This window comes from Catharus ustulatus, chromosome 12 (genome assembly GCF_009819885.2).
Source record: "Catharus ustulatus isolate bCatUst1 chromosome 12, bCatUst1.pri.v2, whole genome shotgun sequence".
Classification (NCBI taxonomy): domain Eukaryota; kingdom Metazoa; phylum Chordata; class Aves; order Passeriformes; family Turdidae; genus Catharus; species Catharus ustulatus.
The window spans coordinates 20,029,660-20,100,684 of record NC_046232.1 but is presented as its reverse complement, the minus strand read 5'-3'; the positions used below and the strand labels follow the sequence as shown (position 1 = coordinate 20,100,684).

The 71,025-nt window shown below is 50.8% G+C and overlaps 1 protein-coding gene across 1 annotated transcript; it reads right to left on the bottom strand.

Annotated features, from left to right (window-relative positions):
* Positions 1 to 27,274: 27,274 nt before the first annotated feature.
* SMAD6 (SMAD family member 6) lies at positions 27,275 to 65,298 on the bottom strand. The gene is made up of 5 exons (XM_033071161.1): positions 65,074 to 65,298; positions 64,401 to 64,944; positions 61,869 to 61,925; positions 60,214 to 60,291; positions 27,275 to 28,254 (listed from the first exon to the last, which is right to left on the bottom strand). The coding sequence occupies exons 1-5, from the start codon at positions 65,155 to 65,157 to the stop codon at positions 27,713 to 27,715; spliced, it is 1,305 nt and encodes a 434-aa protein (XP_032927052.1). The 5' UTR covers positions 65,158 to 65,298; the 3' UTR covers positions 27,275 to 27,712.
* Positions 65,299 to 71,025: the final 5,727 nt, after the last annotated feature.

The window sequence follows — 71,025 nt, the reverse complement described above, 5'->3', positions numbered from 1 at the left end:
AGTGGCCAAGGGAGGCCAGGCCTGAGTCCCTTCATGCTGGTGGCTGAGCTCACCAAGCCCAGCCCCATTTCACTCCCAAACAATCGTCCCACGAGCTTTGAACCCTCCAGCTGTCCCAGGACACCAGCCAGGAGACCCCTGAGCTCCCCTCAGCACATCACCCCCATTCCCATGGCTGGACCAGAGCATCCCCCTCCCCAGCCCATGCTGCCAAGCATGAAAATCAGCACAAAAAGCAGAAAAAGGCCATATGGCCTCTTCCTTCCATCACTTCTTCCATTCGTGGCCAGCAGCAGCAGAAAGCAGGCTGGGTTATTGCACAAGGGGGCTGAAAGAAGTTTACAAAAGCAGCTTTCTTGTACTATTTCCCAATTTTAAGACCTAAACTCTGCATCCTTCACATTCTTTTTGATGGAGCTTTTTTCAAAGTGTGGTTTTAAAGCAAATACTTTGGAGGCAGGCCTGGAGCCGGGCCAGGGAGGCTGTGCTGGGGTGAGCACATGAAGGACCTGTGATATTTTGTTTTGGGGAGGAATGTCACACTTCTCCTTCAGGCCAGGAGCACTTCATTCTGGAGACTGGTCTGGCCAAGGAGGCAGAGCTACTCAGGAAAATTAATTTATTATTTCTTGTTGCTAAGCCTTAAAGCCAGATCAGCAGTAGCCACGAACCCAGAGCTGCACCAGTGCCAGTTCTACCTGCTCCACACTGTCCAATCTTTCAGATAACAAATCAACCTCAAAGATGTCAAAATGCCAATTTTGGGAAATATTAGCTTGGAAATCTTTGGTTTTCCACTCCAGCAACTCACCAGCACTGGGACAAGTTGCTGTGCCCCTGGGCACGAGCAGTTTGCTGACTCTCAAGGGAGATTTTGGGCCTCAAGTCCCACAGTGCCCCTGAAACCCCAATTTCTGGTGCTGCATGACTTCATGTGAAATCCCAGCCAGCCTATTCCAGCAGGTGGATGGAGAGTCCAGGTGCCTTTGGATTTTGTCCCATTTTGCCACATATTCATGACCACTTTACATGGAGCTAACAGACCCTAATGACTCCATGATCACTTGGTCCACAACCCATCCTTGTGGTTGAAAAAAAAATAAATCTGAAAATAATCAAGAAACTGTGTCACAACTGTCCAATCCAAGGAACTTAATGATCCCTGTAAGAAAAATGTATTTTCACCTCCTTTCCCTGCAGGAAGGCGCATCAGCCTGGCTCAGAACCCGCTCCTTGGCACGAGTCCTGCCAGCCTGGGCTCATCTTTGCTTTCCAGCTTCCTCAGGTTACACCCAATTTCCTCCCACTTTCCCACCCTGCCAGAGGAAAAGCTGAGGCTGGTGTTCAGGTTTCTGAGGGACAGCAGGGTTTTAACTCTGAGGAAACCAGGCCAAGCTCAGCTGGAGAGCTCCTGGAGAAGCAGAGGCAGAGCTAAGCCAAGCTGGGTAATTACAACACAACCTCCTTTAATCACCCCCCAGAAGCCACACTGGAAAAGTCAGGATGCACCAAAATGTCCATGTGCCCAAACATCCACAGGAGACTCCAGCAACATCCAGTTTTTCACACTGAGGGACCTGAACTCCATGCAAACAGCTTGGAGCTGCTCACAGACAGCCCCTCTTCCACAGGGGTTGAAAAACTCCAGCTGGTTTCGAGCAGGACCAGCCAAAATCAGATATCCACGCAGGAAAAGCATCATCCATTTCTCAAAGTCCATATTTTTTTATTACCACCCCGAAAATCCAACCCACCAATGCAAGGAGTAAGAGGGAAATGAGACATTTCCATCTCCTCCCCCCAAAGGTCGTGTTACCCCTTGGCCCCTGTGTTGACTCCGAGGGATTTTCCAAGTGTTTTACCATGTAGGGTTGGAAAGGCACTCAAGCAGTGCCGTGTGCCTTGGATTGCTGCTTTCAGATGGACCACAGCTGTCTCCAGGAAACGAGGCAAAACCCAGCGTGTCTTAAATGAAAAGTGTTTCTGACATGACAATATATTTTGCTTTTAATTCGTTTTTCGTCTCAGATTATGAGTTGCCAAAAGTTCTGCCGCCTGAACAGGTCCAACCAGCTTTCCCTGCATACCTCTCCTGAAACCAGCTCGGAATGGGAATGGTAATTATGTGTTGAGGGCAGAGGAGATCATTAAAATAAATGACTTGGATTCTGAAGCCTACAAACTGTCCTCCCCTGCAATTAAAATAATTTCATATTTCAGTTCCCTTTGTCACCTTGTCTATCTTTCCCCAAGTTGTAAATTAAGCTCAGGAAGGTTCATTAAAAGCCTGTGAAGTTCTCTGTAATAAATGGGATTCAGCACTGCCAGGAGGAGCAGATACAATGCACAAATCCCAGTCTGGGGGCTGCAAACCCTTCGCTCTGGGCAGCTGGCACAAATGCCACCAAGCTGGTGGCATTGGCCCCTGGCACAGTGCAGGGCTCGCCTGAAGCTGCCTCACTTGCCCCAGGAACTGTTAGAGAATGTTAATGATGTCTCTGCACCGCTCAGATCCATCTCAGAGCAGGGATTTCACCAAATCCTCTATGCACAGGGTCACAGGAGCAGCTTGTACCATCAACAACATGGAAACTGCAGGGACATCTCTCCCACCTCACCACTGGGAATGGGGGACCTGGGAATGCTGAAAGGTGTTAGGATACACAATGGCATTAATGATGGGTGGTTGCACTGCTGAAGGGAATCCTGAGAGAGGGTTTGAGCAGGATAATGGGATCCTCAAAGCACCAACTAAAACGACATCCATCACTGGTCCTGTCCATAGCAAGGGCTGGAACTGGATGATCTAAGATCCTTCCCAAGCCAAACCATCCCAGGATCCTATTCCTGCTGGCTTTGTTGATTTGGTTTGTTGAGGCTACAAAAGGCCTGGGTTCTCCAAGCTCAACCCAACGTTCCCACAGCGGCCTTCACCGCTCGGAGGAGGAGGGGAGGCCTCGGCCCTCATCTGACGGTGCCGTGGAAGCCCAGAGTAAACATTTGACATGCCCTGGCTCAGCTCATTCATGCCACCACAACACATCCCTTATTGTCTGCCGGACAAGCTGCGCTGTGTTGGGTTTGCCAGGGCCTTTCCAGGAGCCCCCGGCCGCCCTGGGGCCGCATTCCGGCCATAGCGGCGCTTTGGGAGCAGGCCATGGCAGCCAGGCCGGGCCAGGCCCGAGCGGGCAGTGCCCACAGGACAGGAGTGACCACAGGCCGGGAGTGACCACAGGACAGCAGTGACCACGGGCCAGGAGTGCCCACAGTCTGGCCATGTCCCCAGACCAGCAGTGCCCCCAGACCAGGAGTGACCACAGGACAGCAGTGACCACAGGACAGCAGTGCCCCCAGACCAGGAGTGACCACAGGCCAGGTGGGCCCGACTGGGCAATGCCCACAGGCCAGAAGTGACCACAGCCTGGCCATGTCCCCAGACCAGCTGTGCCCCCAGACCAGGAGTGACCACAGGCCAAGAGTGACCACAGGCCAAGAGTGACCACAGGCCAAGAGTGACCACAGGCCAGCTGGGCCTGAGCGGGTAGTGCCCGCAGCCTGGCCATGCCCCCAGGCAGCAGTGACCCCAGACCAGCTGTGCCCCCTAAGTGGGCAGTGCCCACAGGCCAGCCGTGCCCACAGATGAGCAGTGACCACAAGCCAGGAGTGACCACAGGCCAGCTGGGCCCAAGTGGGCAGTGTCCACAGCCTGGCCATGCCCTCAGACCAGCAGTGACCACAGAGCAGTTGGGCCCAAGCGGGCAGTGCCCACAGACCGGCGGTGCCCACAGGCCAGCAGTTACCACAGACCAGCCGGGCCTGAGTGGACAGTGCCCCCAGACCAGCTGGGCCCAAGCAGGCATTGCCCACAGCCTGGCCATGCTCTCAGACCAGCAGTGACCACAGCCCAGCTGTGCCCGAGCAGGCAGTGCCCACAGTCTGGCCATGCTCTCAGACCAGCAGTGACCACAGCCCAGCTGTGCCCGAGCAGGCAGTGCCCACAGCCTGGCCATGACCCCAGCCTGGCCGTGACCCCAGACCGGCCGTCGCCACCATGGGACGGCCCCGCCGGGTCAGCGTGGGCAGCGCCAGGGAGGTGCCGAGACCCCGCCAGCCCCAGGAAAGAAATGCCCACGGGTTTGAATGGAGTCAGCAAGCCTGGGCTGGCAGCGTGTCCATGGTGGTTATTGTTCCAGCACAAGGGCTCTTTGGGGAGAAGAGTTCCTCTGTGAGATTAGATCGGTTCCCTGCTCTGCTCTAAAACTGCCCATGGCGGCTGAGGCAGCGGCCGGCGCCGCCTTTGTGTGCTCCGGCCCCCGCAGCAGCAAAAGCCAGCCCACAGTTTGCAAAAAGGGACATTTACCCATGGGTGACAGCCAAGGGTGGCACTGAGCTGTCATGGCTCAGCCAGAACAAGGGTGACAGCACTGGTGACATCTGAACCATTTTGGGAATCGCTCCCTGGGAGAGGGGACAGGAGCAGCGGGGAGAACGTTGAGCCTGTTCTGAAGGCTTGGGGGGACATTGATTCACAGAGGATTGTTCAGGATTTAGTTACTTCAGAGCAGTCACAGGGGTGATGGAGCTGAGTAGCTCTAACTCAGTACATCAAAATTTTTCCTTGTCCTGGATCACTAACAAGCCAGTGATAAACTTAAATGATTTCAGTAAATGTAAATGAGCACATCACTGACCTCCTCCATCACAAATCCCACTTGAGAGCTTTTTTTTGCTCTACCCCCTAAACAATCCTGTATTTAGCACATCTGATGGAGTAAAACACACATCATCTGGGACACACCAGTTCAACCCAGAAGGACACGAGGTGAGACCGAGAGCAGCAGGTCCAGAGAGCAGAGCCCTGCCAGGAGCCACCATGCAAGACCCACCTGGTTGCCACCCATCCCACCTTCTCCTTCCATGGATTTGCCATTGAAAAGCAATGTCTTGCTCACAGGGCACCCCATGAACGCATCAAAGCCAGGGCTCCACACAAACCCACTCATGCTCAAAGCCACCACACTTCCCTCGTGTTCCTGGGTGAACCACTGGGAGTTTGGATGTCTGGGCAACAAAAGCCCTGCACAAAGAATTCCTGCCCGACTTGAATGGCAGCCCCGGGTGCTGATACAGTCTCAAACGCAGTAATTATTGCTGGCTTTGAAGCCTAACGTGTGCAGAGTGCACTTTCCACACCTATTTCACCCAAACGACACCACTTACCTCATCCCAGGCGTACCTGCTCCTCCAGAGCCCTTTGTAGTCCTGCCAGGACCGCTCATTACGGCTCTCAAATGCTGCTGCTGCTTCTGGAACAGAACACAGGAACTTTATGCAGGGGAAAATGCGAAATGAAAAAAGGCTGCCCTGAATTACAGCTTGCATCTCCATGAGAAAGCCTTTGTTATGTTATTTTGACCCGCTTGATGAGGGGAAATTAAAGGATTAAATTTCCAAATGGGTGTCTATTGTGCACAACTCCCACATGTCCAGCCCTGGCTCATCCTTGACCTGCCAACCCTGAAGGACCTTTCATTCCCAGGCCTTTTCCCATGTCCTCTCCAACCAAACCCTCTGTTTGCTTCATCAGTGCCACTCAGATAAATCCAACCCAGTTCCTTGTGGAGATGAAGACTTCTTGCCATTTTACCATGGAAGTGGCAGACCCAGAGGAAAGCTGGAAATCCAAGGTGGGCTTTCCCAACATCAGCCTTGCAAGGCAACAACCAGACATAGAAATCCCCCCCTGCCAAATCCCTGAGGCAATAAGGAAGGTAAACTAACTTGGAGAAAACATCAGAAAGCCCAGATAGCTCTGAGCTGAAGCAAAGTGTGCTTGCCCAAGAAAATGCTCCAAGGACATCCTAAAGGTGGCCTGAAGCACACGGAGCTGAGCCCCAGCACGGTGTCAGCAGTGAAAATAAACTCTGCAGGGCAGCCAGGGAGCCAGAGCAGCCTCTGCACAGCAGCACAACCCCATTTCCCTTCCCAGAGTCTGATCCCACCATGCTCTGCTCATCCCCACCCGTTCAGACACACAGGGTGGCCTCAGCAGATAAGGTACAAGAGATAAAGTTCCTTCATCAGATAAAACAGGACAGATCAATTTGGTATATCTCGTTCTCCCGGAGCTGCAAGAGTCCTTCACAAAAGACTTGGCATCCACACACAGCGAGTGCCACCAGAAAGGGCAGGAGGTGACACACAGACCCTAAGGGAAGGAGAAATTTGGAATTCTGGTTTTAAAAAGAACATCAGCACTGCCCACAGCTGGTGCTGGCAGAGGAGCTGCAGCGCCCGCCCGGCACCGGGCTCAGGGCTCTGAACAATGTTGTGTCTGTAAAGCTCTGATAACATGGGGGTGACAAAGGAATGACACAATCCCTGCAGTTATTTCAGACTTTTTCTGGCCCCACGGAGCCCTGGTTAGGGAATAAATCCCTCAAGGGTTTTCCTTACCCAGGCTGATGTCTGGCAGAGCTAAGAAGTGCCCAAACTCTGATTACACAGCGAATGTTCCAGGGCAGCTGTGCTTAGAGAGCCCCAGCACCCTGCAGGGCTCAGGCAAGCACTGAGGGCACAACAGCATTTCCAAAAACAAGAGAGGGAATTTGGGGGAAAAGCCCATGAATCCTTATTTAAATGGAAAGCACTCCATACAGTTTGCTGTTCTTCCCCCCATTTTTTTTTGTTTTTTGAAGATGTTCAGAAGGGCAGAATGATTTGGGTTGGAAGGGACCTTAAAACTCTCCGACTTTCCTCATTCCTCCCCTACCACGAGCCCAGGTTGCTCCAAGCCCCAGCAACCCTCACCAGTTATAAAGGAGAAAACAAAACAGATGCTCTTCAATAGCATCATCTGTCCCCAGCATTAACAGCTGCTGGCACATTAATGAGCCTAATTAACAGAAATGCTGCCCATCCACCACTGCTTGGCTCCACACTTCCAAGTCCTCACTGATGTCTGGATTTTACAGCGTATTTAAAACCCCCTCCTATCTCCCATTCATCAAACACATTGTCTTGTTCTAAATAGAAAAACAGCTGAGGCACAGCTTGGTTTAACATTTTAGAGATGGCACCTTGAGCTCTCAGAAGTCATTTCTGCTCTCTAAGCCTCTCCAAAACCAGCTCCCATCCCTGCAGCTCCAATCCATACCGACCAAAAATATCCTTTGGGTGTCTATCAATGCAATTCCTTAATTACAGAGCACTATTAAGTAACACTATTGTTCCCTGACAAAGCCTGTCGAGTTATTTATTAGGGAAGGATTTGGCAAATTGAGCCAAACTGCCAAAGCTTTGATAAACTGAAACCTCATTTTCCCTGTGATCTCAACAAAAAAGATTTTCTTTCCCTGAATGCTTTGAAATCTGAAGTCTGAGTAGTTGTCATTAAGTGATGATGACAAAGGGCTGTTCTACTGCCACTCAGGAAAAACTGAAATTTTCCTTGTCTTTACAGTGACAAATGACCAGGTCAAGGCCAAGTTGGGGACTTCTCTATTTCCCATCTGCACTGGGATGCCTTTCATCTGTGGGCAGGAGAAAGCACAATCCACTGTCACTGCTTCAGGAGCTGGGAACTGCAGAAAAAGGAGCCAGAAACCATTTTTTTTCTGAGGTTTCTTTCTCAAGTATAGATTATTCTGATACATAAGAGCAGGGCTGCCCTTCATCAAACCCCCAGGTGTGTCCCAGGGATTCCCTGGTGGCTCGTGTGGAGTCACACTGGGGCTGGCACAGCCACCAGGAGCCCAGAGCTGGCAAAGCTCCTGTCAGGAACCAGCCCACAGGGAGGATTTCTAGGATTTTCCAACACAATTTGCTCTTGCTCCCACCAGCAGCAGTGGCTGGAGACCAAACCCCACCTGGGGATTGCTGCAGAGATTTCCCAGCAGTTATTCCATGGATAAGTGACATTCAGCCTCCAGATCACACCATTCTTTAAACATTTTTAGTTGTAAATTTATCCCTCCCCATCAGTGCAGAAATTTCCCTTCAGCAAGTTCTGGGATGATTATGACATTCCTGAATGGAATCCCTTGTGGTTGATCCAGTCAGCATCCCATGAGGAATCCTGCAGTAAGTGTGAGGGAGACAAGTGGAAAAGGCTGGATTTCCCTTCCTGCACTGCCCAGGACAGGATGGACCCTGATGGGCAGCTCTGCTTCCACACAAGGAGCTGCTCTGCACTGCCAACAGCTAATTCCTAAGCAAATTCTTTTCAAATGTTAATTACAGTCGAGCATGCTTGAATTTTACTGACCCCATCAAATCTGACAGGCAACTTCTCATTTTACCCAGAGCCTCTTAAAAGCAAAATCAAGCTGAATATATCTTCAGGCTAAAATATTTGTTAGTCTAAACCCCTGCAAGCTTCAACCATAACCTTGCAATTTCCCTTGCATGTATCTCTGTTGATAACAGGTTCAGGACAGCAATTACTGGGCTTGTAAATACAAGCCAAGCTCAGGTCCCAGGGCCAAAGGCTGGAACCAGAGCGTGTCTGGTGTTCAGAACATTGGGAACTGATTGTGCTCAGTGACACAGACAAAGCATTTCCCTCCTACATCAAGGCAAAGTACAACACAAGAGGTTGCTTGAAGATCAGGCAATAATATTTTTAAGAGGGTGCTCTTGGAGGCAAATTTTTGCTCTTTTAGGAACCTTCTCTTGGGGGCATGGAAGGGGCAGACAGAGCATCCTTTTGGGGTTGTATTTTTTAAACAAAATTTGCCCTGCAGCCACCTGCCCATTTACCACCAGCATCTCGCTGGGCTGTGAGGATTCCATGGGGCAAATCCTGCAGGAAATACAGGGGGATAACCAGCACCTAACAGTTCTTCTGATATTAAAATCCATCAAACTGCCCCAGGGAGAGAGTGGGTGCCCCAGGGACGCTCCAGTGCTTAATAAACAGGACAAAAATCTCTCTCCCAGCCTGACAGCAGCAGTGGCCCAGGTCCAGACTGGTGCCATTGCTCAGCACTGCTCACACAGGCAGTTCTGTTACTACAAACCCCAAAATGCCTCCAGGAGTTCCCTCATGTGTCCATATTTGACAGACTGAGTGCCAGAATTTCCCTTCCTCCTTTTCCCCATCTTTGGAAGGAGCTGCTCTCTGCAACCACCCCATGACCCCAAGGCTCACCCAGGGCTCCCCAAACTCTCTGGGGGGACTCCAAAGCCTCTCCCATGCTCAGGGTGCCCCATCAAACCCAAAATCCCAACTGCAGACAAGCCCTGGGCTTCCCCCACATTTTTTACCCTTCCACAGGAGGAAGGTTTCTGTTTCCCCAAAGCCCCCAGGATTCTGACAGATGCAATAAAACCCTGCCCCAATAAATCTGCCCCAGAGCAGCTGAAGCGAAAATTCCTCATGGAAATTCTTGGCTGACAAAAGTTTGAGAGCAAACAGGACATGATATCACTGGGAACAGCTCCTCTGAACAGCTCCAGGCTGACATTCCCAGATTCTCCATCCCTGTGAGCTCAGCACGAGCTGCTGCCCCATCCCCAAGGCTCTCCCACCCCTTTTCCTGCTGCCACCCATCCCCTTCTCTTCCCTCCCATCTTTTGGGAGATGAGAGCTGCAGGTAACAGCTACGACCTTGATCAATCAGGTTTCTCCTGATCCCAGAGCCCAGGAATGCTCCTCTCCCAAAGGAAAAAGCACCAGCATTTGTGAAACTGAGATTTATTTTTTTTCCTCCCCAGCATTCCCAAAGTGGTGCCCAACATCTGTCAGAGCCTGTGGAATCCCCCCAGCTCCAGGCTCTGGGTTCCCTTCTCACCCTCCCCATCTGATCAGGAAGAATTCAAACCATCTGCAAAGTCACTGGCTGTGTGCTAATGGCAGCTTGCAGAACACGTTCCTGTTTTATCTCAAAGGCTTCTGCTCTCAATGTGAGGCGTTGAAACCATCACCAGAGCTTCCCACCAGGCTTCCTGCGCTGCCTGTCACAGCACAGAAAAGCTTTTCCCACCAAAAAGGGCAGCCCAGCCCCTCCTGTGCACATCCCCCAGCCAGCCTTTGCTCTTCTCCCTCCACTGGCAAGTCAAGCTGATCTTTGGAAGCATCAGTCAGTCACTGCTTTGCCTTCTGATCTCCCCAAAAATCTCATTTTTGGGTAGTCCCAGCCTAAAATCCAAGCTCCCTCCAGGCCCTAAAGGACAACTGATGACATCAGCCCAAACTGATTTAAATAAATTATTGCAACTTGCACACAGAGGCGTGGCCTGAAAACTGCATTTTTGGCTTTCTGACAGGAAAAGGGAAATGCAAACCATGAGATGCCTTTTTTTTTTTTTTGAAGCTTGATAGGAACAAACTTGGGAGTGGTTTATCAGACATATGCACGGCACGTGGCCTCTGGGTTTTCTCGTGGCTGAATCCTTTCTTGAGGTTTTTGGTTTGGGCTGAGCAGCCTTTGAAGCTGCCAGCTGAGGCTGCTCAGCAGGAGGAAACGTTCAGGACCCTGAACCTGGGGGAGCTGAGCCCGTTCTGTCAGGGAAAGCCACATCAGACACATCCCAAATGCCACTTCCATCATCCCAGGACATCACAGGATGTCTCTGCCACCAGCACAGGGATCAGTCGAATTGTGCCACTCTGTCCACTCAGTGTCTCTGTCCAAAGCCAGGATTTCCTTGAGTTCATTTCCAAAAAGTTTTTCAAAAAAGTGAAACAGGGCAAGAACTCCCCAGATTTATTCTGGCTGGTTTAAGTGTTCACTCTAAAAATGGGAAAACTCCCAGGAATCTGTAAGAAATAATCCCACTCTGGAGTTTTCCTCCTAACCCCTGTCTGGCCTTCCAGGATTGTTACCCAAATGCCTTTTTCACCTCCAGCTGCAGCTTGGTTGCTCACATTCAACATGAAAGTGCCAATCTTCATCCCAGCATCTTGATTTTCCATGAGGATCCCTGAAGCCACCCAAATGAGGGCTCAGGAAGCAGAAGTGGCTGCTCCTTCCATCCTTGCTGTCACTGCTTTGCTTTTGGACATTGCAGCCTCTGAGTACAAATAAATCCTGTTCCAGTGCTGCTGAGATGTTTTGTAAACAGCTTCCAAGAGAAACAGAATGTTTTTGCTGCTGATTTCATCTGAGCTGTTTGTACACACAAGCGAGTTCCTGGGAACTGCTGCAGAGATTTGCAGCCTTAAATAGCCCAGATTTTTCCTGTCAGCCCCACGAGCCTCAGTGAAGTCACTCCAGGGATGACTTTGGTCCAGGAACAAACATTTTAGACTGGATGTTTCAAAGCCAAGCCCAAAGCCTTTGGTCAGGCTTTGGCAACACCACCAAGATCAGGATTATCAAAGAAGAAATCTGTATTAGAAAAGTCAGGTTTATTTCTCCAAAATCATAGAGTCATTTAAGTGGGGAAAAAAACTCCAAGGTTATCAAACCCAACCATTCCCGAGCCTTGTGCTCCCCAGATGCTCTCAGATAACTCATTAATACTTTTATCTTGTTTGAGGTCACCAAAAAAACCTCAAAAATCATAGAAGAGATTCTGTAAAACACATCAGCTGCCTCATTTATAATATTAGGCTTTAAAAAATCCCCACAGGGGACAAATAAAGTCATGAACAATCCCTGCTGGCATATTGGGATTTCACCTTGAGCCAAAAAAGTCAAGACACCACAATTTCAGGCTCATTCACATTTGCTCAGAATTTTTTTCAGCTCAGTTTGGGCCAGTTTCTGTTCATTTTGGAAGCAGCATTCTCTGTGAAGCTCCATTTTTATTCCCAGATCCCAGCATGGATCCTGAGCCTCAGGAATCAGCCCTGGGGCTGTGTCAGTGCTCCTCTGTCCCTGCCACAGCAAAGGCAAGTCCTCTAAGTGGTGACAAACCCATAAATAAAAAATATAATCCAATAAAAGCACTCAGGTTTGTGCCATGGATTTGCTAATCATGCAGCATCCTCCAAGCCAGGAATTCTAAACCAAAGGTGACATCCTCTAAAAACCAGGCAGGACAACACCCTTGCCTCACACAGGACAGCAGCACCACCCTGACCAGGGGAACAGGAACTTTTTGGGAATCCTTTCCCAAAATATAGAGAGAAATTGTTTCAAGCCTGCTGGATCCATCACAGCCTCTGAGTTCTGCCCCAGCAAAAACCTGCATTAAAATTTAGCATCATTTCTCTTAATAAACAGGATTTTTGCAATTTTGTGTCAGCTGTTGAGAGGAAACTGCAATAGGGAGCCCAGAAAGTCAAACCCCAGCTGAGCAGAGCAGGCACTGCTGCAGCACAGCTTTGGAAATCCATGAGGAATCAGAAAATTTCCAGTTCCCCCTGTTCACCTACTGAACTAAACAGGTTTGTAAAGGGGGGAAAAAAAATTAAAACCCAGGATTTCAAAGCTCGGGGGTGTGATCCCACCTCTCCTCCCCACACCCAAGTGCTCCATCAAGGGCAGAGCTGATGGGCAATAACCGAGGTGCTTTTCACCAACCCTGCACTAAATCACATCAATCTCTTTTCTCCTCATTTCTGCCCCATTTATTTCATACCCAGCCTGCAACCGAACACCTTCAGGCACTTGTGTTATTCAAGGGTTAAAATGTTTGCACCTGATGAGGTTAAGGCAGAGGCTTTGGTGCTGATTAATCATTAGCAGTTTCGTTAGAATTATTTAAAAAAAAAAAATCACACCTAAGTAGCTACTCTAAGAGTTTTTGTGGTGCTTTAAGTAGTGAAACATCTCAAGTGCAAAACCAGTTTTTTTGGGATAATTTAAACTGGGTTAAACTCCTTGCAGGGCCACCTCAAGTGCAGCAAAATTTGGCTGAGATAGCAAGTGGTTCCATGGATTCTCATGGTGATTTCTGCTTAAAAATGCTGGGAAATGTCTTTTTTTGGTTGTGTTGATATTGTTACCAAGGACATTCCTGGCCTGCAAGTACAAACCTGAGCTCCAAAGGGGACCTTGAGCATCCCTGGAGGAGCAGAAGTATCTCAGTGGATTCATTCCCACGATAAAATTAAGGAAAATATGATCTCTGGGGACAAAAAACAATGAGCAGAGGCATTGATAACCAGGCACAATGATCAATATTACCAGAGCTATTGGTAATTTCCTGCCCAAACCTATCTTGATGCACTGAAACCTGGGAGACAAACCTGGACAAGTTCAATATGAGCAGATCCTTTGGGGTTTCTCATGAGGAAACACAGGCTCTGGCACTGCCACTTTGTCCCTCCAGTGCCACAGGCTGCACACCAGGACAGAGCTGGGACATTTCCCTGTCCCTACAGGCACAGGGAAAAGGAGGTGACTGATCTTGGGCAATCTGCTAATTAATGGTTGTGAAGATGCCGAGATGAGAGTCCCTGATTATTGCACAGCACACCCAACTCCTTATCGAGGGAGCTGCTCACAACCCCAGAGCTCTGCCTGAATCCAGCCCTTTTCCAGCCCAGTTTGGGAATTCCCAGGCTGGTGAGTGCACAACCTGACTCAGCTAAACCCCTGAAGAACAAATCAGGGGTTTAGAGCCCAGCCTAGGCAGGAAGATAAAACCAGTTTCAAAATGGAAGAGATGAAGAACCTCACTGATCCCATCTAAACCCAGCAGAGTCCTGCACTGCCCTTTTATCCCCAGCCAGCTGCAGCCTGGTGGGACCTGGCAGCAATTCCACTGCCCTGGATCCCTGGAAAACCTGCACAGCTCCAGCCCCAGCTGCTCCAGCTGTTCCAGCAGCTGGCAGTGAGAGCAGAGAGTGGAGCAGGGAGCAGAGCCCATCCCTGCCTGGCACCTGCTGGAATTGCCAGGGAGGGAGGGCAGGGAGCAGGATCCTGCACAAGGAGAATCACAGGGGGCTCCCCCATGCTCTGGGAATCATCAGGAGCTGGGATGGACACAGCAGCCAGGTGGTTTTGAGGGAAGGGTGGCTGCTCAGGTTAAGTTCCTAATTCCCAATTAATTTTTCTTGCGTTGCTCAGAACGCCTCTCCCTCTGCTCCTGGAAAAAAAGGCAGCATCAGATTTTCCAGCAGGACAAGCCCTGTGTGTCAGGAACGTTTTCTTTCAGCAGTGTGCTAAAGAAGTGCAAAGGGTCACGGGAGCTCTGGCATGACATCAGCCTCTTTACTATTAATCCTGTGTTGAATATTATCCAGGAGAGAGTAATTTTTAATGGGGCCCTGGTTTGTCTTGTTTAAACTTGCACATACCTGAGCTACTTTTAGGCCTAAACCCACAGAAAAGAAAATAATGCAGCTTGGCTTTAGTGCAAGCAAGAGAAGTGCTAATTCCACCTTCTTTTATCTGCACATTTACTCAGTAGTACAGAGTAAATAGACCAAAATGGAGATTGTTACTTTAAGGCACACCTAATAACACTACTCCATCCTTAATGCCAATTAACTCTGGGGCCTTTCAACATTGCACTCACTCAGAGCACACTTCAGATAATACAGCTGATAGAGGAGGTGAAAAAAGTGGTGTGATCAGCAGCAGAGGGGAAAGCTGAGCTTCCAGGAGCAGAATGAAAGCGTTTCTCTGGCAGCACACACAATTTTTTGTCCTGCAGGTCTCCAGGGCTTTACCAATCTCTGAGCCATTCCCAACCCCTCCACGCTGTTATTAAATACAAGAGGTGAGCCCCAAGCTGCAGGAAAAGGAATTTGGGAGCCCAGTTTTGGTGCTAATCCCAGATTTACAAATAAAGCTGGGTGTAAAGGAGCTGAGCAGCTCTGCTGGGCTCTCCCAGGGTCACAGAATCTCAGCTTGGGTTGGAATCTGCTCATTCCACTCTGCTGTCATGGGCAGGGACATTTCCACTGGTCCAGCCCAGCCTCTCACCTGGCAGTGAGGAAAGGAGGAATCCTGAATTCCACAGGAACCAAAGGAGCCACAACCATTTGTGGGAGCAAAGTCCAGCCCGTGTCAAGGACACCAGAGATGGTTTTGAGATGGTTTTCCCTGCCAGGGTGGAGCTCACACCCAGCTCTGCAGCCCATCTGTCAGCACTGACCAACACAGCTCTCTGGAGGTGCCCCAGGAAAACCTCCAGGGATGTAAAGTTGTATTAATGATCCAAAGAGATTTAAAAATTATTATTATTTTTTTTTTTAAAGAACCATCTCTCTGCCAAAAATGGCAAAGAGCCTCCCATGGAATTCAGCTCCAGTAGTGATGCCCAGTTACACAGCTGGACACCAGCACTGGAGACTGGTCCTTGTGCCTCCTTCCACACATTCCTGCTCCCAGAAAACCCCCAGAAAACCCCCAGAAAACCCCCAGGTGCCCAGAGCTGACCAGGAGGGACCCAGTGGGGAAATCACAGAGGCTGCAGCTCTGCACTTGGAGAGGGAGTTTTTAATTTTCATGCCCTAAATTAAGTCATCATTGGTTATTCCTGAGATGGAAGGTATGATCTCCCTCCCTAAATATACACCTGGAAGGCTGCCAGGGGAGCACAGCCTCCAAAAGCAACAGGCTGCCCAGCCTGGAGGAGAGGAGAAGCCCTTGGGAGCTGCTGGAGAGGTTTTGCACAGCAGGGAGAGGAAACCTGGGTTGGATTGTGGATCAGGAGAGCCCCTGGGTGTGATAAAATCCATGGGAGGGAGATGCAGGATGCTCACAAGGCTGGGATGCTCCAGAGCCCAGCATCCCACCAGGGCAGGGCATTGCAGGCCCTACAAAACAAAACTCCCCACTTTCTCCTTGCCCATCAAGCCCAAAGAGTGATGATTAATTAGGGGAACGATCACTGATGGCACCACCCTACAAAGATACTGAAATTCTAAATATCACCTTCATTTTACAATTCTTTAAAAAGAAGGGACTTGCCTGAAACCAGATTTAGGGTTTAGCCCACAGTCCATTATTTCCCATCTTACCAAACTGGGGCATGGCTCACTCCAGATTTCCTATCACAGCGCTGCCAAAAAGTTTCTCCTCTATGCTTGAAAATTAATAATTATGGAGAAATATGTCCATATTTCCATTTTAAAAATTACCCTTGCCAAAGACTGCTGGATTTATCAAAAACTGCCCCAAACACGGGTAAGAGATGGGGCCATTCCTGCTCCCTGCTAATGAGGTGTTAAATTATCCCAATTACAAGCCTTGCAATGTCACATCTTTAGCTCCCTGACAAACAGCAAAATCTTGGCACGGCTTTTGGCCAAAGGCAATTGCTTATCAAACCCCGTGCCAGAGAAAAATGATAACAATTTCCTGATGCATCAGAGGAATGCTGCAGTGGGATGCAGAGCTTCATTAGCCAGCGACAAGCCCATTGTGGTGGCAGGAGGAGAATCCTGCTGGAGAGGAGAGGAGCAGAGCCCAGCCAGGGCCACTGGGGCGTGTTAATTCACTCCCTGCTCCTTGGGATTTGTTAAAAAGCTCAGGGTTTTGTACTCGCTGAGCTGAACTCACAGAGAGGCCAGCAGCAACACGGAGAGGATTTATGGATTTAGAGAATCTTTTAGGCTGGAAAAGACCCCTAAGGTCAAGTCCAGCCATTAACAAACACCAAAAGCAGCCAGGTTGGGATGGGGGTCCCAAGGGCACCAAGCTCAGCCCCAGCTCTTCCAAACCCCACCTGAAAAAGGGGAAATAAAGATCTGCTACCCTGAGCAGCATCCAGATCTTTGCAGGATGCACAGTGCACAAATTGATCCTGTTTGGAGAGCCAGGAGCAGACCAGCATTGCTCTGAGTCCCTCAGGTTTAGGTTAGGCTGGTTTGGAAATCCTGCAGCATCTCTGCATCCCAACCCTGCTGGAAGCTGGGTGAGCAAAGCCTGCACTGAAGGGAAAAATAACACAGGGGGGAGGAAGAAAGTCAGCTGAACTTTGTTTAACCCCACAACGAGTGCAAAGGGATTTCTTCTTTTCTTCCCTCTGGTTTGTCCATCCCTAATTAGTATCTCAGAGAAAGCCATGTCAGAGTTTTGTAACCCCACCAGAGCGGGGAGGCTCAGCCAGGACTGCCTGGGCTTGCAGAAATTCAGAGTTTTTGCTCTGTCCTCCCAGCACTTCCCCCAGGACAGACATCACAGCACTCTTTGGCCCAAAAAAGTCCTCCAAAGGAGACCAAAATCGGATTGTCTGGGAGCTGGAGCTCCCTGGGAGCATCACCAGGACTTCACCATCCAAAGATTGGTCTATAAAATATAAAACAGTGGCCTGCAGCTCCCAGGGGGGACAATTCCCCCACATTTTGCCCATTTAATCTCAAGGGTGAAGAGCTCAGCTCTGGAAGTTTCACCCACCCCAGGCTCAGCTCCTTGAGGTGCAGGAGACTGAGATGGAGTGGGAAGGAGACAACCCCCTCTCCATCCCAAAACCCCAGGGCCAAGCTATCTCAGGGGATGCAAATAGTTGTAGGAACCACTAAAAATCAGGATTTCTCATCCCATGGGTATTTATGGGTGCTCCCCAGGAGCACTGAGGCAGGGAACTGAAGCACTCTGAGCTGCAGTTGGATTTTAAGGGCTATTTCCTGGCAGGGGGTGTGTCAGGAATATTAATTCATAACAACAAATTCACACCAAAAATCCCAGACTTGCCATTAGAGATCCACAACACAAGTCAGGTCTGAGAGCTCAACCAGGCCAGGGAACAAAATCAGTGCTAAATGATCCATTATCCAGCCAGGGGAGTTAAATAAAACCACCACGACTTCCTAACAAGCCAAAATATGAGACTGCTCATGGAGAAACCTTTGATCCTAGGGAACAACAAGTGCTTAAAAGGAATCTCATCCATTCACCAATTCCTCCCACTCATGGGCTACCAAAACCTGGCCAGGACATTCCTTTGTGCAGTGATGAAGATTTTACAGCAGATGTTGGGGATGGATCCTCAGGGCACCACAGAGCCTGGTTCAGCAGGACTTGGTGCTGCCTGGAAGGTTTTGGGGTGTCCTCAGTGCTCATCACAACACACAGCTGGACAGCCAGAGCTGGGGGATTGACTCCAGAGGAGACACATCCTTCCTGATAATGCATTCCAGCTTCCCTTCCCCTGCTCACATCTGGCCTGTATTTCTAGGTAGCCAATTCAGCTCCGTGCTCCCACACATGGCATCGCCTTCCCCGCTCAGAAATCCCTTCCTCTGCTGAGAAACAACCCCCAGCAGCTCCTAAAGCTCCACAAGGAGTGGCCAACACGAGGAGACAACAGAGCAGGGGTGGGGAGGAAAGGGATAAAACACTGAATAAAGCAATGAGACAGCTCTGGAAAAAAGTAAGCGGGAACGGTGCCGTTTGTATAAGATATTCCGAGAGCCGCTGTCAGTCCATCATGGTTTGTATTAAACCCAGATGGAGATCATCTCCTCTTCAAAGAGAAGTGGCTGGAGTTGTTACAGTGGGCCAGCTGGTTTTGAGCTCCCCTTTTCCCTGCAGTGTAATATATCCCGTGCTGCTTGGAGCTCACGTCCCGTGGAATATCTGCGCAATTTGTAACCAGCGCACAACGCGGCTCGGCTGTGATCCCATCAATCACCCCCAGCCCCCGTTTCTGAATAAATCTTCTGATGGCTCTGCCTGCAAAGGACCGAGCAAAGGTTTCAAAGCGTTTTGTTTTTTATTTTTTTTTTTTCTCCCTTGCCTTTCGAAGAGAACAAGAGATCCAAAGACCTTTGCAAACTCCACAAGGGGTCAGTGTCTTGGCAGAAATCCTCCTCCAGCCCCAGCTCCAGGATGTTTTTAATACTCCCAGACAAGGGAAGGATTTGTGGGGGCAGGGGGTTGATTTTGATGTTTCTCCCTGCCTCCTTTTTTTTTTTTTTTTTAATGAAAAAAAAAAAAAAAGCAACTCAAGCAGCAATTCTGCTTCGCTGCCCTGTTCTTGTGCCTCGGCATGAGTGACCCCTGAGGAGTGGGAGAGCCCTGGAGGGGATGCTGACCTTGGAGCTGCCTTGCTCGGCCAGGATGGATGCTGGGGCCTGGCAGGGAGGGGGCTCAGCCCCAGCAGCTCCCCCAGTGCCACAAACATCCCCTGTGGGGCTGTGACACCACAAAGGGACAGGGGGATCAGAACCCACTCTGGTGCAGCTCCATGGAGGGCTCAGGGCTCCCCAGATGTTCCCCAGTGCTCCCCAGTTTGGGGACATCACCCAGGCAGGATGGAGCGAGGTGAGGCTGCACAGCCAAGTGGGAAGGGTCAGTAGGACCCCAAAGCTCATCCCAAACCCACATCCCACCACAGCTGCACTGAACAAAGCCCAGTCCCCAAATCCTTCCTCTCCTGATGCCCCTGACACCCAAAGCAGATCAAAAGGAGGGATGGAGACTGCAACATCTTCAAGGTCCCACCCTGTGAAGGAACAGAGAATTTCCCAGCCTTTCCCAAAGCAGTGACCCCAGAGGTGTTTCTAAAATAAACAAAGAGCGTGCCAGTGCTGCTGCAGAAGTTCATTCATGACCACATAAGAAGCAGGCTGAGCTGTCCAAGTCCATCTGCTGCATTTTCCTGCCCTCATGGAGGATTCAGAGTTGCTTTGCTGATTTTCCATTGATTCAGGGGCTCACTTGGTCTCCCTTTCCCAGGTGTGTGGGAGCCCAGAGCCCAGGAGGGGTCTCAGAGGGGACTGGGGCTGGAGAGAGAGGAAGGATTGCCCAAGTCTTACTCAAGGAGCAGCTCTGACCTCCCACCCTCCCTCCACACACCACCACTTATCTTGGAGGAAACATTTCACAACATCACATTAAAAAATTCTTTTACATTTAATAAACCAAAGTTTATGGCCATTAAGCTGCTGTCAGAAGCCTCCTGGAAATCTCATCTCAGCTTGTCTAATTCCATGCTAAAAAGCTCCAACCACGTTGGTTAACTCCAAAAATCACCACTGAACCCCCTTCCTTCATCTTGCTTGATCCCAGTGAGAGATTTCCAAAGCAGGAATTCAAGGTTATCAAGGGGTTTTTTTAAGGGAAAAGCAATGCTGAGCTCAGTTCCCATCAGGACACCACCCATGAAGCCACCTCAGGTGCTGGAGGCTCCTGCCCCAGCTCCTAAAGCTGCTCTGCAATTCCACAGGTCACCCCAGGAGCAGCAAAACCCTGCTCACTTCCCCCTCACAGGGACAGCTCTGACCCAGGGATTGATAAAACTGGGAAGCAGAGAGGAAGAAAGTTCTCCCATCACATTCCCACAGATGCAGGGTGATGTCAGATGTTCCCTCCAGCCACTTTCTGGAGAGCAGGGCTTGGATCCTACCAGGGATTTCCCTGCCAACACAACCAGCTGGAGGAGGGGAGGATTTGCCCTCTTGAAACCACAAGCAGAGGGGATCTCAGCAGCAGAAAGAGAACTCAGCAGGGACTTTCTGCTGGGAAGCTCAGAGAAAAAAGCAGAAGAGCCTTTGTGACCATCCCCACGTACCTGCAGGGATGCAAACAGAGCTGCCCCTTCAGCACCAAACCCCACAGCCACAAATTCACACCTTGGGCAGTCCTAATAATAATGATGGGTTCATTATGGACTTGCCAAAGCTGTTTTTAAACTGCTGCTGTGACAGAAGGGCTGCAGAAGCTTCCCTGGGCTGATGGTCCCACTCCATCCCCACCAGGAGAGCTGCACCATGGCTGGCTCAGAGTCCTCAGAAGAAAGAGAAAAACATGCTGAATTCCCCAGCATTTGAATCACAGAAGGCTTTGCCAAGAACGGGCCTCCCTGGTTCCAGTTTCATAATTCCTGAATGCTCTGAGCCCTGCTCAGACCCCGTTGGGGTAATAATTAACTGTTCCCTGCTCCAGCTTGGCACACAGACCTGCAGAATTAACAGCACTGAGGAGCTGATTTCTCTTAATTACACCATTTTGGGAGGAGAGGAGGAAGGAAAGCAATTTCCAGAGATGTGGGGGGGTTTTCTTCTCACCCTTTTTCCCCCCTTGGGGAGAAGGAGATTCACACCCACCATGAGCTCCCCACAGAGGGGCTGTGCTGTCAATCCTCAGCTCCCTGCTCTACACAGCCCTCAGGGGGTGCTGGGGGCTCCCTCCCTGCTCAGAGGGGTTTGTGTCATCAACCTGGATAGCCTCGTGTCCCCAGTGCCACCCAGGGCTGAGAACACCACAGGGGATGTTGGATGGAAGGGACCAGCAGGGACAAGGGGCGGAATCTTCTCCCTCCAAAACCTCCCTGGGGATTCCTCCCTTTGCTGCCATCCCTGTTCCCTCCTGCTGCACACTTGTCCCTGGGGACAGAGCCAGGCAGGCCACCAAAAACATTTTGTGGCCGTTTCATTTGGTTCCTGCCCCAAGTGTCACTCTCCTGCCCCACTCCACACATCCCATGGCAATGGAAAAGCCATCCTGGACATGCTGGGAAGGGACAACAGGTCAAAGACATTTTATTATTAAAAATAAATTAAAAATCAATCAATAAAGATGTTTCTGTGAGTGTTTCATAGGAGAGAACAATCTCCTTTCCTCTCTCACTGCCAGCACAGTGGGGCACCCAGACAGTGACACCACCCCCTCACCCAGCCCAAAGTGGCAGCTGGAGGGTGTTGAGGCTCCCAGGGCTGAGGAGGGAAGGAGCTGGGAAGCACCAGCCCCTGAGGAAAAACTCCTGGCAGCAGTTTTAGCAGGGACACCAGGAGCTCTGGGCTCCTCTCTGTGGTCACAGCACTGGGAGATGTCACCAGCCACAGCCCTGGCACTCCCAGAGCAGCCCCCAGTGCCAGCCCCTCCCTCAGATGGGATCATCCCAAACACAGCCCCACAAACAGCATCCAGATGTGATCTGGGAGGCTCCACAAACCTTCTTGGTCTCCTGACAGCGGTGCCCAGAAGGATTTGGAAAGCTGACAGCTCTGGAGTTTGGTGTGATGTGCTTTGGGCAGCCACAGCAGCAGCTCCATGGTCCCCACCCCACCGGGCTCAGCCCCCTCCCCACATCCCCAGGTGCTGCTGGGGCAGGAAACACCAGCCTGGCATTGGCTGGAATCAGGAATTTGGGAGCTTGGAGGCTGCTCTGCCCTTTATCTCCACCCTGGGGGTCTGGAAATCTCCCTGGCATTATAAAAAAACCCAGGATTTAGGACATTCCCTCTGCTTCCCTGTCCAGGCTGACAGTACCGTGGGCAAAATTATTCCCAGGAGAAAAATTGATATCTCAAAAAAAAATTTTTGACATCTCCAAGTCTGACCCAGAAGTGAACAGAAAGCAGGAAAAGCAGCAGAGCAGCACTCCCCAAATCCAGAGAGGAGCTGGGCTCATTTTCCAGCTGAGTTTCCTAAGGAAATGTGGAATGAGCCACCCTGCCTGTCCATCCCCACAACTCCTGAATCCTTTATTTTTGTTTTATTTGCTTTTACCCAGCGCTGTGTGAGGATGAGCCATGGCCAAACCCATTCCCTGGGGTCTGCTGTGCCACCCCCTCCCTTCCCTGCATGGCAAACACCAAATCCTGCTTTCCTAAGGAACCACCAGAGCTGTCCCAGCCTCAAACCACAGCCAGAGCCTGCATCTGCTCAGGCAAGCAGGAAAATCCAACCCCCAGCTGCAATTCCAGAGCCCCCCAAGCCCCTCCTCAACAAACACCTCGATTTTCTCCAAAGCTTTGCCCTTCCAGAGCTCCATCCCACCCCTCCAAGGTCCATTCTCAGCTTTGTCCCCCTCAGCCAGGGCTGGAGGGAGGCTGTGAGAGTCACATTTCCCCAAGAAATTCCAGGAAAAGCACTCCTGCTTTTAATGAGAAGAATTTTTTTTTTTTCCCTCTCTGCTCTCTTCCATAGCCAAGCTAATAAAAATGGAAAGCAATAAGAAATTCCAGCAGAAGGGAGGTGTGGGGGAGGAGCAAAGGGAAGATACCACTCATTTAAACCTATCCTAAACAGGAGATAATTAGCCACATATATCCCAGAAAGAATAGCAGCAGCATATGCAATTATTGGGAATGCACACTTCAAGAGCATTTGCCAAAAATGCCTGTTTTTATTAAAAAGGAATGGTTTCACAAAGGCCCAACTGTAAGAAAGGTTGTAATTTGCCCAAATAAAACTTAATTTGATCCATGAAATAGCTGTGGTTTATTGTGTAATATATGTGCTATGTGTTTTAATTTAATAGAATCCAATATAATTGTAAGCCAGTTGAGTTTCAGAGCAATTTTGGGCTGTTCCCACAGTGTGCAGAGCACAGATGCCACTTTGTGCATCTCACCAGCACATCCATAAATCAGCAATATAGGAAGGATTATCCACAAAGCAGCAAGTAATGCTTCAGACAGAAAATAAAACCTCTGAGAGAAGCAAAAGGAGTTATTTACAGGAAATAACTTGGGATGCTCTGCACTCCACCAGGCTCCTGGCTGCAGTTTTGGGGGGCTGGACCAGCCCCAGACATCACCCAGCCTGCCTCAAGAGAGGGGAGATGCAGGTAAATCCTAATTTTTGCTTTCTAGGAAGCTCCTGGTCCATCTGGCCATTTGTGAGAGCAGAGCTGAGCTCTCCCAGCTGGCAGCTCCTGCTCCCAACAGCTCAGGCCAGCAGGACACACAGAGGGGAAGGAGCCAGGATCTCTGCAGCAGCTTCACCCCCAGCCTCCCTCCCAGGGTATTTACCTGCATGGCACAGACATTTCATTTTTTTTTGTCCTGGTGTTTGTCAGGGCAAAACCCACAACCCCTCCTCCTGCTCCTGAGGCAGCAGCAGCTCCATCCTGTGACCCAGCACCTCCCTAAAATTCATCCTCTGCTCCAATCCCACCCCAGAACACCCAGAGATTTGGGAAGCACAGGTTGGTGTGAGCTAAGAGCATTTACCCCCTGGTTATTAACCCAGAGGAGCTGGAGACCTCCCACCACTCCCACAGCATCACCCCCCAACCCAAACCTCCAGCTCCCCCCTCTGCACCAACAGGGATTTTTGTCTTTTCCCTTGGCAGCCCACACAGAGCCCTGAATTCTGCATTGAACATTGAATTATCCACTCTCACTGTGGAGATAAAGCCCTGAAGACTTTCAGCCCCCCTAAAACTGCAGCCAAAGCTGTGCCACAAAAGGGTCTCAGCCTCTCTTTCTCAGAAGAGCCGAGAGTGGATGAATTCTGCAATAATTCCTTTTCCATTCTGGCTGCAGAAAAGCATTTCTCAGTCCCAGCAGCAATGAAAGTCAAGGGCTGGGATGATGGATGTTTGCTCACAGGAGGAGCAGCAGCCTCTGGGACCCTCCTGGCTGCTCCTCCTCAGCCCAGTGCAGTTTCAAAACCCATTATTGCTAAATTAAGAGGATCCTGTCAAATAATCACACACCAAAGCCTGCAAGGTCCAATACTGGAGTTACTAATTCAGGAGTTCCACTGCACACACAACACCAGGAGAATTCAGCTGCTGCCTCCACCAAAGCCTTGGCACTCACAGAATATTTGCCCAGAGAGTTTTGCTGCTTGAAAATCATCTCAGGACATCTCCACGCCCAGAGAGGAGCCAGGTGGGTCACAGCACCCACCCCAGGCTCTGCTGCAGCACCAAAATCTGCCAAGGAAACCCAGCTGAGGCACCAAACCCACCCTGCAACAAACCCATCCCCTCTGACACCCCACTGCTGAACCAGCCCTGGGTCAGTGCCTGCCTGGGGCTCCCCAGCACCAGGACAGAGATGTGTTTGCTCAGGGATTTGCTGTCCTGGCTCTCAGGGGTGCTCCACACACTAAGGAACAGCAGGGGCAGCTCCCTGAGCTCAGCCTGACCCCTGGGTGCAGCACAGGGGTGTTCCAGCACTGCTACAGAGAGAAAAATATAAAATAAATCCCCTCACTTCCCCACTGCACTGCCCAAAACATCCCTCCAAAAAAGCCCCTGGTGGTTTGTAACCACAGGGGTGACCCAGCAGCCTCCCCAGGACAAAGCTGAGGCAGCTCCAGCCCAAAATGAACCTCACAAAGCTGGAGCAGCACCAGCTCAGCCCTTTAACTTCTTTAATTTCTGCCCTTACAAACACAACACCACAGACCTCAAAGGAACAACAGGGAACGTGCCACTTACCTGGGGTGCTGGGACACCACAATTCCTGCAGGAATGATGAAAAACTCCCCTCAGAGGAGCTCAGGAGGCTGCTGAGAAAAGAGCAGGGCTGTGCCCATCCTGCTTGTCTGGGGCACACAGCAGCAGCTGTGGGGGCTGCACAGCAGAATCCCATCAGCTCATCCATCAAAGCCAACTTCTGCAAACCTGGCAGGGATTATCTCCTCTCCCCATGGCAGGAATGATCTCCTCTCTCCTCTCCCCATGGAAGTGCCCTCCACCCCCAGCCAGCCCAGGGACAATTCCCAACCCCAGTGCAGGGGATGCTCAGGGAAGGCTCCAGCTGAGCAGCTCAATAGCTTTGAAGTCCTCCAGTTCCTTTAAAGAGTTCTAAGTTTCAATGATTATAAAGTATTAAAGGGGCAAAACGAGACAGAAAAGGATGCTTGATGTCTTATTTCACTGCCTCACCATAAAATCCTTTTTTATTCCCTTCAAAGCCTTGCTGTCAGCTGAAATAAAACTCCAGATTTATTCCTGGGGAAGCACATGAGTAATGAAAAAAAGAGAATTAAGCACCATCAGTGGATTGCACAAGGGAAAACCCAGAGTTAACCCTCAAATCCATCCTTGGTGCTTTTTTGTCCAAAATATGGAGGAAGTGAGTAAAGTGGGAAATGATGGCACTGCTGCTTGAGGAGGAGAACAGGGAGCAGAGGAGTGAGTGTGGTGGTGGGAAATGCTGGCAAAAAGAAAAGGAAACAGGGAAAGCAACTTCTGCTGGTGCTTCCCAGGTAAAATGAGGTCAGTATGAAGAAAAATCTCTTTTAAAAGCCCCCAAAACATAACAATGGCCTCTGGGCTGGCTGTGTGAAAGCGATACAGCAAGGGAGGTGGGTGGTTTGGCAGGACCCACCAAAGCCAAGCCAAAGGGATAAAAAAACCCCTGCAAAGCTCTTGAAAGCTGCTTTAAATGAGAGTGACATGTTTTGACACCGTTCCCTAAGAATGGCTGTAACACAAACAAAAACTAATGATGTCAAGTATTAATACTGATGCTGCAGGAATTCAACCAATGTGGTCCCAATTAAACATCAAATATGGTTATAATTTGAAAAATGACTGTGGGGATGTCATTGCAACATTCCCTGCTTGGATCTCTCCCAGCACCCACCCAGGTTTGTGTTTCCCTGTGGGATGCAGCCCCCACCTTCCCCCATCCCTGGAAGTGTTCAAGGCTGGATGGGGCTTGGAGCACCCTGGGGTAGTGGCAGGTTTGCAGCAAGGTGAGATTTCAGCTGTGCTCCAACCCAAACCATTCCAGGATTCCACAATTCTGTGATTCCACAATTCTGACTGCCCATCCTCACTCGTGGCTGTGGCAGGAACATCAGGGCCAGGTGCCAAAATGCACCAGGAGGGCTTTGGAGTGGTAAATTTAGGCCTGATTTAACTCTTTGAGGTCTCACTGCATCTTTTTCTCTGCAAATAACAAGGTGACAAAAACATCCTCTGCAACCTTGAAAGCTTCCCAGTCACTGGGATTTCATGGAAATCAAAGGCACAGGGATCTGCAGCAGAACTCCAGGACTTGGCAGAGCTGCTCCTGGCAATAAATAACTTCTCTGACCAGGCAAAGCTCGTGTCCAGCCTGCCCCTGCCAGGCCCAGCACAAGGCAGAGCACAGGGGCTGATTTTATCCAGCATTTCCAGGGACAGTAAATCAGCAGAGACAGGCACATCTGACCAGGACATTTTTTTGGCTGCAGCTGCTCCTCAGAGTAAATGTATTCTTCCCAAACACTCCTGGATCATTGATTGCCTGGATGACAGAGTGGGAGATCTACAGGACAAAGCTGCTCATGATTCCCATGATCCCAAATCCAGGCCATGCTCCAATGGAGGATCCCCCCAACCATGACCAAAACCTCCATTTGTTTCTCAACCATCCAACACATCCAGGGCTCACAGACAACCCCTGGGTGAGGTTGAAAATTCAACCTGGTCCTGCCATGGGATTTCTGCTTTTCTCCACTGATGAAGATTAATCTGCACAATGATTGTGCCTCCTCATCCTCACCCTGCTCTGTGCTGTCAGAGAGGTCAGGCAGCCCTGGGTGAGAGGAGCTGCAGATGTTCCTCTCACCTGCTCCCAGTGCTCCCTGCCTCACTCAGCCTCCTCCTGGAGCCAGCTGCAGCCTTCCAGCCCATTCACTGATTTTCCAGGGTCCTGGCTGAGATGGGAGACAGCAGCTGCCCCCTGGAACTCCCCTGACTGCTGCCAGCTTCAGCTGGGGGGGGAAGAAAAAAGACAAATCCCCCCCCATAATGCGAATACTTTATTATCAATGAGTGACTGGTATTAGCTTTTTGTCTGGGTATTAATAATATTTCAAAAAACCATACATCAAAATTAGGGCTTTCTCCTATTTTTGCTGTATAATTTTTGTTTTTTTTTTTCTTTTTTTTTTAAAAATCTGTATTGAAAGAATTATATAAGCCAAAGTGCATTTTCTGTTTTTTGTCCATATACACATTGCACCATACATAAATAATTACATTGTAAAAATGACTCCATAATTACAAGTATAATATATATTTTCATATAATATATAAAACTTTATATTAAATCTAGGTAGATGATATTTGGGATAGTCTGTGTCTTTTTTTTTTTTTTTTTTAAATTTTTTTGCGCGCGTGGTTTATTTATTTTTTTAAAATTTTTAATTTTTTTTTTGTCGCCGTTTTTCCTTTGTCCTGCCCGTCACCGGTTGTTGCTGAGCAGGATCTCCAGCCAGCAAGGACACGACGTGATGAACTGTCTGGAATAACACGGCCCCCAGCCCTTGGCGAAGCTGATCCGGACGCTGTTGGGGTCGTAGGGCCCGTCTGCGTAATCCAGCTCGGCCGTGTGCTGCAGCAGGCACGACTTCTCGTAGTCAAACACCTTGATGGAGTAGCCCGGCATCACCTTGCGCACGATCAGGGTCCTGCAGTTGGGGATGTCCAGCGTGGGCGAGTTGACGAAGATGGGATGCTCGCTGCGGTTGTAGGCCCACACCCCGTCCGGTTCCTTGCTCAGTAAAATCCCGTAGCCGATTTTACTTCGAGTCCTTCTCACAGTCTCGCTCCTGTTGTCCAGGTTGAGCTGTCCGAGGCAGAAGCCGTTTCCTTGAGGTAGGTCGTAGAAGATACTGACAGACTGTTCGTACACTGTGTACAGGCGGCCCACGCGCGTCCGGTGCTCCCAGTAGGCCACGTTGCACCAATGGCTCCTCTTCACGGCATCGGGCGACGTGCTGGCGTCTGCGGGGACAGAGAGGGGGTCAGGAGGGCTGGGATCACCTGGGAAAGCAGGGGGGTGGAGGCTGGGAAACAAAACAGCTCCTGCCACCCATCAGCTGTGCAGTGAGAGCTCGGGCTTGTGCTCAACCCAACCCTTGTGCTCAACTCAACCCTTGTGTTCAACCCAATCCTTGTGTTCAACACAAAATTGGTGCTCAACCCAATCCTCATGTTCAACCCAACCTTCGTGTTCAACACAAAATTGGTGCTCAACCCAACCCTCATGTTCAACCCAAAATTGGTGCTCAACCCAAAATTGGTGCTCAACCCAACCCTTGTGCTCAACTCAACCCTTGTGTTTAACCCAACCCTCGTGTTCAACACAAAATTGGTGCTCAACCCAACCCTTGTGCTCAACACAACCCTCATGTTCAATGTAAAATTGGTGTTCTACCCCAAATTGGTGCTCAACCCAACCCTTGTGCTCAACCCAACCCTCGTGTTCAACACAACCCTTGTGTTCAATGTAAAACTGGTGCTCAATGTAAAATTGGTGTTCAACCCAACCCTTGTATTCAACTCAACCCTTGTCTTCAACACAGACTTCATGTTCAACCCAAAATTGATACTCAACCCAACCCTTGGGTTCAACACAAACTTCATGTTCAACCCAACCCTCATATTCAATGCAAAATTGGTGTTCTGCCCAAAAATTGGTGCTCAACCCAACCCTTATGTTCAACACAAACTCCATGTTCAATCAAAAATTGGTGCTCAACCCAAAACTTGTGTTCAACACAAACTCCATGTTCAACTCAACTCTTGTGTTCAATGCAAAATTGGTGTTCAATGCAAAAGTGGTGTTCAACCCCAAACTTGTGTTCAACACAAACTCCACATTCAACCCAAAGATGGTGTTCAACCCCAACCCTTGTATTCAACACAAACTCCACGTTCAACCCAAAGATGGTGCTCAATCCAAAACTTGTGTTCAACACAAATTTCACACTCAACCCAAAACTTGTGTTCAAGCCAAAACTGGAGTTTAACCCAAAGTCCATGTTCAACAAAACTTGTGCTCAACACAAACTCCATGTTCAAGCCCAACCAAAAGTTTGTGCTCTATCCAAAACCTGTGCTCATCCCGTAACTTGTGTTCAACACAAACTTTATGTTAAACCCCATATTTGTGTTCAATCCAAACTTGCATTTAACCCAAATTTGTGTTCACCTTTGTTTAACCCAAAGTTTGTGCTCAACCCAAAGTCCATTTCAACCCAAAGCCTGTGCCTAACCCAAATCCTGTCCTAATCATGTCAAATGCCACCAAGACTGGCAGCTCAAGCCCAGGCTGGAGACCCCACAGGACTCCCGTGAGCTCAGCACATCTTTCTCTCTCCAATTCACGCCCAGCCCTGCATCCAGCAGCTGGATCCGCGTGTCCTCGGGATATTTGCATTCCTCCCACCTCCCCAGCATCCCTGTGCTCCTCAGCCCCACTTTCCAAGCCCAGCTTGTGCCGAGCTGACCCCAGGGCCGTGCCTGGATGAGTGACCCGCCGGGTGTCTCCTCTGTGTAATGCTCTCTGACAGCGACGCCGATGTTCCCACGGGGAACATGAAATCTGAGGAAGTGTTTCATGCCAAGGGGGAGTAGCTGCTATGAACTATACATGTCCTTCTCAAAACCCATTGGAACTCTCTCCAGACAATGAGAAACGTCTCTTCTTTCTAGGAATTACATTCAGGGAAGACGGGAGGGACGCAGGCTGCCAGAAATCTGTTTAATCTGCGATGCCTCCAGAATTTATGATGTCTCCAGAAGGAAGGCAGGAAAAGAAGGAGCCCCAAAGAGGGCGAATTAACCACTTGCTGAACATCATTCCTGCTCCTAGCACACAGAAAAGCTGTGGGATTTCCAGGCAGGAGCAGTGGGCAGCATTCAGCTCCCTGACAATCCCTCACGTGCCCGTGGCCCGCTGACCCTGGTGCCTCCGTGCCATCATGTCCCATTAACTCGCCCGAGGGGTGATGCCATTATTTTGCTCCAGAGCCCTCATTGATGCACAGGATTTCAGGCACAGCCCTCCAGCCCCGCTTCTTTTCAGGCTCAAATTACCCCAGAGGGCAGCGGGCTCCCCTCCCCATTAACCAGCTCGGAATTAAGCGGCTTTGTTGGAGTTTAACTGGAGTTGTAACTATACAGATTTCAGGGGAGGGCCACGGGGGAGGGGTGACGGGGCAGGCAGGGAGGGAGCAGGATGTCCTTTGCTGTGGGCAGTGCTCATCAGCCTCAAGCAGCCCCTTCACCCACCACAAGTCACATTTTTGGGGTGACCATATCAGTCTCTCCCCCTTCACCCACTACAAGTCACAATTTTGGGGGAACTGTATCAGTCTCTTCCCCTTCACTCACTACAAGTCACATTTTTGTGTCACCATGTCAGTCTTTTCACCCACCACAAGTCACACTTTTGGGGTCACCACATCAGTCTCTTCCCCTTCACCCACCACAGGTCACATTTTTGGGTCACCATGTCAGTCTCTTCACCCACCACAAGTCACGTTTTTGGGGTGACCACATCAGTCTCTTCCCCTTCACCCACCACAGGTCACATTTTTGGGGTGACCACATCAGTCTCTTCCCCTTCACCCACCAGAGGTCACATTTTTGGGGTGACCATGTCAGTCCCTTCCCCTTCACCCACCACAGGTCACATTTTTGGGGTGACCATATCAGTCTCTTCCCCTTCACCCATCATAGGTGACATTTTTGGGGTCACCATATCAGTCTCTCCCCCTTCACCTACCACAGGTCACACTTTTGGGGACACCTACTCAGTCCATCCCCCTGCCATCAACAGGAACGACTTCCACTGCACCAGGGTGCTCAGAGACCCCATCTTCCACAACATCCAGTCTCCACAAACATTTTTTTTCCCCTGGCACATCCATCCAAAGCCTTTCCAAAGCTCTCCCCAAGAGCTGAGCTCTGCTCTTGTCCCACTCAGTGATCTGGGGACTGCAGACCAGCTCAGGTTCTTTCATGTGCCGGGGCTGGAGGCTGGTAGCAATTACTGAGCTCTGCATCTGTTTAACCTCCCAACCTCCTCAAAGCCCTCCATGCCCATTAGCTATGTTGGTTTTGTTATTACATTTTTGAGAAACTACTGCTCAGCCCCTGCATTTCCCTTACAGATTAAGGATGGGACAACTTCAAACCTCCAGTGTCCCCAGCAGCTTCATTAATCAGGGGAACAGTCAGCTATAAACATTTATATAGGAGTTTCTCATGGTTTATTGCAAATTAATATACAAGGGGGGGAAGGTAAAGCTAGAGGAAAACAGTGCTTATCCTACAAAAATATTTTTCTGGAAGTGCCAACAGCCTTGGTGCCATCTCTGCTTTCCAGGAACTGGGAAATAATCTGAGCAAAAAACGGGAGAAGGGCTTTTCACATGAAAATAGCTTTATTAAAAGCATTTCCATGCAACTTAGGGCAGGAATGCAGCCTGCCAATGTGCTCCTCATCTCTGTCACCCCACAGCTCCTGGCTGGCAGTGCCAGCTCTGCCAGCTCACAGCACCCCTGGACGTGTCCTGTGCACCCCCAAACAGGTGAGGATCTAAATTTCAGGTAACTGCACCTCAAAAAGTGAGAAGCTTCCTTTCAACCCACTTCTTCTGGCCAGGAGAGAGGAAAGACTTTAAAATACAAAATAAAAGCACCCCCCAAGGAAGTGCAGCCCTGGGAGGGGGCAGCTCAGGGCTCATCTGAGCAGCCCCTGCCTGCAGGGAGCTGTCACAGGGTCCCCTCCCAGGGGTGGGCTCCTCTCCCTCCTTTTATCTCCCAGTGCACTCAACCAATTCCTGCAAAGATGAACTCATCCCGCAGCCCTGACATAAAACAAGCACTTCAGCAAGCCCCCAAATCAGGGGGGCCTGTGCTGTGTCTCATCCCCTGCCAAGTATTAGTTTGCCTCCAGCTATTAGCCACTACCACTCTGCAGAGAGCAGGGGCGGCCAGCACACCACCACCTCCTCCTCTGCCTTTTAAATAAATATTCCACTTTTCCCTCCTCTTTTTTTTTCCACGCTGCCCTTTATGCACAGACAAGAAAATCCACTTTTTGTTCTGTTTTTTCCCCCCCCCTCCCACTTTTGCTGGAACAGAGGCGGGCTTGTTAACGTTCTTTTTGAAGAAAGGAAAATATTTGAGTCCCGCAGTGGTACAGGACGGGTTTTTAACAACTATCATTGTAGGCAGCTACAACTTGTAGCAGCTCCAGAGGGGCTGGCGTCAGGGCTATCTCCTCCATCAAAGCCACCTTCATCCATCAGATGGAGGGGCTGAAATTCTGCCTTGTGTTTACTCCTTCCTCCGCTTCCTCCGCGGCAGCGATGCCTCCAGAACGCCCCAAAGTGAATTCAAACAATTAGAGATAAAGGAAGGAGATAGGAGAATCAAACCCAGAATTGAAAGGGGGAAGGCTCCTACGTGGCTCAGGCAGAAGGAATCTGGGAATAAATGCAGAGAGCAAACACTGTAAATCCTCCTGACGTTAGCAGCGCTGCTGCTGTCGCTCCCTGCAGAGTGTGGAGGTAAAGAAAATAACTTGGGGTTTGAGACTATTTGTGATTTGACAGCCTTTTATGCCAGTAAAGTTCAAAGGAGTGCTTTAAAAGAGAAAAGAAAGATGCTTTTTCCCAAAACAAAACGCTGCACAGTCCCACTGCTTGATGTTGCACTTAAAAGCAGGATGGAAAACATGGGCAGATCACGAAACACACGAAATAAAATGCTCTGATTCACTCTTTGGCTTTTCCAAAGCCACCAAAACCTCCTCCCAGCAGGTCAAACGGCCCCCTCAGAACATGGCTGCAAGGAAGAGCCTCTCAAAACACATTTAAGAGGTGCCCATAGGGAAGACCATGCACATGAAACATAAATCACTGCACTCTGCAGATGTGATGGGGACTTGAATGAATATCTGGGAAACCTGGAAATGAAGCAGAATATTCAAAACTACAGAACCCACTCTCCATTTCCATGTCCCTCCCTTCTGCACTCAGGGCAGCCTCACACTCCACTGGCCATGCAGCTCAGTTACATCCTCCCTCAACACCTTTCCATTCCATTTTATTCCACTTTTGGGCTAATAAACCCATGCTCAGTCATTTTCCTCCCCTCTGCCACAGCACAGAGCTGTATTTACACTGCTCAGCACACAGGAGCAGGGGAGCAGGAAGGTTACAGCCACACACAGGTCATTGTGAACGAGGTCTAGATAAAAAGCCCAGCACAAAGAACACACACATTTCCCCAAAAATCTATTAACAGTTCACTGGGGAGCCATCAGTTAAAATAATCCCCCATTAATACCCCTGGAAACAAGCAGCAGGGTAAGGAAGGGGTTAAAACTTTCCACAGCAGAAATGGAATTTTTATGGCCAGCAAAAAAAAAAAAAAAAAAAAAGGGGAAAAAAAAAGAAATTAATTGTCAATCTGCCCCAGCAAAGCTCACAACCATTTTCTTTAAGCCAATATACTTAAAATACCTCTGCCTTACAAGTTTCAGCTGGAATGCATCACTGTGCCCCCCAGAGCCCCCCCTGCCACCAGCACCAGCCCCATGGGGCCCCTTGGGCTGTCCCCAGCATGGGGACACACAGCAGCCACCTCTGCTGCCCATCCTCACTGGGAGGGACACCTGGGAGGGGCTGGAGAGCCCCACCTTGGTCCCAGGGTGTGTATTGAGGGCAAGACCCCAATCCCAGCAGGGAACAGGCACAGGGGGCTGGGCAGGAGCTGCTCCACATGGAAATCCTGGTGGGGACAGGACAGCCCAGTGCCTGTGCCTTCGTTTTTCCAGCTGCTGTTGGGGCAGGACAATGGGCTCCTGAAGGGAAAAAGCAGCAGCATGGGTTTTCCTCCTGGACATTCTCCTTCAGGCCCAGCATCAGCAGAGGATCTTTGATGTCCCAGCTTTCACCAAGAAAAGCTTTTCCCTGGTTCACAGAGCCATGAAAAGCAGTGACCAGGTCTGACCAAGCTGGACCCTCCTGTGCTGCAGAGCACCAAACTCTCTCCCACATTTCTGCTTTACTCCACTCAATGGAAGGACTGAGCCCAGCTCCTCTCTCAACTATAAAACAAGAATGTGATTTTATATTGTCATCCATCTGCTGTCACTGCAGCTCCTCCAGCCTCACCCTCCTCGTGTGGGGCAGCCATGGACACCAATCCTGCTCATTTATCCCACAAAATCCATGGGGAGGAGCTGAGCAGAGCCCTCCCCAGCACCACATCCACCATCCTCCTCCTCCTCTCCCAGCCCTTCCCTTGGAGCAGAGCTCTGCTGCTCCCCAGCCTCCTCTGCCAGCAGATTTAATTTGTTAACCCAGGAGATGATTAACTCCAAAGAACACTTGCGCTGGGTTAATTAATTAAATTAGTTCAAAAAAAAGGGTCTGACAAGCACCAGAGCCGGTGCAAGAGGTGTGTGGAGAAGCCTGGGGGGAAAGGGGGACATTTCCATGGCAGCCCAAGAAACAAAAGCAACACAGGACAAAGAGCCAATGCCAAGAATGAGGATGAAAACAATTTTCTCTGCATAAAAGAAACCACTCTGCAAAATCATCAGCTCATGCTAATTTTTTTTTTTTTTTATATCCTTCAAAGCAAAACACATGCCATGTTTAGTTCTGCCCGGAAATTTGGAAGTCATCATCAGTTAGCTTATTTTCAAGCTAAACTCAAGGAGTTTGCTTCTAATGGACCCTCCCTGGCCATTAAATCACAGTCCAGAACATGAGTTTAAGGTATTTTAGCATGGATTTTTCCCCCAGCTCTCCTGGTTTAGAAAGGACTTTTCAGCCAAGGGTGAAAACTGGAAAAACCCAACTCGGGTATTTTTCACTGACATTTTTATGTGCACCAAAGTTTTCAGAGATTGATGTCTCTGAGTCCAAGAGTCTCCACGAAGCTCAGCTTGTCTTGCTCAGATTTTCAGGCTCATCCTTGGCTTTTGCAGCTCCTGGGCCGTGCAGGTACCTGCGTTACACCTGGCACGTCCGAGGGAACGCAGCGATGTAAATCCAGCTTCAAAAGCAGCCCCCGCCCACGCCGTGCCACTTCTGAGAGCCCCAGAGCTGTCATCAGCCACAGCCTGCCTGGGACTTCTTCCCTCTTGGAAAGCAGCCCTGGATAAACCCAAACCCAGCAAAACCCTGGCACCTCCACGAGCATCCAGCCCTGCGCCGCGAGCAGCCGGAGGAAAACGAGCTGGTGCAAACCGCAGGGGAAAGGTCCCCACTGGTTTGATTTTCTGTAAAATCCAGAGGTTTGATGGAAGTCTTCCTGGGATTGGCTTTTTATTCTGCTCACAGGGGAGAAGGTTTGTTCCCAAGCAGGGTGAGGGAAGCTGGGACAAAAAGGAGGGGAAATCTCCCTTTTTTCCCCACTTTGACACTGAGAACTCGCTCATTTTCAGGTCCTCCACCCAACCATGTGTGCAATCCCTTTTTTGTCCCCCTGGAGCCTGAAAAACACTGAGGATCTGGGAGAAATCACCCCATAAATCCCCAGCTGGCAGAACTCCCTTCCAGCCACCGCTGTGATGTCCAAGGCTCCTTTCCCCATCCATGCGGGGGCTGCAGTCCCAGCCACGCCAACCACATCCCAGCGGGATGGGCACGGACTGGGCTGGCCAAATGGGATCTGCTGGGCTCTCAGCCACCTTGGGAAGCTGTTCTGGCTTGGCAGAGCAGCTGGAGGTGCTGTCAGAACCCCCTGGGGCAGCGGGATGATCCGCCCAGCGGCCGGAGCTGCGGCGCGGGGAGCATCCCACAGCGGGGCCCAGGCGCTGGGAAATGGGATAAATATAAATAATCATAGTTTTCACTCCCAGAGAAGTTTCGGCTGAGCGCTTCAAAGCCCTTTTAAAAGCAGAAACTAATTAGTAGGTCCCTCAGAAGAGAAACAGGAATAACACCCCTGCCCGCCTCCATCGCGCCGCTCGGGATGAGCACGTTGGGCGCTGGAGCTGAGCCTGGGAATCTCCTCAGCAGAGGGGATGGACCAGAGGCTCTGCACCAAACCAAGCCCTGCTGGCTCCCCCCAGCATTAATCCTGAACCATTAACATCCCAAGGAAGGGGTTTGTCCCAGGGTGGAGGGGGCTCTGAGGTGCTGGAGCTGTTTTTGAGGCTGAGTTGGTGAGGATGTCATGAGGAGGCTGCAGAGATGCTGCTCAGCCTCCTCATTTTCCACACATCCTAAAAACATCTGGGTGTCCCCAGCAGGACCACTGACCCAGCACTGGCTGCTTTTTATACCCAGCTGTTGGATGATCCAAAGCAGGAATGCTGTCCTGCAGAGGCCAGGCAGCCCTTCACCACCTCCCTGCACAGCCCAGCCCCAAATTACAGCTCAGCTCCCTCCAGGAACGACCCAAATTTGCCATTTCAAGAGGGGAATGCTCAGCTTCCCCTCCATGAAGCTTCCTTCAGATGTCCCAGCTGATCACAGAAAATTCATTTCCCAAAACACCAGTGAATTGGGAACTTTGGGTTTTGGGAACAGGACACAGGACTCTGAGCAGGCTGTGGCTGCAGCAGCTTTTTATTTTCCTAACCAGAAATGAGTGGAGCTGCCTCCCTGGGAGGAAAACCAAATCAATACCAAACAAAACAGCACCATCAGATGTATTTTGAGAGCCTGCACCATATTTTGAGAGCCTGCACCTTGCTCCAGCCCCAGCCATTCCCTCTGGAGCAAGACCCTGCTCTCACACCTCCATGGGATTTACTCCTGAGAGCTGATGGCATCCAGAGGTGACTGAGCAGCAGCAAAGGGGCTGAGAAAACCCAAACCTCCCTGATTTCTCAGCAGCCACAGCAGCACCTTGGAGGGCAGACCCAGCATCAAGGACTGAAAGCTTTAGGAAACCATCCCCGACCTGGAAAACAACCAGGGACAGAGGGGGCCACAGGCAGCAGCCCCACAAATATTTTTCTCCCTATAACCTGGGAATTTTCCTCCATACAATCTAGGAATTTTCCTCCCTACAACCTGTAATTTTCCTCCATACAACCTGGGAATTTTTCTCCATACAACCTGGAATTTTTCTCCATATAACCTGGGAATTTTCTTCCATACAACCTGGGAATTTTCCTCCATCCAACCTGGGAATTTTCCTCCATACAACCTGGGAACTTTCCTCCATACAACCTGTGAATTTTCCTCCATATAACCTGGGAATTTTCTTCCATACAACCTGGGAATTTTCCTCCATACAACCTGGGAATTTTTCTCCATACAACCTGGGAATTTTTCTCCATACAACCTGGGATGAGCTGCTTTGCTGCTCCTTGGCTGGCTGGGTGTGGAGTCTGGTGCTGGGCAGACACCAGACCTCAGTTTGGGGATTCTAGCTTACAACCCAACCCTGTGCCAGAGGGTTCATCCCAGACCCCAGACCAGCTGTATTCCAACCCAACCCTCTCTCCAAATCCAGCTGAAGCCTCCCCATCTCACAATTCCACCCCAAAAAAAGGCGCTTTTTTCCAGCACGGTATCAGTGCCCTCACATATATGGGAAGCAGACAGGGGCTGAGAGTGGAATGGGAATTCAGGCTTTGTTCTCCCTGGCCAGAACCCAAGATCCTGCTGCTGATAAAGCTCTCCAGAGCCTCTCTGTCTGTGCAGGCACCTCGGGGCTGCCACCGCGTGTCACGACGCCCACGGCTCCTGCAAGTCCTCGCTCGTGGCGGATTTGCCAGAGTTTTACAGGGAATTAAAGGATTTGGGGTGCCAGCATGGCCTTTGCAAGGAAACAAATCCCTCTGCTGTGCTGGCCAAGCTGGTCATGCTGAGAGGCTGAAGTGGAGAACTCAGGGTCCTGCCTGGTGAGAGGATTGGGAGCGCTGGGGTGGGGTTGGGTGAGCAGCCCTGGGAAGGGGCTGGTGCAGGAATCCCACCAGGAAGGGAGCTCAGGGATGGCTCCTGCCCTCCTCCAGCAGCCCAGGGCTGTGTGGGCACCCACACACGCCAGATGTTCTGATATCTGCTCCGTGTGTTGTGTGTAAACATCTGCTGGGGCTGTCCCAGGCAGGCAGCTCCACTCGTGGCAGCATCCACGGCTCCTACTCCCACTTCAACCAAAGGCTAAACAATGACTTCAGCAACTCAGGATTTAAACCCCAGGGCTGCTCCCTCACACCCACAGTGGAGCAGTGAGGATGCTGTGCTGGCATCTCCTGCAAAGCAGGAGGATCTGCAGCCCCTGTGCAATTTGTGTGCCATTTCTGTGTCATTTCTGTGCCATTTCTGTGCCATTTCTGTACCATTTATGGTGTGCTATTTCTGTGTCATTCATGTGCCATTTTCTGTGTCATTCATGTGCCATTTCTGTGCCATTTATGGTGTGCCATTTATGTGCCATTTATGTGCCATTCATGTGCCATTTGTGTGCCATTTCTGTGTCATTTGTGTGCCATTTCTGTGCCATTTCTGTGCCATTTCTGTCCCATTTATGGTGTGCCATTTAAGTGCCATTTCTGTACCATTTCTGTGCCATTTCTGTGCCATTCATGTGCCATTTATGGAGGGGCTCTTCTTCTGGAAAATGCACACAGCACCTATTTCTGCTAACCTGGGACAACATCATCCCTGAAGATCAAACTTTTCTCAGAATTGCAGAATGGTCACAGCTGTAACTCTAAAATCACTGAGTCCAACTGTCACACTTTTATATCCCTGGAATGGTGCTGTAAAACCTATTAAAGTGCAGAAAAACAGCAAGAAAATTGGTGTGAAGCAGGGGTGGGGGATGAAAATCAAGGTATTTGCATGAAACCCACAGCACTGGAGAGCATCAGCGTGGCCCCTGCAAGTCCCCAGTTCTCAGTGTCACCTCCCAGATGACCAAATTCCTCAGCTGTACTTGCCCATGGAGACTGGAGGTGACTCACACCAATTACCCTCCCTGGCCAAGAAGGACTTGTTTTCATTTCTACAAACCACAGTTTCTTTAGAAAAAATAAAAAAAAGAGGGGGGGAAATAGGAAAATGCCAAAATACACAGAGAACTCCATGGAATACATCCTGTCCTGCTGCACTAATATGAATCCCAGACAACTCCAGCTTGGCCTGGGATGTTCTAGGAGAAAAGGATTAATGAGTTATCACAGAATGGTTTGGGTTGGAAGGGACCTTTGAGCTCATCCCATTCCAACCTCTGCCATGGCAGGGACACCTTCCACCATCCCAGGGTGCTCCAAGCCTTGTCCAACCTGACCTTGGACACTTCCAAGGATCCAGGGGCAGCCACAGCTGCTCTGGGAAATCTGTGCCAGGGTCTCCCCACCTTCCCAGGGAAGAATTTCTCCCCAAAATCCCATCCATCCCTGAACTCTGGCAGTGGGAAGCCACTCCCTGTGTCCTGTCCCTGTGAGTTCCACACAGCCAGTGGAACTGGATTATAAACTCCCCCACCTTCCTAGGACCAGCTCTCATCTTTCTTGGGAGCTGAATTTTCAAGGATAACTTTTTCAGGATTGGTCTGTGCAGGGTTTGTGGCTGCAACTCCTCCAGGAGCTGTTTTGGGGCTGAAAGCAAAGGCTGAACTCAGAAAGTGCAAAAGAAGCACCAAATAAATGAAATAAATGAAATAAATGAAATAAATAAATGACCTTCCCATGGAGAGGAAGGGGAGCATTTGTACATCAAGGCCAGGGAGATGAAGGGAGCACATGAAGGCATCCTTGGGGATAATGAGTTCAACACTGCACTCCCTCAACTCAGAACTGGAGGAAAAATATCAGATTCCTCCCCTCCCTCCAGGGAAATCCATTCTAAAAAATAAAGGAATACTGGGGGAAACACCAGGCATTACACATTAACAAGGCAGCTTGTCACCAGCCTAAACCAGACCCATTTTTTTTCCCTCATTCCATATATATCACTCATATAAAGAATCCACATGGATGAAGAGAATCCCCCTGCAAAAACCCTGAAGAATAACTGGGTGTAAAACCAGGGTTGGATACTTTTCCAGAAATGCATTCACTGAGCTCCAATGAGCAACACAAATTCCCACTTTGGGTAATTTTTGCCCATTATTGCAACATTTCACACACTTTCTGATGGGGCTGTGGATGATGTGGAAGCCTCATCGTTCAACCCCACTCTTACACGGTACAAACAGATATTGGTGTTGTGTACTCTGTCAAGTTCTGCACTAGAATATTTAAATTGTTAAAAATAGGAAAGAAACTGCACAGTTCACATATTTTATAAAGCTGGGTTAAATCAACATCTGCAAAAAATATCCCCGTTAAACGAAATAGCAGGATTTCATTAAGTAAATTGCAAGTTGGCAAAAATTCTGAAAGAAAGGGAAAAAGCCACAGCCAGCCCTGTAATTTAAACCTTATTTTAACTGTGACAGCATGGCTGTGAGAGGCTGCATTTCCAAAGGAAAAAAAAGAAAATAAAGTTTAAAAAAAGTACCTGTTCCCCTTGCACCTCACCTCAGTTGTTACTCAGACGAGTTTTTCCATGGTGAGGTGAAGAGGGAGCAGGACAAGCTCCCACCTCTGCACCCTCTGTGTCAGATCTTGAAAAAACTGAGGATTTTCCACCCCAGGATGCTGGTGGGTGATGGGTGAGGGTGTCAATAAATCCCTCAGGTGTCAATAAAACCCCAGTGAGGCTGTCCCACCCTTTCCCTGGGAGCTGAAATCCAGGATGAGCCGGCTGTGGAGCAGCTCAGTCCATCCCTTGGTGTGTTTTAATGTGATTTAAACACAGCCTGCATGAGCCCCCTCCCCTCTGTGGGTGCCACATTTGGGTTTGTGCACCCCAAGGAATTCCCTGGGGACACAGCAGGTGCCTGGGGGGGCTCTGCTGAATTTTGGGGTGGTCCTGACCCCGTCAGGGTGCAGCTTTGGGGCAAAGCTCAGCCCTGGGAGTTTCCAGCTGCTTTTCCCAAGCTGCTGGGGCTGTCCCTGCCCGGGGTGACTCAGGCAGGCTGGGCTGGGCTGCGTGGGGAAGCCGAGCTCTTCCCACAGCCCCGGCCAAGGGCGCTGCAGGAGCTGTCCCTGCAGGGACAGGGACAGGACACCCCCAGGACACCTCCTCCAGGGCAACACCCAGCACATTGGAGCTCCACAAGTCCAATTTCCCAGCCAAAAGTGTCCCAAGGGAAGCACCTGGAAGCAGCAGTGTGGGATCAGTGAAACCCCCCCATCTGCACACACTGGATCTGTTTGCTTTGAGAAGAATTGCAAAACCTCAAAACAAAACGTGAAAAGAGCAGCTCTGATCTGCAAACTTGGAGCTGAAGAGGAGCCCTCACACACACACAAAAAAAGGCCAATTATTTGCTTACAAGGTTTTGGCTCTGCTGTTTTTCCTGGCACTTACGCCACTGGAGTTATTTTGAAGGGCTGTTTGCTCCAGGAGGAGCCGAGCAAACAGCAACCCCATTTCCTTTCGGATCTAAACATCCGCCTGCCGTGCGAGCAGGAGGGGAAAAACCAACCCTGAGAGCCTCAGCAAGGACAGGGAAAAGGGAGGTGGGTGCTGCTGGGTGGGGAGGGGGGCACAGCACCCAGCCCTGCCGTGCCAGGGGTCCCCATTCCCCAGGGGGATGGGATGCTCTCCTTGAACCAGCCTCCCATCTATCAACACATCCACTTGATCTTCCCACCCAAACCAGCCCAGAGGGATGGAGCAGCTCCTGAGAGGGCAATTCCAGGCAATTCCACAGCCTGGTGCTGGATGAAGGAAGAAATGAAAGCTGCTCACAGGTCCCTGGAGATGCAGCACTGCTGGAGCCTTGCAGAAGGGAATGTGGGAGCAGAAGAAAGGTGGTGGTGCTGGGGGAAGTGCAAGGTGAAAAAGAAGGATGTGGAGATGTTGGAGCAATTCCAGGAGACCATGGAGATGCTCCAAGAGCTGGAGCCCCTCTGGAGCTGGGCTGGGAGAGCTGGGAATGTTCACCTGGAGAAAGGAAGGATCCAGGGAATCCTCAGAGCCTGAAGGGGCTCCAGGAGAGCTGGGGAGGGATTTGGGATCAGGGATGGAGGGACAGCACACAGGGAATGGCTTCACTGCCACAGGGCAGGGATAAGTGGGATTTTGGGGAGGAATCCTCCCAGCTACGCTTTCCACCCTTCAGTGAGCAAAGGGCCAGCTCACCGGAATGCTCCTAAATTTCCTGGCTTTTGAGGATACAAGCCAGGTCATTAACATTATTTATAGGTTCCTGTGTATGAGTTTCCATTTGTTTGCCTGCTTAAAACCAGCTAGGTGGAAAAAAAAAGCAATTCCTGGAGGTCAGACAGTTAAAAAACCCTCATGTCCATGCTCTGATGGACCCAAAGGATCAGCAGCTCCTTTAGAGGCATAACTGTTTCCTTAAATGCTTATTGTGTAAATATTTAAGCTACTTTATAAAACTTTTACAATGTACTTAGGAAGCATAAATCTCGGCGGCTGCGCACGCTCAGGAACACAAACAGGGACATTTCCAATGCTAATGCTGCACCCAAGGGGCCCTGAGGTCACAATCTCAGGAAAATCATTGCTGAGCTGATCCCCTGGGCTCACCCCAAAAGGGAGCGTGGTTACGTGCCCTGAGTCATTGCTGCTCTGCAGAACAATCCCCTATTGATGGCTCTGCTGTGCAGGAGCCCTCAGCTCTTCCCTCTTCAAAGCACAGCTCTACACTCACAAAATTATCTAATTCAGAAACAATCCAATAATGCTCGTTTTAAGAATGAATTTTTTTTTTTTTTTTTTTTTTTTTTTTGTTCAAAGTGGAGCCCAGCTCATCAGAGCTCACTCCTGCATCCCTCACCTGCCACCAGAGCAGTGCCACCCACCCATGCCAGCCTCTCCCATGGTGCTTTTTGGGGAGATGAATTTCCCAGAGGTGAATATTCCCACTGGAATAAAAACCTGACTGATATATCTGTATCCAGCCTGCAGCTCCAAATCTCCAAATAAAAGAGACCTCATTTAACATAGGAAATAATATAATTCGGATTTTCTCCTCCATTCTCTGCTGTAATTCAGGTGTGTTTGAGGCAACAACAACAAATGGAATCAGGGAACTGGAAGTTTATTCCCTTTGCAAAGCACAGCTTGCTGTTGTATATGAAGTACATAGAAAGTCTGGAAAAAACTTGGATGGGAGTTCAAACACTGATGATTTAAAGATGAAAGCGTGTTCTTCGATTAAATGTTTAAATAAAGTTTTCTGGTACTAAATCATTTAAACATTTTCACATTCCTCACATTTCCAGCAGCGCTGTTGGCTTTTATTTATTGTCATAACCCAGTGGCCTCTTGGCCACCAGGGCCACTTGAGGCAACCTGTTTTCCAAAGGGAAAGTTCTTGCAGGATGGTAAAAAATCAGGAGGAACAGGGAGCCTGAGTCTCATTCTCCAACCCCCATCATATTTTCCTCTCATTTTTTTACAAATCAATCCTCCCATGCTGCACATGGGCACAGACAGGTTCTGCTCCAAATATTGACCAGAAATTCAAAGTAACTCCACTGACTTCATCGTGGTTGTATTTAGACAGCTGAAAATCAACAGAAATTGTCCTGGGTGTTTAAATTGTCTTTTTTAGCAGCTCTTGGGCTGTTCCAGGGTGCTGTCAGTGATGAAGTCAGGATTGCTCATGGGGACACAGAGCATGGCTTTACCATCAGTGGCTCAAACAGCCCCAAGAAGAGGAAAACCTGAAGTCCTTGAGCTTTTTGAGAAGGTGCAGCCCAGCAATGCTCTGCCCAAGGAAGCTCTGACCTGGCATCTCCCAGCTCTGGACAAAGCTTTGAGGAACTGCAGAGACATGCAGGATAAATGGGGATAAACCTGCCATGATCAGTGATAGTGGAAATGCTGGAGAGGTTTTTATGCAGGACAATGCAGCAGCAGCAGCAGAGGAATGAAAATCTGAATTTCTCCTAAGGCAGAACTCAATACACAAAACGTGGTTTCCAAAGGCAGAAGATAACTGGGCTCAGTCACCCAGCACGCTGCTGCTGACCCTGATGTCCTTATTTCCTTGTAAATCCATCATTAAGGAATAACAACAACAGCCCAGGCTCAAGGGGACATTCATGAGTCTGGAGCCCTGCTCTGGGATCCCTGGTGGTTCCATCCCTGCTGCTCTCCACTGAACCTCTCCCCAGGAGCTCCCAGGGCTGTTTGCTTAACACAGCCCAGGATAAAACTCCCTATTTATTTTGGCACCATTCACTCCCAAGGCCCTAAAACCCAAATAAAGCCCGTTCCCCTCTGTGTGTATCTCCAGCTATTGACACTGCTCGGGACCAATTTGCAAATCCAAACAAACGCAGGTTGTGTAATGGGGCTGGAAAAACAATCAGGAAGGGGCTGGGGGTGTGCTGCAGGTTCCTGCAGGGAGGGAGGGCTGGAAGGGGCGGCAGATTACAAGAAATTCAACTTTTACTCTGATAACAACAGCAGCTATTTTCTGCCCATGACATCATGCTCCCAACCTGCCATGGAGCAGCGGAGATGGTGCTGGTGGAAGTCACTGCTTGTTCCAGTGGCCAACATCCTACAGGTCTCTCTTTTAAAATAGCAATTTTTATTTATTTATTTTTTTTTTAAACCTCACAACCACCCAAATCCTCTCTGCTGGCTCAGCTGATCCAGGGATAAATCACACATCCCAAATCCATGCCCAGGTTCTCCCACCTGCACTCCCCAGCAGGGAATGATGGAGGCACAGCTTATCTGTTTTAGTGATGTTCTGTAGAGAGAAGATGAATTGTGTCTTTTCTCCCTGTTGGCTGCAGTTAAGTATCTAAAAACACCATCTCAGACATGGATATCTGTATTAATCTGAGATTAAGTGTAAGAATTGCTACCCAAACACCATCAAAATGGTCCAAAACATTATTAGGTCTTTAATGACATGCAAAAGCAACATCTCACTGAGGGAATTCAAATCTTAGGGGTAATGTGTCATTGCCTGGATGACTCTGGATAGGAAATGGAGCTGGAAATGGATTGTGAGAATAAATACATCGGTGTATTCTACCTGCAGACACAGAACTGATGTAAAAGTGGTGGCATTAAGCTACACCTACACAACTGAGGGGCTGGAAAAGCACAGTGCTGTGGTGTGCAGGGCAGGGTGAAGTTAAAACTCTTATTCAGGAGCCCATTGTTTCAGAATCAATGGTTAAAACTTCTCCTGCAGCTTCCAGGAGCCTGTGATGGCCCAACCCAGAGCCCCATCCCAGCCACCACAGGGGCTCTGATCAGCAGGGTCTCCTTTCAATGCAAGGGAGAAGGCAGAGCAGCAACTCTATTTTAGCCCTGTTGCTATGAAATGTCTACAAAAATAAGTCCTGCTTGTGCACATCCCTGTCCTGCTCCCCCTCACAGCCCTGTCCCAGCCAGAGCCCAGCCCTGGCCAAACTCACCTGGTTTCAGGTTTGCTGACAAACCCTGAAACATAAATACATCCCTGATTCTGCTGGGGAAGCTGAGCTGAGTTTCTGGCAGGGCTGGGGGGGAAAAACCACAGTGGTTTTGACCCAAAACCAAGACTGCCCCCCCAAACTTGGCAGCACCCACTGATTTTTATTTTGACTCAAAACTCAGGGCTCCAACAGCCTGCTTGGGGAAGTGGGATTTTCAGAGCCCTGCAGGACACCCAGCCTGACACTGGATATCTTGATGGGAGTGTGCTGCAGCTCCCCAGTGCAATGGTGAGGAAATCCCAGCTTTCAGTGCAGCACAAATCCCAAAACACAGGAGGCTGCTCCTAAGCCCTCCCTGCAAATCCCATCCATGCCCAGAGCCCAGCACTGGGAGGCTGCACACAAATAGAGCTGCAGGCATCTTTCTGAGGGCTGCAGAGGCAGAGTTTAAAAGCAGGATGTTTGGCTGAGCTGCTCTTCCCTCAAATAAACACCCACGAGCTCAGAGGAACAGAGAGGCACCGCTCTGGGAGCTGCTGCACTTCCAAAGAGCCAGCCTTGATTTCCCTGCTGGCAGTGCCACCAGGCTGGGTGGCACCTGGGCAAGGGAGCCACAGCTCTCCAAGGGCCACTCTGGAATTCCTGCACAGTTTTCTCATCCCTCCCTTTCTCACAGACCTGCTGGGTTCAGTTAGAAAGCTCTGAAATGCTGAATTGGTGAGAAGTTCTTTCTGCATCACAGCTCAGGGAATGAATCCAAGGTATCCAAGCTGATGCTCCCAGTCTGGGAGTGGATCTGCATTCAGCACTCACTGTTGCCTTTGTAGTTTGGAGACCACCAAACCTTCAGTGTGCCCAGCTGGAGCCACAGCCTCATCCCTGTGCCACCACTTAATCCTGGATAAAGATCCAGCACCTTGGAAAAACATTTCTGCTGCCTGCTCTTCATGCACCATACACAATACCTCAGTTTATTCATGTGACACAAGCATTAAGCACAACTTTAAAGGAGAAATAAGGAATGAAAGCTCCAAGACAGACCTGTGCTGTCCTTCCCTCTGTTACACCAACCTGTGCCCACCCTCACTGCTGTCCTGGGGCACTGAAGGCTGGATGGTACTCACTGCAGCTGGCACATGTGCATTGTTAATTCCTGAACCAATTTCACTCATTTTCCTGCCTTGGAAGCATCCCCTGAATCCCTAAAACCTGAACAGGGTGGGAACCACGACTCCAAATCCCAGTGGAAGCTCAACACACACCCAACACTCAGCCCCAGGGACATGCACCGAAGCAGCCTGACCCAGAGCAGAGCTCAAAAACAACCAGAGCCATGTTTTAACATCCTCTCACTGGTGCTGTGATGGCTGGAGGTGCTGGGAGCTGGGGAGCCAAACAGAGCCATGTTTTAACATCCTCTCACTGGTGCTGTGAGGGCTGGAGCTGCTGGGAGCTGGGGAGCCAATCAACCAGAGCCATGTTTTAACATCCTCTCACTTGTGCTGTGATGGTTGGAGGTGCTGGGAGCTGGGGAACCAACCAGAACCATGTTTTAACATCCTCTCACTGGTGCTGTGATGGCTGGAGGTGCTGGGAGCTGGGGAGCCAGGGGCACATCCCAAATCTAGCTGTGCCCAAACCCACGGCCACACCAGCCATGCTCCAAGGTGGGATGGCTCCAAAGCCAGCCCCAAATCCCAGGAGCACAAACACCATTCAGAGAGGACAGAGCCAGCAGGAAAAGCGTTCTGGAGGCTGGGGGAGAGCCAGGCAGGCACGACCCACACGGTGCCAACTCGGCCCTGGTGCGGCCCCGCTCCGAGGGGAAGCAGCTCTGGAAGGCAGCTGGTTCTCATTGAGAGAGCCTGCATGGGGGGAGAGAGCCTGCAGGGAAGGGCAGGGGGAGGAGGAGGGGTGAGAGGATGGGGATTAAAATAATATTGTGTCGAAATCTCAATGAGAGGGAGAAAAGGGGGAAGAGGAGAGGAGCGAGCGCTCTCTGTGCTGCAGCCCCAGGCTGAGCTGGGATTATCTGCTGGCTCCCAGCAATGCTCTGGTGCTGCTTGCTCTGTCCTCATTTAAACCTGCATTGATCCCATTGCACACAGCCAGCCAGGGCAGCTCCTTCCCTCTGGCACATCAGGCAGCCCAGCACTCCCACCCCAGAATGAACAGCTCAAGTGGACAATGCACAAAAACCTTCCCCAGCTTTGGGTGGGCTCTGGGAGGTGACAGCCCTGCAGCCCTTCCATAGCACTTTTTGTTTATTTGATGGCTGTTTCTGTGTTTTAAAGCCATCAGTCCCTAAGTGCAGCCTGCTGGGATGTGCATGGACACACCAGGCTGGAGGGGAAAGGGATCCTGCCCCACTCCAACCAAACCTGTTTGGTGACAGACCTGAGCTGAACATGCAAAAGCCCAGGATGTGAGACAGCCTCTCCCATTTTCCCTTCTGAGATTCAATTTCCTTGGAAATAAAAACAAATTTCAAACCAGGAATCAGGAAACTTCACAATATTACTTTTGCTGTTTACCTTTTTTTGAATAGCAGCTATAGCCCAACTGAATCTCTTGTGTTTGGTTTCTTGCTGTCAAGATCTCAGCTGAACTCTCTGGGACCAACTATCCCTAATTCTAAAATACACCCAGGTTTCCTCCCAGCCCCAGAGAAGGGGCATGGAGAGAACCATCCTTGGGGCTGTGCAATGACACACAGCAGCACATGGAGCTCCAGCACACGTTTCCTACAGGAACAAGCCCTGGGCATCCAGTTTCCTTGAAGGCTTTGAAAAGCCACGCTCAGCTTTTCCTTCCTGCAGGTTTAACATGAGCTGACACTTCCCAGTGAGGCAGCAGAGCTGGGGGGACTGCAGAGCTCAGCACATAAAACACCCAGAGCTGCAGCCTTTGAAGCACAGCCCTTCAAAGACAGGCACATACCAAATCTACTGAGGTTTTCTACACAAACAAATTCAGCATGGCAAGAGCAAAACTAATTTGCAAAGATCTTTTAATGTTGGAAGTCTCAAATGACCGACCCTTTCAAGCACAGCTGAATTCAATCCGGCTCTGAAGGTCTGTCCTGGCCATTCAACATGGAAAAGACACGGATATTTCAAAATATGTGCCTGTAATTACTGGGGAATAAAGAATGACTCCCATTTTCTTGTTCCAGTGATGAAGAAACTGCCCAGTGTGCTCCTAGTCTGTAACCTGTGAAGTGTGAGTGGCTTTTTTTTTTTTAGTACAATTCTGCTGACATTTCCCTTCCATTTGAATAACTCAGCAATGGGGGAAGAGCAGCTCCCTGCACTCACAGGATCTTTACTTTGTGCTCTCCCAGGAATTTCCTTGCTCTGCTGGGAGTGGAAGTCTCCTCAGTCACACACATCCCTTGGTGCAAGAACTGGAACAGCCCAGGGCAAAGGGAAGATCAGGTGAATTCCCATGCTGGAAACCCCTGTGGTGTTTAAATATGAGCTAAAGCAGAAATGGGAGGTCTGGGCTCTGGTCCTCCACACAAGCCAGCACCTGGCTCACTGGGACACCACCCTGGGGTTTGGGGGGCTGGATATCCCCACCAGGAACAACCCCAGAATGGGTGAGGCTGGAAAAACCCTCCAAGACCAGCAGCTCCAACCATTCCCCTTGTCCCCAAGTGCCACATCCACATGGCATTTAAATCCCTCCAGGCATGGTCACTCCACAACTGCCCTGCTAGGGAAGAAATTTTCCCAAATACCCATCCTAAACCTCTCCTGGCACAACACCCAACACTACCTGAAGTGGCAGAGCCACACTGACCCAGCTCCTCACCCTGGCACCAAACCCAGGAACAGATCCAAGGTGCCATGGATGCAAATCCCACCCCATGTCCTCACCTGCACCCTGCAAACCCCACCTGAGATGGAGCACAGAGCCCCCAGCCAGGGCTCCCAACCCCAGAGCTGCCACCCAGCTCAGGCCCCAGCCATAAAACCAGCTCCACAATAGTGTTATTTATTTTTTTGGAGTCACAAATGATTTCCAGCAGCAGGAGGGTGAGGGATGCGGCGCTGGACCCGGCACCCGGCCAGTCTCATAAATGGTTGGCAGCCAGCAGAGCAGCAAACCCATTCCTATTGAAATGAGCTTGTTACTACTAATTTTTACTGGCTTCCTGGTCGATTCATAAAGTTTTGTTGGGTTTTTTTGTGTTCTGTTGGTTTTTTTGTTTTTTTTTTTGCAGATCTCAGAAAGCAACTCCGTGACACTTGAGGAAAATTGAGCCTGGCCTTGCCACCAAGAGCTGCTCTGCACCCAGCCAGGCACCCACAGCCCCTCTGGAAAAGGTGTTGTGTTCTCAGGGCTTCATAAAAGCTCAGCAGAAAGAGCTCTCCAGAACAGGCCAAAATCAAAACCTGCTGGGTTCAGTTTTGCTGTGCTCAGAGCCGTGGCAGCTGCAGACACACAGTTTATAGGGAGGGAGGGATTGGGGCTGGGACACTCAACTGCCCATTTTCACATCTGCTCCTTCCCTCCACAGCTGGATACCCCGAGCTGCTGCACCACACAAACCCAACCAGAGCTAAACTTGGGGGCTGAGCTTTTTATAAACACCCCTGGTTGTTTGCTGGGAGACTTGGCAAAGCTCTGCTCGTGGTGAGGGGATGGATCACAGAATCTGGGAATGGTTTGGGGTGGAAAAGATCTTCAGGATCATCCTGTTCCACCCCCTTCCATGGCAGGGACACCTCCCACCAGCCCAGCTTGCTCAGAGCTCCCTCCAACCTGGCCTTAAACACTCCCAGGGTGAGAGCTCCTATTGGGTTATATCATGACTTCTCTGGATTTTAAGAAGAATGATAGAAAAAAATTTACCTATAATTTATTTTTACCTACAGGTCTCATTGCAAGATTCAAAGAGCAACAAATACTAAAAATAAAAATGAAAAAAAAAATCAGGACACAACTGTGCTTGCCACAGAGCTGAAGGGAAGATGCAGCAATGCTTCCAAAGGAACAACATTTATTCAGGAATAAGGGAAAGCAGAACCATGGGAGTTCCCAGCCACCACAGCCCGTGTTTGCCTTCCCTGGGCAGGACAGGGATGCTCCCAGACCCCACAGCCTCACACAGGGGGGGATGAATCAAGTGCCTCATTCTTCCCCGTGGACAAACTTGGCTTTTCCAGAGCAGGATCGCACAAACGGGGCCTTGTGTGAGCACCAGGAGCAGGAACAGGCTCTGGAGCAGCAGCAGGGGAAGAGAAAGGGAGGAAAGGGAGGAAAAGGGATGTGCTCTGCACTGCACAGCACGTCCAGCCCTGCAGGAGCCTCTGCAGACAGGTGGGATGGATAAAGCTGGAGAGGGCTCAGCCTTATCACAGAACCAAATGGGCTGGGTGGGAAGGGGCTGAGAGCTCAGCTCATCCCAAGGCTGCTCCAAACCCAACCCAACACTTCCAGGGATGGGGCAGCCACAATTTCTGTGGGCAGCCTTACCCAGCACCCAGGGCTGCAGCTCTCTGCAGGTACCTTCTATCCCTGATTAAACAGACAACAGGACTTTGCATCACTGTGTGTGAAAGCACAAAGCAGTTGGCACTTCTTTTTTTTCTTAAAAAGTCTTTAACATTCTTTGGCTCTTCTCATGGAAAAATCTCAGCAAATGAGACCTTAATAAATGGAAAGAGCTGAAAAACAGCATTTTTGCTGCTGCTCATGGAATACACAGATAAAACCAACACTGCTGTGTCCCTCACCCTTCTGTGGAGAAATCCTGCCTGGCATCAAGAGATTGGAAACTCCAATTTCTGCAGCCTGGAGCCACGGGCAGCCTGATCCCTCTCAGCTGCTACAAGCACTTAGGAGGAGGAACATCTCCAGAGCCATAAACCAAACACAGGCACAGGAAGGGGAGGGCAGCTCTTCCAGCCCAGGCAGGGCCATGGCCAAGCTGCAGTGGGTCCAGCTGAGCATCAGTGTCCAGCTGGGACAGCAAATGTGACACGAGGGCACTTCCATGAACCGAGGGGTGGCTCAGGTCCAGCTCTGCTCTGGGAACTGGGCTTGGAGAGGGTGGGGGATGCTGCAGGACATCCTCAGCAAAGACCTCCTGCATCCCCCAGGAACACAGAACTGCTGTGAAGGGCAAAACAAACTCTCCACACATCCCTCTCTCTCTCTTGCACTGCTGGGAATTTGAGTTTTTGGCAGGTTTCATACATGGGCTTTTATAACCTGAGAGGCAAAGTGCCGAGGGCAGGGAGCAGCATCCCAGCCAGACACTGCATCCCTGTGGAGAGGCAGGGACAGGTTGGATTTTGTGAGGATTTTCAGAGGTAACTCTTATCCATTTAAAGAATAAAACTAGGGAAATACAAAGAGAAAAAAAAGAGGGGGAAACCTGAGAGCAGGGCTGGTTAAGGAGATGCTGGGGTAGCAGAAGAGCTTTGGGTTTAATTCTGTTTCTATCCTCTGATGCTGGTGGTTTTTTCCCCATGGATTTTCCCATATCCAAAGCCTGGAATGAGGAAGGAGCTCCTCACTGAAGGAGAGGCTTCTCTGGGAGAGGGGTGGTGGGACAGCAGCACAGCCCAGCACTGCAGTGCCAGAGCTGTTTGATCCCTGCTCCAGCCCCAGGAGCTGCAAAGGCCATTACCAGCCAGCATCAGCAGCCCTGCAAGAGGTCAGCCAAGACAGCCATTTCCATGTGAAATGTTTTTGTTCTTACAGGAAAAAAACCACCCAAACAGGAATCCAGCTGTCCTCTGCATCCCAAGCCCAGACCCCAGTGCTGGAGATTCCTCAATCTCTGCTCTCCCAGCCCTCTGCCCCTGGGGTGATGCTTTTTTTCTAGCTAAACACCAGTTTTCTGGGGCTACAGGAAAGATGGAGAAGGAATTTTGACAAGGTGGGGAGGCCCTGGCACAGTTTCCCAGAGAAGCTGAGGCTCTCCTTGGATCCCTGGAAGTGTCCAAGGCCAAACCAGGATTTGATGACCCAACCAAGTGAAAGGCACAGAGCAGGGGCAGAGCAAGAGCTGGGACAGGAGAATCCAAACCCAAACCCTCAGGAGCAAGGTGGGAGCTCAGGGAGCCACTGTCCCTCCTCCTCCTCCTCCAGCAGGACACAGGACAGAGCTGGGGACCACAGCCCTGGGGACCACAGCCCTGGGGACCACAGCCCTGGGGACCACAGCCCTGGGGACCACAAAGAGCTGAGTCTCCTTTGCCAGTAAACTCAACCTGTGGTTCCAGGGGCTCAGGACACTTCAAAGCTCTCAGCAGCACTGAAGGGATGGACTTTTCAGCTGTGGAGCAGAGAAGCAAAATCCACACAAACAAGCAGTGTTCCAGAAAAGCAGGTTTAACCATCAGCAGCTCCCAGAGACGGGGGGATGTTTTCCTGAGGGTTTTTTTTTTTTTTTTCCTCCTTCCAGTTTGCTTTTTTTTTTGTTGTTTTTTTTTAAATTTCTTACTAAAAGCCAGCTCGAGCTCCCACACCACACAGCCCTTTTGGGTCTGAGCATCCTCCAGAGGTAAAATGCTGAGTTAGGTCTTGGAGGCTGGGAGAGGAGGTGCCTTTGATGAACAGCAAATCTCCAGACTTCAATCGCCCCGGTGAGCGCCACACATTTAATAAGTTATTTCCGTGGAAAACCTTGGTAACTCAGTTATGAATCAAGCCTATAAACACCTCTCACTCATCAAAGTGCCACAAAAAAATCTATTACTGGGACTGTGAACACAAGCCTCTCTCTACAGGTCTCCTGTAAGAAGCCAAAATTCCTCCTTCAAAACATTCACCGTTTTCAAAGGTCATAAATACACTGTGCTCACTATTCAGCAAATCCCTTTAAAAAGCAAAACACAGGCACAGGGAAAAAGGAAAAGTTCAAACAAAGCCGGGTCCATCGGATCCATGCTGCTTAAAGGACACAACCAGAGCTACATCAAAGCAACTTTTACTACCTAGAAAGTCGTATCCAACCCCTAATAGGGTGCAAGAATGTAACGTTTAGGCTACAAAGATTAAACTAATTTACTTTTAAGTAACTTGCTTACTTCCTGATGTTTCTTCTTCTAAGAGTGATGCCTAGGTGCTTGGAGAAGTGAGGGTTGTGATTATTCTGTGATTCAAGGCCAAACATCATAACTACTCCATGAACCACAGACAAAAACACATTTTATCTGGCTGTTGTACTTTCTCCAAGAACTTCTAGGCTGAAAACATCCAGGCTAGCTGTGAAAATCCATCTCAGTTCCAGGTAACAGAGGGAGAAAAAGCAACTTTCTGCTGGAATATACTGAGAATTTCAGTGCCTTGCCTCCATGCTCCCCAAATCCTGACTGTGGAATTTGCACTTCAGGGCATCATCCTGCCTGGTTCCCTCCTGGAAAATTCTGCTGTGCAGTTTGGGAGCTGTGTGTGCACACAAACACAGCTTTAATCTCTGCCCAGTATTGGTGAGACCAAGCTCCTTCCACCCCTTGTGCAGCCTGTGCCACTCCAGGCACTAATTTGGATTTTTTCCTTCCTTCTTCTGAACCAGCTCCAGCTGCCCAGATATTTTAGGGAGAGCTCTGATTGTCCTCATTCCCTAAGTGTGCCCTGTTGGATGGTTATAGAAATAACAACAAAGGGACATTCTCCACCTCCCACAGCAGGAGACACCTGCCCTCCTGCCAGAATATTTTTGGAGGCTGCTGCTCCTTGCTGCACAGGACTCAAAACCTCAGAGGAACCTTGATGTCCCTCCTCAGGACACCTTCAGCACAAAAACACCTCCAACAAATTCCTCAGGGGTCCCTCAGCCTTCACAAAATTGATTTTCCCTCCCCACATCACAAAAACACCTCTGCCCACCTCCAACAAATTCCTCAGTGGTCCCTCAACCTTCACAAAATTGATTTTCCCTCCCCACATCGCTGTCCTGGCTGAGCTCTGTGCTAATCCCAAGAACACAAGCTCATATCCCATGGGGTGTTTTACACAAACAGCTCTAACTGGCTTTAGGAACAGTTCTAGAGCTGCACAGAGCTCAGTCCTGCTCCCAGAGCCCCAGGCTCTGCAGGGATGGAGCCACAGAAGTCACAGGTGAAAATCTGCTGCCACCAAGGCAAGGTCAGCCCCAGCCTGCTCAGGTACAGCTCAGAGCTCCAGCTGCTGGTCTGGGGGCCCAACAGGAGTTATCCCACAGGGTTTTAATGGAAAAACAACCACAGAGGTAATATCTCCCTCCAGCCTTGATCTAGGGTGCTTCTCTTCCATTGGCAAGTCATCTAACTTAAAAAAAAAATTAAATTGCTGCTTGCTCAATGTGCTGAACTTCTTCATCTGCTTATGATTTTCCCAGGTGGAATGCTCTCTGCTTAAGGCTGAAGCACTGCTATCCACAGGATTTGACAGCAAACAAAGAGCCCACCTGGCCACAGAATCCATGATCCCTTCACCTCCTGCTCAAAGGAATGGCTGGGCTGCAGGAGCTGCCACCTGAGCACCCCAGCAAGGAAAGCACAAATGGGATGTGGGAAAAACCCCCTGCCCTCCATAAATCCACAGGCTCCAGTGGGTTTATCACCACCCTAAAAGTCATCTTTATATAAAATATAAGATAAAGGAGCACACCTGCAGCTCTGTGAAAGGGACAGCACTGAAATCAGCTCCCAGAGCTTCCCCACCTTCCCTTTCAGGGATTAATCCATGATTCACCCTGCAGCTGGAGCAGCTGCCTCTGATGCACATGAGAAACCCCCAGGGAGGGCAGGGTGCTGCTCTGAAGCTCTCCATGGGGATTCCAACATCCATGGCCATGTGGGAAAAGCCTCCACAGCCAGCAAAGAATTCCTCTCTGAAGCACACTGGAAAATAGATGCACTTTATTTCCCGTTGGCAAACTGAAACCATGGAGGAAAGCTGTTTAATATAAAAACATCTGACAAAGCACCTCCAGGATGTATTTTTTTGCATCAAAGAAGTAGCTCTTGGCAACAGGCTGGTTCCTCAGACCAGGAGAGGTTTTAGCCAAACCCTGATTGTTCTAGACTGCACAGGGGAAGACAAGCCAGCAAACCTACAGTTAAATAGGAAAGAAAAAAAGAAACCAAAACCATTACTGGCCCAAACAAACATCTGTCTGTGATTAAACTGGATGCACAGATATGTTGTGTCTTTTTTTTTTTTTTAAAGGATTTGTTTCTGCAGGAAGGAGGGGAAAAGGGATGAAAAGGCTCCAGGGTGGTGCTGGGTCAGCCCCAGCCCAGAGCTGGCAGTGAGACACAAAGTCAGAATCTATCCTCAAAACCCAACATTCCCCCCCAGAAGAAAGTGCTGCCCTATAATGAGAAAATTCCCTTTTTTCTCTATTAACAGGTAATTCCAGAATCTCTCCCCCAGCCCGGAAAGGGCAATGTTTGCCCAGTTGCCACACACATCCGCCTGACAGATTTAATGGGCTTTTTTTTTTTTTTTTCCTACTCCTAACACACAGGATCTTCATAAATTTCCTTGTTAGCATAAATCCTGCAGCCTGTTATTTCTGGGGGGAGAGGAAGGGAGACGTTCACTTTCTCCATTCAGTGGGTTTGAAAATATGCTTCCTTAAGTTCATCCTAAATATTGCTGGAAGCAGAAAAAACCCTCTGGCTCTTTTCTGGAGCAGGGCTGAGTCACCAGCTGGGATGGATAATCCTGATTCTTCCTCCCTTTGGAGGTAAAATGCCCCCAGCCCCACAACTGCCCTGCAAAACTTCCCCATCTTCCCAGGCATTACAAAAAAAAATAAAAAAAATCAGAAATAATCTAAACAAGCTCCTGCTCGTTCAGTCTGTTAATTCCCAGCTTTCCTCCACCACCATCAGTCACCAAGCAGAGTTCACCTCCACATGGAGCAGAGCTGCTGGGAATAAACTCATGCCTGTGCCTCCACCTCCAGGTGGAAAACACCCTCCTGCTGCTTTGGAGCACGGACAGGAATTCATCCCTCCCCCAGCAAACCACCAACTCAACATTTCTTCTTTAGGATGCACATTTTCACCAGAGCTGAAACTCCTGGAGAGTTTTAACACATGGGAAGCGATTTCAAAGTTTAAAAATAAATAAAAACAACTATTTTTGGAAATAATAAACCAGCATCTTTCCTGGGAATGGTCAGCACAGACACTTGCAGGTGCAAAGCCACTTTTTGTTCTCCTACCTGCCCTCCAGAATTTAAAGCCACCACTGACAGAACTTTGGCCAGTGCTCATCATGGGGTTTTTTCAGGGAATGGGCTATTCCATGGGTTTTGAGGACAGGTGAGGGGAGCCCTGTGGGATTCAGAGGAAGGCAGACAATCCCAAAGCCCATGGCAGCTGCTCCAGCACGTCCCCACCACCACCCATCCCATCCCATCCCATCCCATCCCAGCCTCCACATGCCTGGCCAGTCTAACGGGTACAGCAGCTTCTTGGCATGTGCTGGAGCAGCCAAGTCTGAGGGGAAGGGAAAAAAAAAAATTACTACAAATGTTCCACCAATTATTATGAGTCACGAGGCTGAGCTTTTGTTCCTGCCTCGCTGGGTTTTGCCCTTTCCCTGGTATTTCCCCAGGACTGGCCGAGGCTCTGCTGCTCCCAGGGGACACACACAGGCTGAGCCCAGGCCAGGGAACCACCTGGCTGTAAAATGTCACTCCCCAAACAGCAGGTTTTCCTCAGCTCTGCTCCCCAGGCAGGAATGAATGGAAAGATGGAGCCACTCTTGGTGCTCTCACGAGCCTGAATGTGGCACTGCTTGAGCCCAGCAGGAGGAAACTGCAGGGTCAGACATCTCCAAAGTGCCTTTTCCACCAACCCAGATCATCCCAGATCACTGGGAAAACATGAACATCCCCATTCCAAGGGAAAAGCTGTGGCTGGACAAACAGATCCTTGGAAAAACAACTTTGTTCCAAGACCCAAATGCTCTGAACACGAGATGGAGAGGGCTCTGGTACCATCCCTGGATCCAGCTCACATCCACCCAACTGTCCACAACTTGTGCTTCCAGTCAGCACTGACTGCTCCTCTGAACTTTTCAGTGAGCCTGCTCCTTCACTGAAGAGTTTCCTTCTTTTTAATAGCCATGAAAGGTTCTACTTCAAAGAGTTTTGTTTTTTTTTTTTTAAATTTACACATATGACAGAGATCATCTTTTGCCTTCATGCTAAAACCTCCTGTTCAAAAGTTCATCAAGTAAAGGAGCAACAGGAGAAGAATGGCTCTCTTTGTTATACAAAATTGAATTTTGTGGTTTTTTTAGGAAAAGCCTTTTTGATGATCAAAGCTGGACCAATAAATAGCAGTGGCTTGATGCTGGATCCAAAATGTACTTATTTTTGGAAGAAGAGTTAAATGCACACTGAGCTCCCTGGGCACACAAGAGGAGACAGGGAGGACCATGTGCTTTGTGGATCACTCCCACAGACCCACACTTCAAGCAGAGCTCTTAAACGAGCTGAAATGGAGAATAAACAAACTGAAATGTGGCAGGTAGACTGGAGCCTAAGTGGGTTTTTCCCTTGTATTTTTCCCTGTGATGACATGTATGGGTTAAACTTCAGCAGGGCTCTTATCCTCTTTCAGCAATCGTGAGCACTGGGGACAAATAAATCAGCCAGCCCCAGACTCTTATTAAAAGTTACAGCATTGGAAAGAGCACGGGGGGGGAGCAGGGATCCGGTTTCAGCACAACCTCAGTCACACGTTATCATTACATTGTTCAAGGAAAAGTTAAAATCTCTCTTCTCTTCCAGCAAAGCCACCAGATGTCCCATAAAGGCTGAGCCATGGGAGAAGCTGGACCATTACATCCTCAGGAACCCCACTTTTCCAACTTGGCTGCTGTAATTAATGCCAATTATCGAGTTACAGCCAAAGCCACGGGCACAGGGAGCTTTAGGGGTGTGCATCCAGCCCTAGGAATGTTTGTCAGGAGTTGCAAACTCATATTTATTAGAGCACAGGGCTGAATGATCTGAGTGCTGCTATCAGTTGATCCCCTGCTGTGGGCACTTGGCAGGGCAACAAAAGTCTGTGGGCAGCTGTGGCACTGCCAGCTGGCCACCACAGGGGCACCTGAGAGGACAAGGAGGGAAAAACCCTCAGTGGGAAATGTGCCACTGTGCCATGAGCCAGACCCTGTGCTGATTGAACACCCTCTGGAGTTAGGATCAGCCTAAATAACCCAGGGAATGCCCAAGAGTCACCAAACTGACCGTGAACTCTTGCAAGGAAAGAAAACAGAGAAACTCCACGACCCAAAGGTTTCCTCCACCACCTCCCCTGACCCACAGCATCCCCCCAGTGAGCAGTAAATTCCATCCATGGCTCAGCAATCCAGCAATGAGGCTCAGAGGTGTCCCAGCCCCAGCCCAGCTGCTGAAACAGGCACGTGGGGCTCCACCAAACCCCACCTTTGTCTGCCTTCATGCCACTTCTCAGACCATAAACCAGGCAAAGAAATTAAACCTGGTCCTACAGCCAGGCCCCTCCTGTCCCACACACAGCCTGGGATGAGACAGCAAGGAGAAAGATGTGGAATGATGCAGCCAGAGCTCAGGAAAGCCCCAACTCTACCTCTGCTGTCAGGTAAAACCACCCCAGGCCTTGCAGAGCCCCATTAAGTGAATGAAAGGTTGCAGGGTGGGGCAGAGCAAAAAACCAGGACCTAATTAAGCCAAGCTTTGTTCAGGATCTTCAATGGCTCCGTAGCTGGGAGCCTGCTCATGAAAGCAGGGATTGCAGCCCGGGGCCAGAGCCCAACAGGTAACACCAGCCCAACAGAGCCAGCAGGAACCAGCAGAAAGCAGCAGCAGCACTGCAAGGACCTGCAGCCTGCCATGGGCATGGGGAGGGCACAGAGAGCCCAGCCCCACAGTCCTGCAGCCTGCCATGGGCATGGGGAGGGCACAGAGAGCCCAGCCCCACAGTCCTGCAGCCTGCCATGGGCATGGGGAGGGCACAGAGCCCAGCCCCACAGTCCTGCAGCCTGCCATGGGCATGGGGAGGGCACACAGAGCCCAGCCCCACAGTCCTGCAGCCTGCCATGGGCATGGGGAGGGCACAGAGCTCAGCCCCACAGTCCTGCCATGGGCATGGGGAGGGCACAGAGAGCCCAGCCCCACAGTCCTGCAGCCTGGTCACTGCTCCAGGCTCATCCTGCAGTTCTGCCACTGGCTCCAGGCTCGTCCTGCAGCCTGGCCACTGGCTCCAGGCTCGTCCTGCAGCCTGGCCACTGGCTCCAGGCTCATCCTGCAGTTCTGCCACTGGCTCCAGGCTCACCCTGCACATGGGACAAGCGTGGCCAAAACGTCCCTGCCCATCCCACAAACAGCATCTCAGCACAGCACACACTTCTTCAAAAAACCAACTGGAAAATCTGCTCTTTTTGTCCTTCTCTCCACAGGCAGAACACGAACCAAGGGCAGGAGCAGCACCCCCATCCCCTCCTGCTGTCCTGCCCCACCACCAGCCCCCAGCACAGAACCAGCAGCTGCCAACCTGAGAAATCTCCGGGCGTGACGTTGGGAGAGTTTGTAGCCTCTGTTTCAGTGTAAGACAACGTGGAATCTGATAGATCTGGAGGGAAAAAAAAAGCACTTTTAGTCCTGTTTGCCAGCACTACGTGAGCACCCGTGGCTGCTCAGCTTCCCACCACCTCCCCGAGAGAAAAACTGCACAGAGGCAGAGAGCAGCGATTAACTTTGTAGCTGCACCACGCAAATGCAAAGTTTGAATTGCCTCGACCACAAAAATAACTCCAGTTAAGTTGATCAAACAAGTAGGAACTTGGTGCTTACTGGATAAAGTTACATTAAGCCTCTAAACAAGTCAGAGTTACTATACTTAATTATCACCATTAAAATTCTTGAAGCTGTTTATTCTTGCTTCCTTCCTTCCTCTTTGCTGAAGCGAAGGAAACTTTGTTTTAACAAGTTAAGAGTCTTTGTTATTCTCTCTTGCTTACACCCCTCTAATTAAGTGCTCAACTGTTTGCTCACAGATTAACTATTATTTTTCCAATCAAACAAGCCAGAGAAGCAAATTTCAACCCCTGGCTGTTGTTTTAATAAAGTCACGTGTCGCCCACTATCATCTCTCCCTGCAGCACAAGCAGTTTTTAAAGGGAATTAACTTGGAAGGGGGAGCACAGGGAGGGACAACTCCTTTTTTTTTTTTTTAATTTTTTTTTGCCTCCACACCTAACAAAAAAAAAAAAAAAAAAGGGTACTAGCAGCCAACTTGGCCTTGCAGGCTGCTCTGGTCACAGCCCTGTGCACACATGGCTGAGCTGCCAGCAGCTCCCAGGGCTGGCAGGGCAGGGATTCAGGGATTCACCTTTGGCAGGGGCAGCTCCTGCCTTCCCCCGGGGCTGGGTGGGACAGGCAGGCACTGCTGTCCCCTCCTATCTCTGCCAAACCCCATTTGTCCCCTCCCTCAGTGGCCACGGGGTAAAGCCCCAGCTGCACCAATCCCAGCAAGAAATCCAAGTGGGATGTGGGATTGCTCCCTTCCCTGCCGTGCTCCCACATCTTTGCTTCCCATTTAATTGAGCAAGAAGCAGGGCTGAGAAAGGATGGTGAGGATGCAGGGGAGCACACAGGACCAGGATCCATCTGGATCCAGAGCTGCCAGGCTCTCCAGCACCCTGCACTCCACACCCAAAGCTGCTCTCACCATCTCGGTTTGGAAAACCCTTTTTTAATTCCCCGGGAAAGGTGACACCCCATTCAGAAATGACACAGCACTGAGTTTCAAAGACTTTCCATCCCTAGGAAGGGTAATAGCTGGTTCCTGCACGGAGCAGCAGAGCCAGGCCTTTATGGAAATGGCACCCAGGAGCTCCCACTCCTGCAGATTACACACACAGACAAAACATGACGTCTGGTAACCTTTCATTACGCCTTCATTAAAAATAGAGCTTCATATTATTTTGGAAAATATGCATGTGTCTACACAGTAATTTGGTAGGGTAAACTGGCATCCATTTACTTCTTAAAACCTGTCAGCTGATGCTTGCTCAGAAATAATGAGCAGCCATAAAAGCCTGACTTGTTGGCTTTTGCCTGACATGCCAGGAAGGGCTGTCTCAGAACCAGCACCAGGGCTGCACCATGAAAGAGTTCCCCAGAGATCAAAAGAGACAAAACACGTACCCAGTGGCTTTTGCTCATCATTAGGAGACAGCCGAGAGTAGGGAGGTGGTGGAGACTCTGCAAAAACAAAACTTCAGGTTAGTGCTGTGCTCAGTTTATCAACAAACCCCCTCCCTTTCTCTTTGGGGGTAGGAATTCCTCCAAGGTTATCAACACCCAATGTACAACAAAACACTGGGAAGCAACTGGAGACCTGATTTTTGAAGAATGGGAGTTCCATGTTGAAATTTTAAAGTGGGCTCTGCTACTGAAAATTCTGCACCCCCCTGCCCCCATATCTGTGCCAGGGATTGAGTCACAAAACATCAAACTGCTCCCCAAAAACCAAATTTCCATCATCTGCCTTGGGAGACAACCTTCCATCCGTGACTCCAACACACAGGGCTGAACAAGTGCTCCCCAAACACTCCTCAGGTACTGAACAGGACTGGGTGATGAAAAGATGCTCCTGGCATACGGGGCTGGCACCAGAGCCAGGTAACTTTGGTCCATCCCAAAAGGCACAGAGCAGCTCAGGAGCAGATCCTCCTCACCCTGAATCCATCCCACAGAGCTCCTGAGCTGGGCTTTAAGCAGGACTGAGCAGTCATGTGCTCCAAGTTCAGCAAGTCCTCAGAGGTGCTTTGCTGAATCAGGTCATTCAGCCAGCTCTGGCTGCTCCTGGAAGGGCCAGGACCATGGGGAAGGTCGGTGAAGGTCCTTGATTAGAGGGGTTTTCTCTTCCTTCCCCTTCCACAATAAGACAGTAATGATTTTTGAATTGTGACTTGCCAAAGCTGAGTGTGCAGGGAGCTGGGCTGCACCAAGGCATCAGCACTGAGCAGGGAATGACTTCAGTGAGGAATTGTCCAGTGAAGTTCACCACTGAGCCCAGAGCAGGGAAACACTGGGGTGCTCCTCAGCTCCCACCCAGACCCAGGAGCACCCAGCCAGCACCTGCAGCTCAGCCTGCCTGAGTCCCCCAGAAACAACCTCAGCATCCCCCCTGGGACAGCTCTGGGCTCTTCTATTGCTCCTCAGAAAAGCCTCCCCATTCCCCCTAAGGGAGCAGAGTGCCCTCCTCACAGGGTGCTTACAAACCCCAAAATAAAATAAAAATAAAGGTGCTGATGTCCCCATGTGGGTGTAACAGCCAGACCTGGCCCCACACCAGACCTGCTGTCACTAGGGAGCACCCCAGAACTCGCACAGCCCTCAGCTACGTCACCCCACAGCAAACTGGGTGGGAAACAGCAGCAGGATGATCCCTGCAGGGATCACTTGGGGAAAAGGGCACCAAAGCCTCTCCTGGCTCCAGCTCCCAGCGCCCAGCCGGCGCGGGCGGGGTCCTGGCACAGTCACCCACTATCACAGTGATAAGGAGCCACTTGATAACAGCTCTGCTTTCTACTACTCCCAGCACAGGGCTGCCAGCCTCTCACCGCTGGGAAAACCACCCCGGCTGCAGCAAAGAGTCTGGGAAACTTCTCCCGTCTCTAAAATAAATGCCCCGTTCCTGAAAACGCAGCTCAGCTCCAAGTGGAATAAAAAAGCTGCCTCCAGCCTCTAGCGACCTTCGGGAGAAGCACGCCCAGAAGAGAAGTTTCTTTGAAAGAAGTGATGCAAAGCGAGGCAGGAGCCCAGATTGCAAAAGAAATTATAAAATCAAAGTTCTTGCCAAAAAAAAAGGGACGGTCAGCATAGAATCATAGGATGGTTTGGGTCTGAAAGGACCTTCAAAATTATCTCCTGCCATGGGCAGGGACACCTTCCACTATCCCAGGTTGCTCCAAGCCCTGTCCAGCCTGGCCTTGGACAATTCCAGGGATCCAGGGGAACCCTGTGCCAGGGTCTCCCCACCCTTACAGGGAACAATTTCTCCCCAATATCCCATCTAACCCTGCCCTCTGGCAATGGGAATCCAGCTGTCCAGTTTCATTACAATTTTGTACAGCCTGTTAAATATCATTTCAATTCCTGCACCTCAAACTCAAACGCATCCCTGCTCCATTTAACTATTCCCTGCTGACACAGCCACGCGATCCAGCATGGCTGTAAGAAACAAAAAAAAAGCCTCAAGAAAAAAAAAAAAAAGAAAAAAGAAAAAAAAAAAGCAAGCAAGCCCCAGGAAATGCAGGAGCCCCAGATGTGCCCGCGGGCTCGGGGATCCCCGCGGCGGGGACATCCCCGCAGCCCCCCCGAAGCGCCTGCGGCTTTAAGCGGCGGCGGTGACCGCCCGGCTCCGATACGAGCGAGCCAGGCTGGCGCCAGCGGGATGGAGCCGCCGATTATCGCCCCTCCGGCTCCCGGAGAGCGGGGAAACTCCGCGGGAAGGGAAAAAAAAAAAAAGACAATAATGAGAAAAGGCTTTTTACGCACAACTGGAACCGCTGGTTCCAAGAGAGGGGGGATGCCCGGAGGGGACCCCGTACCGCAGCGGGCGCATCCCCGCTGCCCACGAGGGTTGGGATAAAGCCAAAGAGGGGTCAGAAACCCCGAACCCCCCGATCGGTGGGTGCTGAGGCGGGGGGCACCCGAGCGGCCGCTGCTCACCTGGCCCACAGAGGCGGCTGAAGTGGTAGGGGTTGCAGCAGACCGTGGGTCCGTCGGCCACGCCGAAGCTCTGGCACTCGCAGAGGGGCTTCAGCTCGGCGGGGTGCTGCAGGTCGGGCCAGCGGAACAGCTTGCCCAGGAGGAGGTGCGGGGGCGCCGCCAGGCCCCCCAGGCGCACCTCGGTGCGGGCCACCAGGACGCAGCCGCCGGGCATCCCCCCGCGGGACTCCACCGCCTCCAGCAGGCTGTCCAGCGAGCGCTCCTTCAGCCGCTTCAGCAGCGAGTAGGTGACGGCCTTCAGCTCCTGCTCCAGCAGCAGCAGCCGCGCCCGCGCCTCCCGGCCCCGCCGCTCCGGGGAGCCGCCGTCGGCCGCGCCGTCGGGGCCGGGGGCGGCGGCGGGGGGAGGCTGCGGTCCGCCCGGCTCCCGCTCCGAGAACAGGCAGCAGGTCACGGTCCGGCCGTCGCTCTCCGGCGCGGAGCCGGGGGTGCGGAGCCGGGCCCCGCGCCGCTGCTCCATGGGGTCCCCGCGCGGCGCCGCCTCGCCCGCCGCCCCGCGCCGCTCCTCCGCCTCCCGCAGCAGCAGGCTGCGCGCTACCGCGCGGAGCTCCGCCGAGGGGCTTTTCTCCGCGATCTTGCAGCTGCCGGTGGCTCCGAGGTCGTGGCCGCTCCTGGCGCTCCCATCTCCGCCGTCCCTGTCCGGAATGACGCGGCTCCTCCAAAGTCGCCGCACCAGCCCTGAGCGTTTGGACCTGAACATACGACCCGCGGGCGGCCGGGGGTCGCGTCGCTCTCCGCCGCCCCCCGCCCTCCTCCGCGGGGCTCCTCGCTCCGCCGCCGGCTCTATCTCATCGCAGCCCCGGAGCAGCCCGGACTCCCCGCGGCGCTGCTGCCCAGCGGATCTCGGACGGCCCGCGGCGGGGCCGCACCATGGGGGGGGCGGCGGGGCGGCGCGGGCATAGACGGCGCCGCGGGGGCCGCTCCCGTGGCGGCGCTGGGGCTCGGGCGCGCCGCGCCGTGCCCTACATCGGCTGCCAACGCGGGGCCGGGCGGGGAGCGGCGGGGGCGAGGGCCGGGGGGAGCCCGGGGCAGCGCTCGGCTGCGCCCCGCGGCCGCTCCACCATACAAGGTGGGGAGGAGCGGGGAAGCGCGCCCGGCGCGGGGGTGCCGCCCGGCGGGGAACCGGCGCCGGGGGCCGCTCGGAGGCGTCGGATCCCTTCAGCCAAAAATAGTATTTGCAAAAAAAAAAAAAAAAAAAAAAGTATAAAAAAAATGGGAAAAAAAAATTAAATCAGAAAGGCGAAGAAGCAGCAGCACAGCAGCAGAGCCCGCAGCGCAGGCCGGTTGTCAGCGCGTCCCTTGTCCGCATCGCAGGGCGCGGCCCCGGTCCGGCGGGTCCCCGCGCTCCGTGCGCGGCTCCCGGGGCCGCCGCCGCCGCCCGCTCGCGCCCGCCCGCCCCTCGCCGGCTTTTGTGTGGCCGGGGCGCGCGCGCGGGGCCCCTCGCGAGCGGCGCCGCCATTGGCTGCCGCCCATCATGTGCCAGTCTAGACACTCCGGCGGCTCCGCGCGGCACCGGCCCTTGCGCAAACACCGGCTCGGGTTTCCGACCGCTTAAAGCCGCACGCGCCCCGCGCTGCCCCGCGCCCGCCCGCCCTCCGCGCCCCGCGCGGGCCCCGCGCTGCCGGCGGGCGGCGTGAGGAGGGGGTGGCCCCGCGGGGAGCGGCGCGGCGGGCCGGGGTGGGGGGTGGGCGAGCGGGGCGCTGCGCTGCGGGGCCGCGGCAGCGCAGGGGTTAAGGCGCCCCCCCCGCGGGCCGCGCGCCGGACACACCCCCGCGATGTATCAACTTGTCCGCCGTGGCAAAAGTTCAGGCCCGGCGCGCTCCCATTGGTCCGCGGCCGCGTGACGCGCGGCGCCGCCGCCTCCCATTGGCTGGCGCGCGGCGCGGCCCCGCCCACTCCCACCCTGGCGTGCCCGTGAATGAACGGCGGCCCCGGCGCCGCGCGGTCCCCGCGGGGCCGGCAGCGGGGGAATCGGCGGGGAATCAACGCGGAATCAACGGGGAATCAACGGGATGAATCGAATAAATAGGGAATGGGGGAGCGGGGACCTGCCCGGAGACCTCACCAGCAGGAGCGGCGGCCTCGTGTCCCCCCGCACCCGCCGGGGACCCCCCCTGGATGGGACCCATCCCGAATAAGCCTTCCCTGAATATAGAATAAATTAATAAATTCCTGTGAAATAGGAATGCCGCCGGGACACGCGCCCAGGGAAGGTTTGCCCGTCCTCGCTCCGTCCCCAGGGATGCGGGAGAGTTTCTCCCAGCCCTGGATGGGAAAAGCTGCAGGAAAATCTTGGAGACTTCGCTAATGAGCAAAAATTAATCTGGGCAATTGATCCCCCAGCAGTTGATCAGTTAAGGGGAAAACACCCAAAAACAAACCAATGAAATTGTTTCTACCAGCAGATCCTGGGCAAGCTGAATGTTTGTAGTTTTTCTATTGGAATTTTGGGTGGCTTTTCCCAAACCTGCCCTAATTTACCCAAGAACATAATTAAAATCTACTAGATGAAGACTACCTTTTATATACAGCAAATTTAATCAGTGTAAATGCCAAATACTCCGTTTGAAATCCATAGGTGTGTGCCACCAACGTTTGCACCAATATAAACACAGAACGTGAATAGGTCTTTTGATTTTGGGGTCACTTCTGCCCCTTGTGACCTGTAGGACCAAAGCTCCTTTTCCCTGCCATTTTGGGATGGGGTTTAGGAAATGTGCAGCTTGCCTGGTTAAAAATCTGAAAATCCACATAAAACCTGTGAGGTTTTGCTGCCTCTGACAGTGCCCAGCTCTCAGCCTGCAGAGCAGCCACGTTCCACACCTGTACCTGTCTAAGCCCACCGTGGCAGGGAAATGCCTTTTTTCACAGTGAAAAGGTGCAAAAGGGCTACAAAAACCTCCAAATTCAGCTTCAGACATGGAAGTAGAAACAGGGATTTTCTGGATCTCATGGAATGGTTTGGGTTGGAAGGGACATTAAAGCCCATTTGGTTTCACCCTTACCATGGGCAGGGACACCTTCCACTATCCCAGGCTGCTCCAAGCCCTGTCCAGCCTGGCCTGGGACATTCCCAGGAATGGATTTCCAATCCTGGTGGGATCCCTGCCCATCCTGAGGCTGCTCCAGAGATGTTCCAACCCTTGTTTAAAATCCACACGGATCACCCTGCCCTGCATGACCCCAGGATTCACCTCCCTAAACTCAGCTGCTGCTTTTCTTTCCAGCACTGTCTCTCCAAGCTGTCACCCAAATTACAATACGTCCCAAATGTGCAATTACCAACATTTAAATATATATAAATCTTAAATACAGCACTGCCAGAGCTAAGAATAGGTTATTATTCCAACGAGCAACGTCTCCCCGCTCATCCAACACTCTGTAATCACCCAGTGTGCAATATGGCAGGAAGAACAATGGGGCTTTCATGGGATGTGGAGCAGCATCTCCACGGGCACAGGTATGCAGGAGCAGCCCCAATTCCTGAATGCCATCCATCCCAGCCCCTGCAACAACAGCACATTGTTCCTGCCCCAACGTGGGCAGCCCAGACAGAGCCCTCGATTGTGCCTGTCACAATGTGCACCTATAATTTATAGTAATGTTGGTTATTAAAGGATTTCTAGTGATTAACAGCAATGTGCTCTTTCACTCCCTTTTTTTTTTTTTTTTTTTTTTGTCTGTCATAATAACAAACATTCCTGGGAGATGCTCTGGAACACATCCTATAGGTCTTGGCAGGGAAGCTGGAGAGAAGCTTTTGAAAGCCTGCCAGTGTTATCTGACATGGATCTCCCAGGTACAACAGAAAGCCAAATCCTCCTGGGTCCAAGAGGACTGTGGGTGGCCAGAAGGGCACCAACCTCTTCCCAAAGTGAAACTGCAGCTGGGATGGGGAAAAAAGGGGGACAGGGACCAGCCCTGCCATTGCCAGCACCCTCAAAGGCATCAAACCCTGACTGTGGTACTCCAGGTGCTCAGTAAGGAAAATGAATATCATCATTTTCTGCCTTTTTTTCTTTTTTAAATTTCTAGTATTTGATACATTCCTCGTCAAAAAGAAGAATGCAGGGGTTAAACCACAAAATAAATAATTGACACTTGAATAATGTCGTAGGAGCTTGACTTGTAGGTTGTTTTAATGCCTTGGGAAGGGGGGCAGATGGGGACCCCCAAAGGATGGGGACACTTTGCACCCCCTTTTCCCCCAGAGTGTCTGAGCCCAACCAGAGAAACCACCACAAACCTGCTGTGCCAGAGCCAGGGGCTCTGCCAAAAACTGAAACGCCTCATAAAATCCTGCTGGTTTTGCTGGAAGCTGATTTTGAAAGGAACCAGAGAAAAAAGGTTTTGACAACATCAGAATGTCCCATTTCCTTTGTTTTCATGACATTGCCACGATTTTCCAGTTCAAACTGACTTTTCATTTTACTCTTGCAAATGTTATACCCTGTGTGGTAACACACTGTGATAGGACCTTGGACCCTCTTCAAAATGGAAAAGCTAAAATCAGAATGAAGCATTTTGATACATCCAAAGTATAAAAAAAATTTATGTTTGAAGAGTTTTCCTCCATGGAGAATTTCCCACACTCCCAGACCTCCTTGGCATCTTGAAACCCTTTGTGCAGAGGTGTGATCTCACCTGTCCCTCCATGCCTTGTCCCCAGTCCCTCTCCAGCTCTCCTGGAGCCCCTTCAGATCCTGGGAGGGGCTCTGAGATTTCTCTGGAGCCTTCTCCAGGTGAATATTCCCATCTGTCCCAGCCTGGCTCCAGAGCAGAGGTGCAGCATCGCCCCCAGTGTGTGACAGCCCCATGGAGAGCCTGGGACATCAGTGCAGGAGCCTCTGCCCAGCCAGGGAACGCCCAGGTTGGTGCATTGACATCCCAGCCCAGTGGCCAGTTTTGCTCTGGCACCTTTCCTGCAAGTGGGATCAGAGTTTCCCCATCCATCCCATCCCATCCCATCCCATCCCATCCCATCCCATCCCATCCCATCCCATCCCATCCCATCCCATCCCATCCCATCCCACTGATCCCATCCCATCCCATCCCATCCCATCCCATCCCATCCCATCCCATCCCACTGATCCCATCCCATCCCATCCCATCCCATCCCATCCCATCCCATCAATCCCATCTCATCCCATCCCATGGATCCCATCCCATCCCATCCCATCCCATCCCATCCCATCCCATCCCATCCCATCCCATCCCATCCCATCCCATCCCATCCCATCCCATCCCATCCCATCCCATCCCATCCCATCCCATCCCATCCCATCCCATCCCATCCCATCCCATCCCATCCCATCCCATCCCATCCCATCCCATCCCATCCCATCCCATCTCATCCCATCCCATCCCATCCCATCCCATCCCATCCCATCCCATCCCATCCCATCCCATCCCATCCCATCCCACTGATCCCATCCCATCCCATCAATCCCATCCCATCCCATCCCTGGTGAGGCTGGGGGGGTGAATTTGGGCCACAGCAAAACTGCTTAGGGATGGATTGAAATTCACCATCCTCCAAAATTCATCACAGCCAGGAAGGACCAAAAAGAGGCAAAATCCAACGGGAATTTGCCAAATTCTGCGTTTCTCCAGGAATTCCTGTGAATGGGTTAATGGGAACCCTGCAAGGCAGGAGCTGCTGAGTTTCCAGGCTTTCCAAGGCCCTTCCCACGAGTATCTGCTGTGGGTGGGGACAAGCTGACTCACAGTTTCCAGGGCTGTAGTAACATTTCAACACCCCGGCGCTCCAGCCTTGGGGACTGATGGCAAAGAGCACATTCCCAGCAGAGTGGCTGGGAAGCTTTTTGCCAAAATGTTTTCTTGGGTCAGAAAATGTCACTTTGGCAAAACCAGAATTTTTTTGTTGTTGTTGTTTTTTGGTAGTGAAGTACCAGTTTCCACGAAATGTTGCTTGGAAAAGTTTTCTGGGAGCAAGCCTGGATTTCTAGTCAAACCCACAGAGGTAAAATCATCTCCCCAGAGGAGCTTGGGGTGGGATCCATCCGTGGTGGTCCCATCCCAGGAAAGGTCCCTTTGCTTGGAGCAGGGACATGAATTCTTTAAATCCATTCTAATAAATAATTAAACAGTTTCTGAGGAGAAAGAGTCTGGATTTAGCACTGGAGATGAGAGCCTTGATCTGAGATAGTGTTGGGTTCAGTTGCCTGGTTTGGCTCAGCACAAACAAGGACTGAACCACAAGTCAGGCCAGTGCCACGAGTACAGGATTATCCCCTGTGCTGCTGCTTTCATTTTTAGGAAAACAAACTCCAGCCATCCCAGAAAAGCCCTGCTGCAATCCAAGGAAAGCATTGGTGTCTCCGGTTTTGCCTTCATCCAAACTCAATGCCAGCTCCACAGGGAGAAAATGGGGCTTGTGTCCTGAATAAAAGATTAATTTCCATTTTTCCCATGGCAGAACAAGCCAGAGGCACACCTTGGCTCTTGGTCAGTCAGAGGGTCAGAAGTAGGAGAAGCAACTTCTGTCATTCCCAGTGCTGCTGGAAATCCCATCTGGGAAGTGCAATCCTGCCTGAGCAGCCTTGGA

Bases quoted from the DNA above. Each gene is read 5' to 3' on its own strand.
- SMAD6 (XM_033071161.1), bottom strand. From the start codon at position 65,157: ATGTTCAGGTCCAAACGCTCAGGGCTGGTGCGGCGACTTTGGAGGAGC. The intron at 61,926-64,400 runs GTGAGCAGCGGC...TTGTTTTTGCAG, and splicing joins CAGCCGCCTCTGTGGGCCAG to AGTCTCCACCACCTCCCTAC. The intron at 28,255-60,213 runs GTTGGCAGCTGC...CTGTCCCCGCAG, and splicing joins CACGCCCGGAGATTTCTCAG to ACGCCAGCACGTCGCCCGAT.